At 40.8% G+C, this 72089-nt stretch overlaps 2 protein-coding genes across 2 annotated transcripts; both read right to left on the minus strand.

The window, feature by feature from the left end:
- Positions 1–1450: 1450 nt before the first annotated feature.
- exosc10 (exosome component 10) lies at positions 1451–15234 on the minus strand. Its single transcript, XM_030056447.1, has 25 exons — positions 15081–15234; positions 13821–13957; positions 13547–13670; positions 13356–13460; positions 12980–13139; positions 12691–12799; positions 12527–12602; positions 12303–12413; positions 10403–10546; positions 9611–9801; positions 9257–9413; positions 8534–8682; positions 8298–8348; positions 8056–8167; positions 7898–7945; positions 7702–7777; positions 7506–7615; positions 7314–7406; positions 7148–7216; positions 6410–6515; positions 6247–6320; positions 2208–2388; positions 1998–2062; positions 1802–1881; positions 1451–1688 (listed from the first exon to the last, which is right to left on the minus strand). Exons 1-25 carry the CDS (start codon positions 15201–15203, stop codon positions 1658–1660), a joined length of 2682 nt encoding a protein of 893 aa, XP_029912307.1. The 5' UTR covers positions 15204–15234; the 3' UTR covers positions 1451–1657.
- Positions 15235–19657: 4423 nt separating this feature from the next.
- Positions 19658–48553, minus strand: cntn3a.2 (contactin 3a, tandem duplicate 2). Its single transcript, XM_030055705.1, has 22 exons — positions 48499–48553; positions 47390–47525; positions 44447–44622; positions 43433–43528; positions 43104–43307; positions 41167–41269; positions 40607–40791; positions 39580–39716; positions 36982–37111; positions 36334–36484; positions 35066–35193; positions 33608–33777; positions 31799–31916; positions 27414–27572; positions 26299–26448; positions 26045–26115; positions 25182–25416; positions 24539–24648; positions 22843–23029; positions 22084–22196; positions 21754–21919; positions 19658–19755 (listed from the first exon to the last, which is right to left on the minus strand). Exons 1-22 carry the CDS (start codon positions 48551–48553, stop codon positions 19658–19660), a joined length of 3078 nt encoding a protein of 1025 aa, XP_029911565.1.
- Positions 48554–72089: the final 23536 nt, after the last annotated feature.

Here is a 72089-nt window from a genome sequence, read left to right on the forward strand (position 1 = left end):
AGAATGCCTCATGTCACCATGGCTTGCATGAACTGTTGAGGCAGCTTTCATTTGCAGAATCTAAATAAGAAAGGCTGCCAGGCTTGTGAAAGCACAGTAAAAGTTATTTCAGTCGAGATCACCACTTTTTGCATCACAGAAAGAGCTTGGAAGTGCAGTTTTGCCCTATGTTGAGGCCCTGTCTGTCCATGTTTACTTCATGTGTCAGTATTTATGACATGAGACCTCTGTCATTTTGTACCTTAGCTATCAAGAGAACTTTGTGTATTTACTGCATGGGTGAATAAAGTCATGTCTGATCCAGTATTGCACAGAAAGGTGGTGAGAAAATTTCTCAAAACTGTTTTTCAAGCACAGAATTATAGAATTCAAATGGTGTTTTGCAGAAGGAGGATAATAACCAATACTTAGCCTTTACTGGTGCAAACGGACAAACATTTCAACACCCTGGGGTCTTCTTGAGAGTCAAGGAAGTTTGTAGACCTTCATGAATGATTTAGCATAAGTTAAAGCTGCATCAGGCGACGAGACACTTTTCACCCCAAGTGGCAGTAAGAGCAAGCCATTTGAATATTTGAAGGCTTGAAGGTCTTTATTAACCCAAAATTATGTAACATGGAGTCAGTAAACTGAGCATGCATCACAGCTCCATTTCTTCTCCTTGTTGGTTTGTGGAGGTCAAGATGGTGAAAAAATACTTTTGGTGGATAGAAAGCAACCTGCTGGTACCAAAGAGACTGTTTGGCATTTCACCTTTAGGTCATGCCAAGTGCAAATATCTTGCTTTTTGTCTTTTTTCAATGCGAAATGAAAGCTGCTCATGTTTTCGCTGGATTGTTTGGCCTCACACGATGACCAAGAGACAGTTTGTTAAGTGATGTATTGGCTAGATCCGGCCATACATGAATTTACTTCGTTTGAGCTAAATAACAAAGTTTCCAGGTTTGTGAAGGCAACATAAAAGTTATTTCAGCAGAGATCACAACTATTTGCACTTTGCCATCTTAACTTTATAACTATACAGCCAAAAACTCTGGAAGCAGGTTTTTTGTCACAGATAAGATAGCACCAGTGACTAAAAATGACTCACCAGCACGGCTGTAAAGAAGTGTAACACGAAGAACAGTTGCACCTATCAGGCAGTGGTAGCACTCCCAAAACTTTATACCATTACTGCCATATTTAGCTGCCCAATCTGACAGGCTGAAATACTGACGTAAGGCCACTTTATTTTTTACTTTTCATTTTGTCATTAAGCCATTATGCAGGTCTAGATTTGTAAACTAGGGGGAAAAACATCCTTGAAATCAGTTTCGCAAGTGGTCATTACTGGTCTCAAGCTAAACATCTCAGAAACTTTGCATGTTAAAAAGAAAAACTGCTCTCTGCTCTCAAAGTGAAGGAATGCTTTTCTGTTTTGATAAAGAAATACACAACACAACATCAGGAATGTTTTCCTCTAAAACTCATTTTAATAAGAGGGTTTTCCAGGTATTTACAGGATATATTGTTCCACAAAAGAAAAAAAAAAAAAAAGAAAAGAAAAAAAATTGAAACTCAATAAATACTGAATTTCATTTTTGTGGAGAACAGGAAGTGACAAAAATGTTTAAAGAAAAAAAGTTACAAACATAACTGAAGTAACTGAAGAGCAGGTCTATCTTTTGGGCCAGTTATGTCTGAATCCTCTGTAGAAAATAAAAAGGCAACAAAGTCAGCTTACATGGATATAACTAAATCTCTAGATCTCCAAAGGCAAACAACCTCACACTAATTTGATGCAAAACAGCAATATTTTTACCTGTCAGATTTCCCAGCCAGGTAGGACAGACTTCGGTTTCCAGCAGAGCTATTGGATTTTGGCCCCTTGGGATTTTTGTGCTGGCGAAAAAGATGCAAATGAAATGAAAAAGTCAATATACTGATGTGTTGTGTTGTGACATCTTTTTCTAAGCACAAGTTATGGAAAAATTAAAACAAAATGAAGAAAGCAATACCTTTTTCGATGGATCATAGGCTTGTCTGTTGGGATCAAATTGTGTGCTGTCCTTTGATTTGGCACCTGTTTAAAACAAACAAACAAACAAACAAACAAACAAACAAACAAAAAAAAACAGGTCTCTAATTTTAATTAATTTGCATAATCTACAATAGCTCTTACACAGAATACAACAAAGGTATGATTTGACAAATGTGTGTTTGCATACCAGCGAAGACTTTAAAGTCTGACTGATGATAGTCGAAGGGTTTGAAGTCGTCTTTGGGAGCTGTGTCTTTCTTTGAGGGTTTCTCTGCAGATTTCATCAGCTTCTTGCTCGGTTTGGGAGTTGACTCTCCAACCTCACTCGCAACCCGCTCTCTTTTCTTTCCGCCTCCTTTTGCAGATTCCTGAGGAAATTTGTCAACATGTTATATTAAGTACAATATGTTTGCATCATCTGGGTATTTTAATGAATAAATTCTTGCCTCCACTGTTGGTGTAACTGCACCACACTCATTCATTCATGCCTTCTGTTAATAAGACAAGGAGAAACTTTCTGCCATCTGAAACTGCCAGTTTCATGTTGTACTGAAATATAAAATTACCCCATTTTTTATCTGCAACATCAGTAACAAAGGAAGAAAGAAAGAAAAAAGACTGAAAAACAACTGCCTCCAACTATATTCAGTTCTAACACTGTTTACTACGCTTAGGTGATTTCCTCTGATGTGGATTTCCTAATTTGTTCAGGTAGATTTGGATCATTTTGTGAAACCACAATGAATAGCCGCAGACCTGAAGTGCAGAACGTGCACTGTTGTGGATTTGAAGTATTGTCGACAACACTATTCTGGTGTATACAAATGATGTAAAAAGGGGCTTTAAATGAACACCTGCCAACCAAGCCAATTGTGGATAAAACACGGATTTGGTGGGTAAGTGTCTGGGTGAGGTTTTCTCATCTAGGATCTGCGTGAGCACAAAGCTCCTCCAGCACTGAGGCTTTGATTAGTGGGTGCTGAAAAGTGCCCCCTCTCGCTTGTCCTTTTCTTTTCTTTTCTTTTTTTTTTTTTTTTAAAGGTAGAGCAATATGTGCAGTTTTAGCTCGCTATTAAATCGTCCTGTTCTTCAATTTCTCCTGGTCTGCTGTGTGAGTGACTGTGAGGCTTAGTGAAGCTCAGGCGGCAGAGTGTTCAGTTTAATCCTCTGCAGCATGGGAGCACTTTTCCCTGTAGCTGAGGTACACTGCAGCAGAGCGAGCATGGCAAACGCAAGATAGAAGAGCCTGGAAGTGTTTCTGCATGTCAATAAAGAGTCTCATTTGTCCTCTTTGTTGCTTCTCTGCCACAAGCATATCGTGCTGTAAGGAACCTGCTCCAGTGAAGTGCAGAACTGAACACACTCCTTTCTGGCTTACCGCATCAGGACACACACACAAACGCGGTTCACTCATGTGATGTGTATACAGCTTTAGTATAAGTAACACAGTAGTTAAACAACATGGTGTGAAGAATTAAGCTTCTTCACTCTTTTTTAGGATTAGCCACAGTTTTAAATAAAATTAATGCAGACTTACTATTTATGGGGCACTATAAAAAGTCTATGAATGTCACATATTCATTAAAATGCAATGGATAAAGGAATCATTACAGAATTGGACTGTGAAGACGAAATATTTCATTTTTAACTTTTATTTAATCCTCATTTTCAATGGTGCCAAGGAAATAATCCAAAAGTTAGCACATAAGTAACACTAAACCTATGCTTGAGTAATGTACAATTGTTCAGTAAAGTATTAGAAGAAATACATTGATAATAAAAGGTACGGACATACTCTAATCAACAGTTTAATTACTAATTAAGATGAATAAGATAAGATAAAACACACAGTTACATGCTCTGCAAATCTTTGATGATTCTTATGAGAAAGAAGTGTTTTGTCTCAGTAAAAATTATGAACCGCTGACTACTATGAACCGATAATTTCTAGCCCTCAGTGTAAAATAAGCCATGTGAAAGACAAAGCACTGCATCTGTTGCCTCAGATTTTAAAATACCACCAGGGTGTACCACTCTGCAATAAAGACAGCTGTTCTGCAGTCGTCGTTACCAAACAAGTGATTTCCTGGCTGCAGATGAGTGTGCTTTAGTAGATATGCATTTCCCCACGGCAACTAAGAAAGTGGCCTGAGACTCGTATTAGTTGTATTTATTGTGTGACTGCATAGAAAGATTTCCATCAAGACTGTGGAAATGACTTCACATTAGGACTGGACAATACTGACAAAATCAAATATCAATAATTGCAGAATTGGCAATATTGTAGTGATGATTTTTTTGCGCTTTCATGAGATAATTACATGCAAGAGATTTTTGGTAATTATTATTAATGTGCATATTATGACCAAGCAGGTAGAGATAAATAATAGAACTGCTCATTTGCAAAAAGTTGCATCCCTTTACTGTACTGCAGACTTTAAACCCAGAAAAAACAACACTCATGCCATATCCCTTGATTTTATTTAACTGTCTCACTTTGTGTGGATCTCGGCACCACAGAGAATGGGGATCAGCCCTCAGTGTGTGTCTAAATAAAGGTTTACATGAATGAAAGAATATCATGCTATTACAATATCCAAAATACCAGACAATATCTAGTCTCATGTCCCGGTATCGCTATACTATTGGTGTACTAACGAGCCCTACTTCACACATATTCATGTGACTAGAATTTAAGGCTTCGGTAAAGTTTGTTCACTCAGATTTTACCCTCCAACAGCTTTGCTCACATCGCTGCCAACCACAGACTGAAATTAAAATTTCTGCAAGTAAATATGGCAGATGGATTTCAGAGTTACCAGCAAGTCAGAATTTTCTCTGTCTTTTTTCTTCCAATATGATCAAAGGATTGGAGAGAAAGTAACTTGATTAGTGAGTTTGATTAGAGTATGTGTTTTATTTGCATCAGATCACTTTAATTGACTATTTTATGCTGCCTAAGTATTTGAAGCCACTCGAGGTTACTCATCCCGGCAGCGGAAGAATTTGTCTTTCACTTAAACTCCGTGCCAATCTGTCAGTCTTCACAAGACATCATGTTTTCTTGTGATATTTTTTTCTTGTGGTTTGTTCATATTTAATCATCTAGCATCACCTTTGCTTAATCTGACCTGAAGATGTGAGAGAGGACCAGTGATATTTGAGCCACATTACAGCATGCACCAATCAAAGCATCAGTATAGTAGAGGCTTTGGAAAACTGCAAAGATATTTTTCATACAGTCACTAGATCAGAAAATCTGGCTGCCAAAGTGGTGGGAAGAACTGACAGTTACCCACCGCAGCCAATTTTTGCCTGCATTTGGCAGGTTGGCGGGTGTTACTTTCAAGCCGTGCTGCCAACACTTCTGACAATGACGCATGCCACTAACCGTTGCCAGCGGACTTATTCGAAGGCGCTGTTTCAGCAGGGAGCAACTTAAAAGCCAACTTCTCTCTTAAGCCCTCATCACACAATGGATTACTGTGGTACAGACCATCAGTGTGTGCGCTTAGCGATTGATGGCTTTAGGTTCACAGTCTGAGGCGGAGGCGAAAAAGAAGCCACCAGCAGGGAGAGAGCAGACAGTGAAACAGTGGTCACCTCGCTCTCTTTCCTCCTGCACTGTGGACAGAAGACACAGTACCAAGACTTTTGTCTCACTGAGCCCCCTTAATAGAGAGGAAACTCCATGTGGCGGCAAAAGGGTGTATGACTAACCGAGCAGAAGGGTGCCAAGGAATACCCTAAAGAGCCGGAGCTAACTGGTGGTAGGATTTTGGGCAGAAAATAGCCATTGTTGTTCCCCAGGAGGAAAGGAAGCATTCAGCAATTGATGAGTTGAGGACATGCCTCTAATGCTCCAATCCCACACTGAGCTTCCCTCTTCCCCAGACACATCATGTGACGCATATAAATGTTAAACACCACCACTGTGACCGTGCTGCGAGTGACAGCGGTGGTCCTCTTGCTTGTGAGTCACCGTATTTATGTGCAGAAATGCCAGCCTTGTCTTAAGAAAATGGGGAGCAATGCGGTGGTTTAAATCACCTTATATGGCACTATCATTTATATGCGGTGCCAGGCTCTTGGCTGAAACAATCGGATGGTTTTCACTGGGGCTGCACTCGCCCAGCTGTGACATGAGCAGCAAAGTTGTCAGAGCGCTAAGCCTGTTTGGGGTAGAAAAGAGCAAAATTAAGCACTAAAGCGAGCAAATTACTCACGGCTGCTTGCTGGCGAACAGTGGCGACGTTCTGAAGAGACTCCTGGTAGCTCTGCTTGGCTTTGTTCCTTTCTTCTGTGGAAATCAACATGACAGTACAATAAGGAACAACATGTGGGCTTACAGTACAAAGGGTAAATTAAAGGCGGGTTAGTGCCCCTTACCTGACACCTTCTTAGCGAGTTCCTTGGCTTCTTCCCTGGCTTTGCGTTTGGCTTCCATCTCCTTCTGTTGCTGCTCGGTGCTTTGCAGCTTCCACCTTTTACTGATCTGTTAACAAGATGTCACAGCCGTGAGCAGTCACATATATGCAGCAGACAGCAGCAACACAAGTAATCTTGTTTGTACGCGCTTTCATCACACTGTCTTCAAGATATTCAAGAAATGGAAATGAAAGCCAGACTCAAACGGTATATTCCAAGGATCAAAAGTGTAACGACAGACAAAATCATATCTAATTATTGCAGAACAGAAATGATATTGTGCTCTGTATAACTGCTTAGTAGCATTATTCTTTTGTTCCATATAATATTATATAGAAAACTGAAGTTGTTCTTTTGACTACTTTTTCTGTTTCATCTCCAAACTCCCAAATATCTGATCTACATTGCAATTCAGTCATGGAGTAATGCAAAATCTTGTTCTTTGGTAATATGTCAACTCCATTTTGTTACAAACAACTCATTTGAATTGGGACTAATGATATTAAATGAGGAGCTAACTGCAAACCTTTTGAATAACAAATGTAAAGAAAAGAAGAGTATTTCATGTATATGTATGTATATTCTGCCTGATATAGTCTGATACAATTTTTAAAAATCTGTTTTTAAGCCCTATTTAGAATTGTAATCTCTATTATGAATTAGTTAGGTATGGATGAATGTACAAAACTCTTTGATTACCTCATATATTTTTGTAGAGGGGTCGAACTTGGCATTTTTGTTAACATGCACGTCTTTGGAGGGTAAATACTGGAAACAAAAAGGAACAGAATAAAAGATTACTGTGTGTCCAACCGTATAAATCAATGCTTATAACATTTAAGGTTAATCACTGATAGACTCTTACCATCCTAAAGGGGTTATGGAAAGACTCGATGATTTGGCTGGCTTTCACTTGAGCAGCAGTGAGGGACCCTTGCTTGCTCTTTGTCTCCACCTCCTTCAAAGGAAAAACAAGTGCACATTAAATATGGCAATAACATATGAACAGAGTCTTAAAAAAAAAAAAAAAAAAAAAAAAAAAAAAGCTGATCTGTACCTCAAACAGTGTGATTTTGGCCGATGCCACAAGACCTTTCATTTTTTCCATGTCAACATCCTTTCCTGGCTCATCATCTGAGAAGAGCATTCCTTGCTTCACGGGCAGTTCTAAAAACAAACATGTTGTTTTAAGGCCTAATTGCCAAAAATACTCAATTGTGAGGAGATTTTTTATGTCAATGAACTTGGCTTACCATCAGGAGAAAATGGTGGAAAATCACTCTCAGAGGTCCTGGATGTATCATGTGGGCCGAACAAGGTAACCTCCGGCTGGAAAATGAAATATTCTTGTTTCTCCTAAACTCGGTTCCTTTAATTATTCCGCTTATGCAAACTAGCATTTAACCAATACATTCAAAATCAAGGATTGTTGATTAGTTTTTAACTAACCTTCTTTACAGGCGTGAGTCCTTTCTTCTGTTGAGCTCCGATTTCAGCCTGCAGTTAATAAAACATTGCTGAGTATTACTGATCTCAGTGCCTTGACTGACAAACAGTGAAATATTGAATTAATGGCGAAACATGATTATTTCCTCGCCACCTCTCACCTTAAGGAGAGGTATGTCCCGAGCCTCCTTCACTAATAGATGGAGCTCAGTGACCTGCTGCCTCACCAGTGGAGGTACAGGGTTACAGCAGGCAATGATGCCCTGAGGCTCTCTGGGTAAACACAGACAAAACAAAGTGTTCAGGATTACAATCCAAAATAAAAAAAAGCACCAGAGCTGAGGATAAAAACTAGTCCATATGAAGTTCAACACTCTATGTGAATTCTAAAAAAAAAACTCACTTTGGCAGCTCCTCCGATATCTTGATCATCATATGATTGGGCAGGACATATCTGGAGAAATGACACATGTGAATGAATAAAGTTAAAACCAAAAGGCTTTGACACAGAGAGCAGAGAGATGGTTGTCAGGCAAATGTATGCGCAGCACGATTTTCACAAGGTATTAATTTTTGAATCAGAAAGCAGCCCAGGCAGGCGCCCATAACAGCAAGTCCATCCATTTCCAAACAGCCTACCCGGTGCTTTCATCTTCCTGCCTCGCCAGTTTGTCCCTCCAGGCAAACAACAGTCTGAAGGCAGTGAGCTGCTGGGTGTTGAAGGACCTTTTCTGCTTTCTCTGCAGCTCCAAATACGACTCCTCTGTAAAGATGGGCTTCACATATCTCTGTGTGGAGGAATTTCAGAAAGTATTTGGCATTAGTGCGGAATTTGATGATATGAAAGCAAAAACACAAATGCAAACTACTGGAATTAATGGAGACATAATTGAGGGGAAAAACAGATGTGGATGTTTAAGATGTCAATTTGAAGAAAAAGATCGTCACCCTTCTGTGGCCAGATTGGCCGTTTCATGGATCTCCAACAGTCAACAAATGTATATGACAAAAAAAATTATAAAAATTCAGCAGCAACAGCAATCGACAGCCCTCGGGGGCAATGAGTTTTGTATTCATAGTTTCTTTAAGAGGGGCTAATGCAGAGTAATGAGCATGAAAAGATCCATCATGTAAATGTGCCAGATTGAGCCATACAGACAATTTTCATCTGAAGCTCCACAAGAGTACCATTCCAGCCCCCAAAGGGTGAACGGAGCCAGACTAGAAACCATGCCAAATCACACAGAAACTATACAGACAGATAGACTGCACACAGAGTGAGCAGGAAAATATCTTTTTTTGGTATTCTGGGTGAGCTGTCCCTTCAGTCTACGAGGAGCACAGACTGGGATTTGATCGGACCTTCAGGGAGATGTCCCGGCTCTTGTTCCAGACACTCTGCAGCAGGCCAGGCTGCCCGTGGTTGAAGTCCAACAGCTGCACCCTCAGACAGTCATAAATATAGAGGAGGTAGTGGGTGTCTGCCCTGGCATACTGGAACATCTCATCTGGCAAGGGCCTGCAGGGATGAGTGACAACATAATTCTTGCTCCAGTTTCCAGAGTAAAATATGATATGCCTTTTCAATTTAATAATAAAAAATAACATGAAATGCATGATTGGATTTCCCTTAAGAGATTAGTATCATATCTGTTACACGGCTAAACATCGACAGATAAGAAGATCAAGCGTCAAACGGCTCAGTCTTCTCCATACCGAATCCTCCAGTCGGCGAGCTGGTAGCGTTTGTCTGAGTCCACGTTGCAGAAGAATTTGAGCAGGTGGTCCAGCGAGTGTCTGGCCAGGTTCAAAGCACGGCTGGCCTGGTGCGTGTCAAAGAGGTTGACGACATAAAGGCCGAGGTCCTTCTGGAGCCACTCGATGTCAGAGTCCGCACCATGAAACACCTGATAGTGGCAAAGAAAATACGTTCAGATGAAGTGACGTTTGTGTTGTTTCATGCAGTCAGAAAGTCAGGAGAAAGGCTGAGGATGCTCTTTGGTGAGGGTACAGCTGGGCGATATATCCATATTACATCAGCTGTGATATGGGATTTAGATATCACCAAGGATTTGGATATCTTAATATGGCATAAGTGTTGTGTTTTCCTGGTTTTAAAGGCTGCATTACAGTAAAGGGATGCAATTTTCTGGAATTATTAGAATGTTTTACCTGTTCTTTTATTTGCCTCTACCTGCTTGGGCATCATGTTCACTTTACTAATGACGGCTTCTCAAAAACATCAGCACCAAAACACCGATACTCACCCCAACAATATTGTCACTATCAATATTAAGGTATTCAGTCAAAGCAAAAAACAACAAAAAAAAAAAAACTCGGCTAAAAAATGGCTAACCCAAGAATTTTCTGGTGTTACATTATTACTTGAGACCATAATTTTATCATAAGACGAGCGATGATTTAGTTGGAGATATGACCCTGAATTCATAAGGTAGTGTTAATCACTCTCAGTTTAGTCTTTTTTGGGGGACAGGAGGATTTCATTACCTTGATAACAGCTGGGTCTGTGAACGCCTCATTCAATATGTACATCTCACTGCGGAGCTCCAGTGTGTCGATGATGAAGTCCTCGTCTCTGGTGGAGATCTGCATGAGGCAGGTGATGCCGAGGAAGCTCCTGTAGGAATGATGCTGAGATGGGAGCAGAGTGTTAACGAAACACGCTAAGGCCCTGGACAGAAAACAAAGCATCTGCTGGTAACGTCAACAAAAGCACTTATTGTTTTAACTGGCTGCTGGCAAACTAGACGTGTTAAGTGGCGCAACAAAACAGCCAGAGCTCTCAACTTCAGCTCAGAACTTGGTGCATTTTCTAGAGTTTATGGGAGAAACTGATCACCAAAACATGTTGTCTGGCAGCAAATAACCTCAGCTGATCTTCCATTTGGAGAATCAGACTGAGAAAAGTCAGCCACTGTCTAAATGTCTTCATTTTACGTAATGTATAATCAATATGACATAATATAAATAACTGATTCCAAGTTGATGTTCAGCTCAATTCCCTCATTAACAGTCCCATTCTCGTGCACAGACAGTGACATTAGAAAGTATAGAAATTCATAATAACAGAAACCCATCACGATGGATATGAAATCTCTAAACTGAATGTAGCCAGTCGGCATGTGTTGATACTTCAAATCTTTTCCATTCAGTGTGCATCAGCTGCTTCATGTGCCCTGCATCCACTGATGTTTCCTTGGCCAAGGCTTAAGGGACATTCACATCTATTATGACTACACAGAGAACTATAAAAAAAAAAAAAAAAAATGAAACTGGTCTAAGTAATAAAAAAAACAAACCTTCAAAACAGAGAGACGAGGGGACGAGACAAGGATAAAACATTTCATGTCAGTCAAATTAAACCTCTAAGAAACAAGAGCAAGTAAAAGCAAATCATATTTTCCTCATGAACACCAGAGAGCACTTCAAATAAAATTAACCTTTAAGCCTTGGGGTGTAACATTTTTTTTTTAAAATAACAAATTCAAAAAGCCTCTTATTTAAGTAATAGCTTGTGTAGTTTGTTGGTTCGTCTTTGTAAAGCAAACTTTTCAGTGCCAAAGTAACATAATAAAGCCCAAATCATCTTTCTGATCAACTCCTCTGTGTTTATGTTGCCCACTGCAATGATGCATACTTGCATACTTCCAAGTTACATTACTTGAATTTTGTGTGTATTTTCTTTAATATTTGATCACTTGCTTGGAATATTTAATTTATAGACTGAGATGATTGCACGATTAACTTTTGTGACGCTAATAATGAGCTACACCTGTTTCTCTGGGATTGAGATTGATGGTCTCAACCTGTTTAAATATCACTGCAAACAGCACAGTGTCACATAGCTTGAGGAAGAGAGCTTCCCTGTTCAAACTGTGTATAAAAATACAAATGGTACTTTGAGTGCCTGGTAGTCCTTCTTATCTACGTTTATGGTATTTAAGAACATGGAAAAAAAAGCATCAGGCAAGCCTTTTGTTCTTTTTTTTTTTAAGCTTTCCAAGCCTGAGTAACTGCCGAAGCATAAACATTGTCTTATGTTCAAATGTGTCTTTATGCCCTCAATCCTGCAGATGTTCAGGTAATTTCCGGTAGCTGGCACAATTTGCTCTCATTTCCAACAATCTGCACAATAGCTTGCTTGGAAGCCGACTAAGCTCTGCATTTCCAGGCATTTCGATACGGTTGTTTAGTGCCATTTGAGCTCCAACACTCTCACCTGCCCAAAACAAACTAAAGCAGTTAAAAATCACAGTTTGCATAAAGAGCTCCAAACAGAGTTTGGCATGAGTGTATCTCAAAAACTATCGACTCTGAGGCTGGTGACACTTAAGTGCAGTCAAACTGTGTCTGATGGTAAATCCAGTGAAATTCTCTACTCCTGTACCTCCAGATCGACTGCAAATTCAGACAACCTGCACAGCTTCTCATTCAGAGCCACCAAATCTTCCAGAGTGTCTATGAAGGAGCACTTTGTCTCAGCCATTGGTTTGTACATCTGGAAAAAAAAATAACAAACCAAAGATTTATTATAGGAATTAAAAATGTCATCAGGCAAAAGCCTGATGACAGGAAAAAGAACATATAGGTGAAGACTGCTGCATACTTTACCTGTGGTTCAGGCTTAGACAGCATCCTCTCTGGTACTGTCAGATGATCCAACTCATACTGGTATGGATGTGCAAACCTACACAGAACAAAACCATGTAAAGTTTAGATGGAAAATGAGCTGAGAGAAAGACAAAAATGAAGCTTCAAGCTAGGGATGTCCTCACATGTCCTCAACATGTTCCTGAGTCCTCTGCTGGTGGATGAGGTCAGCCAGGGCAGCGGGGACGTCCAAGTCCTCGGGTCTCTCTTTGCGGATTTGTTTGTTGGTGAAATCTATGATTGGAGGACAACCAAATAGATTGGGCTGTTTGAAATTTCATTTTCATACTAGGAATCAAGGTCTGACAAGGTCTGACAAAGTTACACAAAGCACATTGCTGTTTTTGTCATTCATATCAAGCTGTCTTGTCAATGGTTGAATGTTAAAAGAAAAGAGTGAAAGGTGTGTCTTACAAGAAGGAAGGGGTTTTATTGCATTGGGCTTGATGAAAATCTTGGGGATAAAAGGGGTATTGCTGTTGTCGATTTTTTCTTTGAACTTGAGCTGAGGCCTTGTGATGTTCTTGGCGTGGAGCAGCCTGAATGTCTCAGACCCACGCTTGGAGTCTGAACCCTATAAGAAAAGCAGAAAATGACATTGCATTGTTTACCAAAAGGTATGAACACTTTGATGAATGATAAGGACTAGAAATTAATATTTATCAAGTGTTCCAAAAAACACTCCCAAGCATTTTAAGTCTTTGAGTGCCATGTTTCAGGCTGAACGCTGCCCAAAACAGAGATGAGTGTCTGCACTTTCACAGTGGAGAGGATGGGCTCATTAGCCAACCTTGCGATTCCAGCTGGACACGACAATCTTGGGAGGCTGAAACCCTGCAGGCATGACAGGCTGCTGGCTCCTGTTCACGCCATCAGCTTCATCAAGCAGGATCCCCTGGAAACAAGTTACAAAAAGCTCTGTTGGTTTAGCAAGCCTTCCTCATGAAAACATTTAAATCACACCAGAGCTCTGGGTCGTACCACTTTTTCCAGGATGACATCGTTGGAGTCCACCACCAAGTCAAACCTCTCCTCCAGGCCGGTCAGCTTGTTATGATCTCTCATGTGAGCTCTGCAGCCATGGTGTTGCATTAGCTGACTCATGCTAATGTGGAGACACAGGGAAAAGAGCTGGTCACTCTTTTGGAAAGAATTCAGGAGGCAGACTGCTAAGCAAACCATGTTTTCCATGTCTGCAAAAGCAGCTGACAGCATATTATTTTTTATATGATGTTATTGTGTATTATACACTCACCAATGCAAGAGCCTGTCTCCTTGACTTTCACAGAACTCCTGGAAGCCGGGGAAGCTGCGGTAGAAATCATATTCATCTCCAGCTTGAGGCAGGCCAGCTGACGCTTTAGTGGCTGACACCACGGCGCTCAATCCATACTGCAGAGCAGAGAGGGAAAATAGGCAACAGTTATTCAATACGTTTTTCCACTCACTAAATCCCGGTAGATCCCACTAATGCAATTTTAAAAAAGATCTTGTACAAAGAGCCAGTCCAAGACGGCAGCAGCACAGTCGCAGGCAAACAGATTATGAAACAAATATCAAACATAAGAAAGAGAAGAAAGAAAGGGGAGAAAAAGAGACTGGAGGGCCGTCGTGGAGTATAATCAATTAGGACTGGGCAACATGTCAATACTATATTGATGTTGTGATAAGAGATACATCTTCTGGGATTTTGGGCATTGTCATATTGTGTGATGTGGTATGCAGTATGTAATATCATTTCCTAGTTATAAAGGATGCATAACAGCTGAGGGATGCAATTTTCTGTACTTATTAGACTGATTTGCCTCTGTTATTTGCCCCCACCTGTCTGGTCATAATATTGACATCACTATTGATTATTTATCATCAATCTCTTGTGAGAGCACCAGGAGGCACCCCAACAATATTACTATAACATCGATATTGAGGTAGTCGATTAAAAACAATGTGATATTTGATTTTGTCCATATCACAAATAAAATAATCAATATAACAACATCTTGTCTCAAGAATTAACAATGACTGGCTACAAATTCATGTTCCCAAGACCTTCTAATTGCTTTAAAGTGAAGGTGAACATTATTTACCATCTGTCTTTCTGCAGGATGTCCCACGCACTTCTGGACTTTTAGAGACAGTTGACTCTTTATGTCTTAATTGCATATAATATAAAGATAACGTATCTTTATATTATGATTCAATGCAGTACCCAGCTATTTTTTAATGTTATGTGTTGTCTGCTTGAGAAATGTGTCAGCTGTGAATGATTATTTTAGCAACTTATCTTTGAAATGACGTTGCATCACGTTTTGGCACATTCTGCATGAAATGTATGAAACTGGATTATAACCTTGACTCGCCCAGACATGTTGGTGTTCATGTTTACTCAAGAAAAAAAAAAGTCCCCGGTGTAGTTGGACTGTGGTTAGTGGGTTAGCTCTCTAACCAACATGCACATCCACGTTGCTTGGCGCAGCCTCCACTAAAAGGCGGACAGCCGGGTTAGTTCACTTACTTTGACGAATGAATCCACGTCCTTGAAACCGGGACACAGCTCCTCTGCCTCCTCGTCATTCGTGGCTGAATTATTTCCCTCATTGCCGCTGTTTGAGGACACATTGATCCTCGAGGAGTCCATCTCAGGATTGTGTACATGTGAGTCGCAGGAAGCGAACCACTTCCTCAATGTGTTTTTTTAAGGTTTGTGAAACGGGCGAGCAAAGAACAGCGCCACCAGCTGGACTGGAGGGGATGGACAAAAAAATGGTTTGCGGGACAGACTGTGTGGGAAGGACAGGTGATGCAGCAGCTGCAAAAATGAGAAGGTTGTAGTTTAACTTACTGTGATCACGTCTGAATGTATCTGACTTTTAATTATGGTCTATCTCACGTATAGCCTGTCCTATGTATGCGTTTTTGTGGGTTTCCTCTGCATTGCAGTGTGTAACTTACGCCCAGATCGCCATCTAAATCAACAATGCATGTTTTCAGTAAGTATTTCAGTATGGCTTGACCCTGGTCGTTAATGGACCAGATCAATGCAGTGGCACTGCAGGCCCAACTCCCCTGCATTGGCTCATTTAACCTCACCACACTGTTGCACATAGATGCTATAGTACCATTAGAGGGCAGTGTTGGCTATTTTAAACTACAGCAACCCACCAATCCACACATTATCCAGTATCTGCACTGTTGCCATCAAAAGGTATATTCTGCATGAATAGGGGAGTATGGTATATAGCACTGGACACTAATCATCCCATAGCTGATATTTTCTGATAGAGCTCTACACACCATATTTAAATTTCAAACACTTTTTTCAAACACACTTTTCCTTTCTAATTGTGGATGTGAAGTGGAGGCAACAACAGTAAAATATGTTGGGCACACTGAAAGACCACTGCCCTTTTCTTTGGCCATTTCTGGTATAATGTTAAGCTGGTGTCCTGATGATTCAGTGATCGATATCATGTGAAGAGCTGTTGCCCACGTATTGACACCGCAACTCATTATGGATGATCTGTGGTGTGTGGAGAGAAACCTCTCTTTTCTTCACTTCCCCTCCATATTGATCTCTTCACAGGGTCCTCTCCCTCTTATTATCTTAAAAGCATCTCTGCAACACTGGCTCAATCAATATTTCACAGTAGCTTTCTATGTTATTCTGTTTTTTCTGTGGAAAATATTTGAACCACTGCAGATAGGTGCTGTAATAATCACAAGTAATAAATCAGTGTTGTATGCAAACGTTCTAATAAGGAGATGCAGCTACAATTGGGCTTTGCTCAGTGTAAATGATTTTAGTTTGTACATTGTAAATGTTTTAGATATTGCATATGATGTTGCCATCCCAAAGGCAAATAAACTGATTGCCTGTGATAATAGCTTTGTTATACAATAAAGCAATTAGTATATGCATCAAAAACCTTCTTGAATGTCTTCTTCATCTACTGAATAGGACATTACCGCTGCCATTTACGGTCATTTATATGCTTTGTCACAATGTTATGGTTTTTACAGCTTTGATAGTGCCCCTTGGCAGCGCTTAAATGCTTCCTGCAGTCAAAGAGGACACTAAAATGGATGATGCTGAGAAAATGACACTGTGCCATACATAATTCAAAAAAAAAAAAAAATGGAAAAAATCGAGAGAGAATTCTCAGTGAATTATTTTTATTAACTCCCTGATTTAGAAAACACAAATGCACCAAACAATATCATACATGCACAGCTTCAGCATATCAAGATCAGCTGATGACTTTTCAATGTGAAAACATTCGGGGCACGATCTCACGGAGATCACGTGAACATCAAAATACTGAGGAGTCACAACAGAAAGGCCAAGCGTTGTCACCCAGGGCTTTAATTTTTTTGTTTTCAGTCACAATGGAATTAAGGGATGTGGGTAATTTGTGTAACACCACTGCATTTTTTTTTCTGATAAATTTGGAAAAGTTGGAAAGTTGTACTGGTATAAAAAGACAAAAAGTGTTTCCTGTGCACTGACCTGCTACCTTGTAACAGATAGTGTGTGTGTCATTGCACCAACAGGCTGTGTGTGATAGCAGCTACTAAAAAACATGTTACTCTGCTCATGTATTTTTCAGATTCTGAGTTTGACTGAGTATTACAAGTGGAAGTGGGGCATCACAGTTTGATCCCCCACTTGGGGGCGTTGCTCCAAATCACGAGGCTGTACATTATAAATCAGAGCGAGAGAGATATCATCAGGCTCACTTTTGAATAGGCCAATACAGATTCTTAGTTCAGGCTTTTAAAGCAACACTTGACCTTTGTGCAGAATAGTCAAAAACCATATCAACCATATCAAACATTTAAAAAAAAAACAAAAAACAAAATCAAAATCGAAATATCTCCACAGTACTGATACATTACAAAAACAAGAAGGTTGGTAATGCTTCAATGTACCCAGGACACAAAGTTCATGTGTGCCATGTTTGTCTTTTTTTTCTGTTCAGATAATCATTAAATCAGTCAAAAAGATGCATTTTCTGTGTAAACATTTGTCAGCTTTAACAATGACATTCGGTGATGAAAGGAGGTGTACAGTTTGACCACACGTAAAGCCACAAAAACAAGGGAACGGGATTCAAAGACCGCTTTTGTAAAATTTTGGACACTTGGCGTATCTGGGGAGTAAATCTTTTCTCTGGTGCAAACTTGTTTTATCCTGCAGGCTGCAAAGGATTGGCCTTGGATGTTCAAGTCCCTTTGCACTGCTATTCCACAGTGTTAGACAGGGAAAAAGACGTTCCAGCACCTCCTTGGGTTAAACTACGCCTCTCCATCTTCCACGCTGACCTTGTGGCGTACGTTTGTTTGGATATCCTCAATGCCTCAGTTGTCTGAAGCCGGGAACTACACTAACTGCAATGAATGGGTTTAAATTCTTCTCCACGTAGCTGAATGGCCCTCCGGAAAACACAGTCGTCCATGACACTTAAGGGCAAGGTAATAAGCGCATGCAAACACATGGACACACACGGACACGCGCACACACCTTGAATCTTTGCGGTGCAATCTTGATGGAATTGTCCTGATTTAGTCTTCCTTAAATCCTGATATATTAGTCTTGTGTGGGTGTCATTAGAGTCATTTCTCCTATGCCCTTTTCCCATAGAAGCCCCTCAGGCCTGCTCTAATTTATTAAGATGTTTTAATGTCTGCTAAATCATGGCACATATCAGACCTTCCATTTATCACGTCGCACCATTAAATAGACCCCTGTGTCATGAGGTGGCAGATTTCTGATCTCACCCCCCCACCCCCCCCCCACCCCCCACCCCCCTTTTTTTCTTCTTAGGACTAGTGAAAGTTAGAGCAAAGCAGGTCCGAATACCTGAGCAGTGGCGTTCTGCTGAAACACATGAAAAGAATTTAAAAAATGAAAACACATACAACAATAAAGAGCCAGTTCAACTGAGAACAAAAGGATAGCTTCACACAAAATACTTAAAACACAGCGGAACCAGAATTTTTGCCAAATAATGTCTCAGCTGGTGGCTAGGTTTCAATATCAGACTGGCACAATTGGCAGCACTTTAACTTCTCCTCTCTACTGCAATGACTGATGATGTGCTTTGACTGGCACGCACCCCGGCACAAAATGTCTGCCATGTGTTGCCCAGATGGGTGCAGGCAGCAATACACTGGCAGCCATTGCAGCAAGGTTGACATTCTCCACTACTTCTGTATGTGTGCACACCAAGACTCGGTGAACGCAGTGTAGAGTAATATCCATCAATCAGCGAGTTTTCACTCCAAGTGATGTGACGCATCATAACCTTTAGGAGCCCTCATGGCACATTCAGCTCTCCACGATCAAATGATGAAGTCGAAATGCCTAACACTAGCATTGTAAGCTGTTTCATGGGTTTCATCTAGGATACAACTGACTTTTAATGAAACACATAATTCTAGGATGAAGATGGCTGCCGTATGTTCTGAAACACTGCGCATCACTGACTAGTGTCTATAAGGTGAAGCCATTACAAGAATCTCCAAAGGCACGGGCACGGGCGAATGAACATGTTCCTACTCGCCAAAGTCGTATGAAGAGAGGATAACTGAAAATACTTAAAAATACAAAATACAGCTTTGTATCACGGTCTTTTGCAGATTTACACTCAAGCTTTCAATAATAGGAAACTGTGAGAAATAAAGTTCTTTAAGGAAAGCATGTAGCTATCTTAGCAACAACGACAAGAAGGCTCAGACTACTTTGGCACATGAATGGAAGTAAGGCATCTGAATCATTCTGGAGTCAAAAAGAGTTGAAGTGGAGCATTCTTCCTGGCCGGCAAAAATGACAAAGCAGGCTTACCTAAAAAACAAACAAACAAAAAAACAAAAAACAAAAAGCTCAAGCATGTTCTGTACTTCGAGTCTGGCAGCACTCTCCATTCTTGTGCTGTCTCTTACCCGCAAACTAAACACTGTCAAAATAGTATGCGGTCACCTCCAAAATAGGGCAAAAAACAAACAACAAGAGAAAAAAAAAGTAATGTTCACAGATAAAAAAATAGATACTGATACTGAGGGCTGCAAAACAGGGTACAGTCTGTCACTGTGTCATGAAGTTGACCTGAATGTTGATATTGCGGTGGTGAGGAGCAGAGAGAGGGGAGAGACGTCCAGACTCCAGGCCGTCGAGCCTCGGGCACTCATACCTGCAAAAAGACACATAACCAGCGGGAAAACCTGTGAGGTGGTGTAAAGAGCTGACAGCAACACCTGCTCTGACTTTTCAACTGCAATTTTGGGACCATCATGAATATCCACAGGCGTGTATCAACCGAGATATAATTTTTTAACCTTTCATTACTGATATGTCCTTTGCAGTGGTCACTACACAGGTTCTCATATGTTTCCCTGTTGCAAGATATTCTAACTGAAAACATGACACCATCACACAAAAGCACAAACAAATCATGTAATTAGATGTTTTTATGGGTGAAACTGTGGTTGACACTGGGTTATGTACTTCTACTTATAACTGCAGTTGCAAGTATGAAAATTGATTGTTGAGGCTGTTAATCTTATTAACTTTGCTGGTGAGTCCATCATTACGAACATGGTGCACCAGCAAGCTCTGGACACACCCACCCAACTTCATTTTAATCTCCTAACCTCTGATTTTCTCTCACATTTCGCCTTAAATAGCTTGTTTTCCCCACATTGTACAACAATGTCGCATATTGCATGCACTTCACTGAAGCTACATCCCACTCAATATTCAAAGCCAAGACGCCATTGTTTTATAACCTCACATAAAAAAATTATTGAGATGTGCATCATTTTAAACACATTTCCCTGTAATTCAGCGGGGCGCATTTAGTATCTTTGGAAACGCTGGGGTTTCCACTAGAATTTAAAAGAAAGTTCTGTGGGGTTGAACAAAGCAGCCTGCATTTGTAACGAAAAACCTGCTGGTGGGACTGGCACGGCTGGAGAGATTAAATTGTAGTGGAGATCTTAAGTTTTTCAAAGGAACTGGATATGTCATAGCAAATCACACAGAAATGTGGATAAAATGAAGCACGAGTCATCTCTGGCGTTTCACTTTAATGTAATAGTACCACCATAAAAAAATTCATCTTATGCATCTTAGGTTTGCATATTTCACTCCGCTTAAACAGGCCTGCTGAAGTTTTAATGAAAAGCTGGAATGAGTAGAGTATGTATGTGACATTATGTAATATGGAAATAATTATTTCTCTGACTCTGAAGCAACTGATGGGGAAATTAAAGGGCAAAATCAGAGTTTAAGGGGTTAAGGAGAGTAGAGGCCTCTTAAAAGCTGCAGGCTATCAATCTCCCATCATCAGTGAAAGCTCCTCATCTATGATTTAAGGGAGCCAATTAGCTGCTCTGGATCTTTGAAGAGTTTCCTGTAATAATATAATATTCATATATCTTAACTGCAAAAAAAAAAAAAAAATGCTGTATCACTGATGCAGAAATTTCTCGCGAATCAATTCACAGTCACTACTTCCCATAGACTTAGCCTATTGTTTTGACTACTAATGTGGTTTGACCATGTCTCATTCTAGCTGAGGTAGAAGTTGTCTTTGAATTGGAGTCAGAAAAAAAGGTAGTCTTGTTTTCATCAAATTAAATTTAGAAGAAAAAAGCCAGTGAATGCAATCGCTCCCATTGGCTTTTTCAGGGCTCAACGCAGAATATCAACATTACAGATTAGCATTTAGAGGAGAAGAAGAGTTAGTCCCCTGGAGTCCCACAGGACAGTAATAGCATCTAGTAAAAGAGGAAGTCAACCTCTGCGACAGAGATGGATTGCACTGCATATTTCAGCAAAATATAAGCCTGCAGAGCACAACGGGGGTGGCTGGGGACAGGAATTATAGAGAGTCACAGGAGGACAAAATGTCCCTGTCAGGTTTTAAAAGTGTTAAGTGACTTCATTTATAAGGGAGCGGGTAACAGGAGAGAAGACTGAGGTCCTGGTGAATCTATATGTCACATTTACATTGACACATCTGCATATTTTATCTATGCTGTATCTACGTTGTTATCGTCATCAGAAATGGCATCTTTTGACCACTTGTTAATAAACCAAATTGGAATTACAGGAGGACCTTGCTAAACTTTGCCGCATAATGACCACAGACAACATCAACCAAATAAACTGTGAACAGTCAGCTTACTTAGTTGGTGAATTCTTATGGGATCGGAGGCTGGACCCAGCCCTCCTTCACTCAGCGACTGGATGTGGATGATGTAGTCGTCGTCGTCAGGGAGGGTCAGCTCTGCTGTTGAATTGGTTATTGTGAGCGTGTTTACCTCTTTGTGCCTCTGTCTCTTGTATGACAGCTGAATGGGGACAGAAACAAGGTGGGTGACATATTATAAATATGTATAATTAGAGCCTGACAGCTTACAGCGAGACGACAAACAGGTGAGGTCCAGCCTCTCAGTCAATTTGATCTAATACATGCTATAATGAAGTCTTTTGAAAACATGTATCATGAACTCACTTGGTACCCAGTCACCTCTGACTCTGATTCCATTGCCACCACAGGTTCCCAGTAAAGAGACAGGTGAGAGCCAATTAGGGTCCATTCGATATTCAGCGGTGGCTGGGCTGGTGCTGCGTGGCATGAGCACAACAGATTACTGCAGTCAAATCAGTACCCAGGCTTTCACTTTAATATCACTCTTATGGTTGGGCTATCTTCTATTCTCTCAGGATAATGCTATAAACGAGTTAAGGAGAACACTTCTTTCTTCAGACTACTGTGATATCAGGAAGAAAACACGCCAAAGCACAGACCTTCTTCTGTCTTGTTGCAACCACAGAACCTCAATTGAGATAACAGCTGGTGCAAAATAAAATGGCGTTTGTGGTAATCTGCTACAGTGACAGCGCACACACAGGAGGTGTAAGGTGTGTCACACTTTCTTGAGAACTGAGAAAACATGTTGTGCTGCGTCCGCTTGCTGAACGTAGTCAATAAACATTAGTAGTTTCCACCAACTGGAATGCAGAGGCGCCTGTTACAACGGCTGCAGTTCTTTGCAATGGCAATGATTCACATACAAATGGCTGCCAGTCTGATCATCCTGCTATTGATAGTTGATTTGAATGGGAAAGTCTGTTCCACTCCAGTTCAAGTTCTATAGTTGCAACATGGCTAAACACAGAAGAAATAGAACAGGATGTTTGAATGACCATGTGGGTACAAAAAAAAAGCTCTCTAAATCAGTCGTGAGGCCTCCTTGGTGCTCAAACTTACGTGGCTTTTTTGTGGTGGCGTTAATGGCAGGGAGGAAGGGGCCAGTGCCCGCTGTGTTGAAGGCGCTGACCGTCAGGAAATACTGCGTGTTCCCTGTCAGGCCACTCACAGTGACCGAAGTCTGGTTCCCGGGCACTCTCACTTTCCCCATTGTCTCTGGTTTAGTGTCATCCTCCCAGTACACCACCTATTAGGAACATAAAGCCTGTCATCTGGGACTGCACCTTGATTTATGGTTTAGGCTTGGAACAAAAACTGTAGGCTACATGGGAAGCATGCATTATCCATCACGTCAGCACGGAAAAAAAGAATTGTAGCGGTTTTTGATGTCTTAAGAAAAATTCTGCGGAAATCTGCATTTTTGTTGTTGTTAAACAATGTCCTGTGGGAGTATCTTCTGAAAAGAGATTATAGTTTTCTCTTATGGTTTCTACAGGACCTTTGACATGACAGTACAATGCTTCTGATGATTTATTTTTACTAATCCCAACAGTGTTTCACTAATGGTGTCCAACACCTGACAGGAGTTGCACAATACTTCAATCCTAAAGAGCCATTGCTGGGTGAGTAATGTGATGCTTAATAACATGGAATGCGCATATTTCTACATTCACCAGTAATAATATCTGTAGTAAATTAATATTTCAAATTAAGTAGCAAAATGATTAATCCATCACCAATTACAGTTAGTTACAAATAACAAATAAAACAAGAAAAATAATCAACCTCTTTCTCTCTCTCTCTCTCTCTCTCTCTCTCTCTCTCTCTCTCTCTCTCTCTCTCTCTCTTTATATATATATATATATATATATATATATATAAGCTATAGATATATCTGTATCTCTATATAGCTCTATATATCAGACTGACCTTGAACTATACAAAAAAGTAAACTCCACCCACATCCCTTGATTTGTTTCTATCATTATTCTGTCACTGCCCTCTCAGGTGACACACACCGAGCTAACTCAGATCAGAAAAGGCAGAAAAGTCTCTTTTCTTCGAATGGAACTATTTCTATTACTTGGATGGCACGGAGCAAAAAGATGACAAGATAATTGGACATCAAATCTATTTGATCACTCCCATTATTCACGTAAAGCACATAAGCAAGGCAATCAAGTCATCCCAATTTTTTTCTGAAGATAAGAGAGGATGCAATCATCCGTTTCAACTTGTGGAGCAGAAAAATAATATCCCATGCAGTGTAATATCCAAATCATATTATTCTATTTAGAAAATAAAGACAGGACCAACTTGTAAAAGAGCTGAATTGTTGCCACATTGCTCTGATGGGCTGCTCCTGTACTGCAGATAACTTTTAATTGTTATTCAACAAATCGTTTTCAGCATTTTTGCTGTGGTGTGGTGATACTTCCTGATATTGTGTGTCAGGTCTAATATAGTACTGCAGTGCAGAATATCACAAGGTATCATGACACCCATATTACTGCCAGAAACACGAAAAGGCAGGAGGACAGGCAATTTTCTTTTGGTATCTTGGAAAAAGGTCCAACATGTTTTTCTGAGGTGGACGTGCAAAGACCAAATAATTTTAGCAAAAAAAGTCACTCAATTGAAACGGCCATTTCCATGGCAACACAGAGTTTGGAAGTGATGGCTTTGAGGTACACCAAGGGTGATGACAAGCATTTGAATTGTGCTGTGCATTTACATTTAAAAGAATAAAATGTACCTCATAGCCCAGAACTCTTTCAGGGGTGAAGGAAAGAGCCTGCCAGTTCACCTCAATCTCAGAGGCTGAGACACTTCTGGCCCAAACTCCCCCTGGCATCCCGCTTGGCTCTGAAAACAGACAACAGATGAAAGCTTTACTGCCTTCTTCCAACAGCAACATGACAAAGTGGAAAAAAATCCTTCAAATTTCAGACTTTTAACCATGCATCATTCTGATGGTATCATTCTAGCTGTGCCATACTTGGATAAATCACCACAGTGGAGTATTGCACTACACCAGACTGACCGTTTTTCAACATGCTGAGAAGTAGCATGGATCTAAATGCTAAGTGGTTCTCACTCTGGACTGATCTTGCATAAGAACACAAAAAAACAGCGGTGATATTTGGAAGCAATCTTACGCAAACCTCTTGTTTCCTCTCTGTTCTTACATAAATATGTGTTCCAAATTTTCTCTGAGCTTTGCTTTCCTTTTTACTTGATCACAAGCCAGTCGAAGAGATTTCTCTCACCATATGTCCCTTTATTTATCAGGGTTTTACAACCCGCTGGATGCAATAAAATCAGCTCTGGGATCTTTATTCTTATCAGAGTATGAGCAGCATTGTATTCCTATAAATATTCCATTCTAGTTCTCTTACCAATCTCTGCAGAGTAGATAGTGACCACAGGACTGAATGGACCCTGTCCTTTGCTGTTGTAAGTTCCAACCTTGACATGAAACGGGGAGAAGGGCGCGATGCTGTCGTTGCGGTACACATAGCGGGATGCCCCCGGGGCAGAGGTGGCCACATGGGTCCAGGTAACCTCTCCAAAGGCACGGAAAGCAATGATGTAACCAAAGCTCTCACCATTCTGCAGTTCTTCAGGGACAGGCTGAGAGTGAAACACAAAACTATAGTGATATTAAAACACATACAATCCACGCACGTTCACCCCACAGCTGGGCTGACACAATCACCACCCAATCTCATAGTGCCAAAAGAAGTGCATGACCCACAAATTGCTTTTTTTACCCACCTGACTGATTGTAATAAGGAGTAAAATGCCATTTAAAAAACACAAGCTCATTACAGAATCTCCCTGGAGCTTTTCAAATGAAAAGTTATTTCTGAATTTATTGAAATGACTTCTTTAGCATTTACATTACTTTTCAGCAAGCCGAGTAGCTCTCACTTCATTGCTACATTTGTGCATTGCGGATCTGACTGAACAACAGTAGTTCTCCACACATCCAAGTCCTATAAATGACGAACAATCTGTCTGTCAGATTCAGTGTTCTGCTTGTGTATGCATTGCCACTGCCTTACATGCAGACTCTTTAACTAAGAAATTACAACTGCCGCTGAGCCAGATTTCAACTGGCCCAGAATTTATGACACCCACAAGCCACATAGAGCAGGGGCTTTGATTTAAGGTGAAATAATAAGAACCTCATTCAGAGAAATGAAAGTAACTGCAGGCACTTTGAATGGAAGACAAGAACATAATACTGATGACTTACCTCCCATGTGATGACCAACTCGGATCGGCTGCCACCCCCTCCGCCTACTTCACCTGGCGCTGCATCAGGAACTGCACAACAAAGGTCAAGTTCACTGCATCATGTAAAAAAAATGAACTTTGGGGTTTTTAAAAATATGTCTTAACAAAAAATTCTGACTAAACAAAGCCATTGTGCACATCAAAATTTATGGTCTTGGTTTTTTCCTCTCTAGTCAGGAAGAATGACTTGGACAAAGCGTGAAGTGCATGTACCTGCATCCTCTGTCCGGGTCTTGAGTGAAATGGGGCTGGGTTCTCCCACTCCGACGCTGTTTCTAGCCAGCACCCGAAATTCATACTCCACCCAGGCATTGAGGTCCACTACAGTGGCTGTCAGCGTGTTCCCATCAATCACCTCAGGGACTGGGAGAACACATCAAACCAGAGGAGCACAACACACACAAAAACCTTTAAAAGACGTAGAAGATAAAAATTCTTTTACAAATTTTAAAAAGAAAAATCGAGAAAATTATCCTAAAAGCCAATATACAAATACAAGCCTTTAAGTATTAAAAAAACAAAAAGATCTTTAAAAATCAATGCTCAGTAGTAGTGCAATTTTATTTTTTGCGATACTGTATCAACCCTCTTAACCTCTGTGTCAATATATAATTTTTATGCAATTTATTTTCATATGTTATGACATCTACATTTTAGCTCACTCTGTTAAGTCAGTGCCTTTTGCTCATTCCATTTTGAATAAACTAATTGAAATTTTGGATGAAACTGAAAGTGAAACTCACTTATCATATACGTATATTGTGTATTATATTATGCACTAGATGGTATTTTAATACACATTCAATCAAATCTGTAGAATCCTACATTATATCATGATACATATCGTATTCTGATACAAACTGTATTGTGAGGTTTTTGCCATCACACAGCCCAAGGTAAAATGTCTGTAATACAGCTAAATGACAGATATTGCTTGGCTCTAACATAACGAATCTTAAAATCAGCTCTGTAACTGACTGGCATGTGTAAACATGTGAAAATTAGAGCGAGTGGTCTCTTTGTTTAGTAGAACTTAGAAATCCCATCCGTTGCATTATGTACAAGCTTATGCAGCCAAGCTGAGAGATAGTTGAGGAGCCATCCACAGAGGTCTAAACGAGATTATGTAAGAGCACCGATGACCTCAGGTGCCCTCGAGCCAGACGCTGAATCTCAGCTCCGGGGCATTTGCTCTGCAGCTGACCCTGCACTCTGCCCTGCCTGGTGAAGTGGGCTAGAATTAAAAGAATTTCCCTATGGGGATCAACAAAGTATCAGATTATCATTAGATGCACTATCGTGAACTTTCATTTCTAGAGGCAGCGTACCTGTGTTCACCCTCTGCCAGCCGACAGTGAAGGGGTTCCTGGTTTGGATGAGGTAGTTGGTGATGGGGCTGCCGTTGTCTCTGCCGGGGCTCCAGGCCAGCTGGGCTGTGCTGTCTGTCACCTCCTCGACTTTCACCGCATCCGGAGGGCTGGGGGGGCCTGACTCAACCAGAGAGGTAGGCATGGTGAGGCAGCCACACATGCACACATACAAGCCCACACCTTCAGTATATATATGTCAGTAGTAGGGCTGAGCAATATGCTAAAAAAAATTATACTATGATTACTATGACAAATACTGTCATGACAGTATTTATGATTAACAAATTTAGAGGGAGTTATTTTTTTCACTGGAAACAAAAACAGTAAAAGGACAGTGCTGTGATGATTAGTATTTTCCTCCATCTGGAGAATCCAGCTGTAGGCCGGTTGCACCACAATACTTCATTATAATAATATTTTGTCACACATTTTACCTTTTTCGACAAATTGCAATTCCTACAAACTTGACATTCACATGGATATAATCGTTGAGCTCTAGGTCCCTAGTCCCTGTCCTTGGACGAAACACTACATATCTAGACACTGAGCAATATCTAGACATTAGCAACAGCAAAGCAATTTTAAAAAAAGCCTTTAGTGTGAGTATAACTACTGCCCTTCACGGGGAATTAAAAGTTAATTCAAGATTTATTTTCCAATATTCAACAAACTTGTAATCTTTGCTTTTCAGGGTCCCCCTGGTAATTGATCAATGAATCAGTGGGCTGAACTAGTTGCTTGGAGTCAAATTAAAAGGTAAAAGATGAAAAAGGGGCTTGCAGCCCTCAAGGTCCACAGTTTTATCATTTATTTTCATTATCCTACCAATTAGACGGTGTGATGTTTTACTTTGGCCTCATCTACTGTTTCCTGTTCTAATGAAGGTGTCGGCTCATCAGAAATAATAGACCACCAGAGAGCTGTGAGACATACCACAGAATAATAACGCCACGAGCACTGCACACAGCCCTCATTGCCTCTCAATTGGATTTTAATCTGATGCAAAATATTCCAATTTAAAAAGCAGTAAATGTTATTTTTTTATAATAACCAAAAGGAAATGCAAACTAAAACATGTTTATTTGATTATTATCATTATATAAAAGGAATGTGGTGCAGACTACAATTTTACACAACTACTACTACTACTAATGATAGTAATACATTTTAACTGCATAGCATAACTGCAGACCTAAATACACTTACTTAGATGTGTCCTGAACAAAATATTCCCGAAACCCCACATTCTTTGTTTACAGAAACCTTGTATGTGCCAACTACATAAAGCTTCCACTCCTCAGAGATATTGATCTGTGTAAAACTCATTAGCAGCCCTCGATAATACATATTAAAGAAGCGCACAATCAAGGATCAATTCCTTATCCTCTTAATTATATTTCCCTGGCTGAGGCGACAGGGGGTTGTAAGTGTCTTGAGGATGTTCAAAAAATCTTTTATTAAAATGGTCAGACTGTCTCGGCTTTTATTGTAGACTCAACATGGGTGATAATTAAAATTTGGTCTTATCATACCTATGGCCATGATAATATTTTTAATTTTATCCAATTTGACAACATATCCCTTCATAGATATTACTTTATTTTTCAGAATATTTAAAAAGCAATGTAATCCGCTAGGAAAGTACAAAGCAGTAGCAGTACAACATATAAATTAATGCCCCCTCTGATGATGGGTGCTGGACTGAACAAAGATATATTTCCATATATACATTTCGTCCTTTCATCCAAAGGGTGGAACAAATTTTATTTTGCAAACAATCTGAGTCATCAGCTGCATCCCATCATGCACTTATCTCATTGAGTGTATTAACAGGCTCATTAATACTGAATATGAGCCTTGTTCCTGTATGCTGTATGCTGATTAAAGGGAACAATCTGTAACCAGTGTTTTCAAATGCCCGTATCCATGGGGACGGTCTCTATAGCCCTATAGTTGATGCTTGTGACTCCATGCAAATGTGCACAACTCCACAGAGATGTCGTAGATGTAAATGGGGTAGGGAAATTACACGTGTCAACTCAAAAACGTAATGTCTGAATAACCTGAATATAAATTGAATATTAATGTGTATGTAGACACACTCGTTGTAGTAGCATCGTCGTCCAGGATGACAACATCCATGTCAAACAGGCGCGAGGGCTCACCAAGTGGTTTGAATGATAATAATAATGATGTCATCCACATGCCATGACTTTTTCAGTAACCACTAACAAGCCAACAGATTGACATCCAAAGCATTTTCCATTGCTACTGTAAAAAACAAAGGACCCAGATGATCACTCAGAATTTTTTTGAACGATTTTTTTTTTTTTTGGCATTTCTGCTTTATTTGACGGTCACAGTAGAGAGAGACAGGAAAGGTAGGGGAGAGAGGGGGGATAACATAACATATAAAACTGACTTAACCATCTAGGAAATGAACAGAAGAAAAAGGAACCAGAAAAACACAAACTTCAAAATTACTGCGCTACTGTCACTGGCTATTTTTATATATGAATAAAAATGCGAGTACTGCCAAGACTCTGATTACGAAAAAACGTGCCATTAATCCCTTTCCATGACTCTTTCAAGTGAAACATGATCTAATAATCTAGGTTTCGTGCGATATGGTTATTATGAATATTGACTTTTTGAGCTAAGTGCCCTTGACAGAGCATTATGAGCTGCATCACCACCTATACATACTACAACCAATCAATTACGGTGCATAAATGTTCTGACCCATCACTACCGGTTACACAAACACTGACTAAGAGCATAATTACACGATGCATGATGTTCACATAGGTCCTGGCTTTCTCGCATTGTTATCTTAAAATTGCATTTTTTGTGCACGTATAAATACAGTAAGTGAAGGAGCTGGGTGGCTCACATACTATGCTAGACATGTCATGCATTGTATAGAGTTGTGTTCAATATGCCTGAAGACTTAAACGGACTGTGTATGGGGGAGCTGCTATTCAAACAGCCACATAACTTGTTATCAAGTAGACTAGAAAATGATAAATCAACACGTACTATCATCAGTTTGTTACCCGTTTGGGGTTGCGATCAAGCACAGTGGCTCTTTGGCGGCAGTGACCGGCTGACATCCAGCACACAGCCGTAAGCTTTGCTGCCCAACATCTGAAGTCGTTCAATCCAGACTGACATCCATGACGGCTGCCGTGAGCAGGAAGTGTAAATAATGCACAATCTGAGTCACAGGCAAGTTCCCCTCCAGTCGATGCGAGGTCAATCTATTCCAGTGGCCTTGATATCAGTTCCACTAGAAAAACTGATTTATTTCCACTTAGTTTTCGCTCTTTTGGATGAGAGTGCTTATAAATGCCATTTGCCTAAAAGATTTTGAACAAGGCAAGCTGGACCACTGATGGGCACCCTTGCAAGATAAAGATATGGATCCAACCTTTTCAAATCTTGACACCAAAATCATCCCACACCTCATCTGACATTTAATATTTGCTTGGTGTCAATTTGCTGGGCTACTTGGCTCATTGATCTGAGCTAGAAACATTCCTGCCCGCTGCTCTGCCCTACAAACCTGCCACTCTCTAAAACATAGGATAAAAGTAGCTCTATTTTGTTCTGCCTGATGTAGCTCTTGACAATTGTTCCTCTTTGGCGTGAAGTTATGCATATTGCATGACTGAGCAACGACAGGTGTCAACACATTCCACTGTCAAGTGCACTGCTGAAACAACACTGCAAAGTGGTCATTAAAATAGAATTAATATCTGATATTCCTATAAATCTGGACAGTTTTGTCAAGTTTTGTACATGTACAAATGTCTCCCAATGCTATATAGAAGAAAGCCAAGACTCTTGCATTTGATTTAATCAAGCAACTGCTGCTATGAATAAGTAGGACACTAAATCTGTGGACTCTGTGATCATGCCCCAAGTAATTTTCAAGGGAATATGGGTACATTTTTGGGTTCAGAAATTCATTTGCTGGCTGAAAAAAAAAATAGAACTATTTGAGAACAAAAGTGCAAATATTCAGCACCCAGAAAGTCAGCATTCTTTACACTGTCAGAATAATGTTTTGGGGGGCAAATTTTCATCTTAATTTTCCTTTTTATTCATTTGGGCTGATAACGAGGCACAGAGCAGGTGGCAAAAATAATAAGCAAGGCCTGATAGATTAGATTATGGGCCTCTTCATTATAGGAATTTTTGCAGTGGTTATACTGTATGTATGGCTCCTACTGTCACCACCAAAAAAAATTCTTTTGCAGGAACACAATCCAAAAAACACTATCTTGGCTATCAGCCCTGTTTTAATTAGTGAGTGTGGAGTGAAGAAGAAGTTTTCTTACCTTTCACAATCAATACTGCCACTGCTGACAGGCTCTCTACGTCTGTGTCCACCACACAGATATATTTGCCAGCATGGTAAAGCTGAATGTTTCTGATCATCAGATCCCCTGCTGCTCTCTACCAAGAAGGAAAGAAAGCTTTATGTAACATGAAGAATAACAAGCATTTTGACAGCTTATTAAAGTCAGTGGTGAAGCTTATGATAAGGTAAATACAGGAGCTAAATCTGTGGTTATATAGTAAATACTTCATAGAGGAAGTGCAGGCCTGCTTTCATAAAGCCTAAGGATACTCTTTGGTTGTGACTGAACATGTTTGACATACACAGACGACCGAGATGAGCTCAGATGAAAAAATATTGGAGCTAGAAGTCACAGGAATTTTATGTGGCTGAGTTTTTGTGCCTCACGATGCCCCAGCCATTTCGCTTGCTTTCACAGAGGTCATCGCTATGACCTTCAAGATCTGTTGTGAGGCGAGATACAAATTGAACTGTTTCTGCCGGGTTCCGCAGGCAGTTTTCCTCTGAGAGAAAAACGAGGCCTCTAGATCCTTATTGGAGAGGACACCCGTAAGCAGCAAATGGTAAATTAGTGGTGAAATCCTTCTCTCGGCATTGGCAGGGAAAAGTGGCGGTAGGGCCAACATGGTTTAATTATGGAAATTAATTCCTTGAAGGAGCAAAGTTACGTTGATAATCTCTTTGGACTGGGGACATTATAGCGTTCCTGACGAATGAGTCTCTTTTCAGATAAGAGTGTTGTCAGTCAAACACACAAATACGCAGAATGCGTGATCTCAAAGGGTGTGAGGGTGTTCTGTAAGTGTTTTGTCATCTGGGACTCTGCCAGGCTTTCATTTCTCTAAAGGACACCTCTAATGATGATGTCTATCACTATTCTGTTAATGCAGAACTGTGCAGCCGGCTACATCAAAATAGGATTTTAAAAGATCAAGCACAGCCAAAGCATTTAACGGTAAAATAACTGTATAAGATTTCAGAGAGTCGAGCTTAAGTATAGGGGTGGGAATTTATAGGATTTTACTGGTATCAATGCCATTATTGATTCTGATTATCAGCCTGATTCTTGGATCAATTTTCTCTGTTTACAAAAACTAGGCCTACACAGGTTTTCAGCATCAGCGTAACTAAAAATATCCAGGCCATGTCTCCTTACTCTCCCTTCTCCCAGTGTTTGAAATCCTACTATCTAGCAAAACTTTTATTCGGTCACCTCGAGACGGAAAGATACAGAAGCACAGCCTGCATATTTTCCTGCACCTTTACAGGGAAAAGGGAAAACACAGAGATCAAGCCTGCATGTCTCCCCTTTTCCGGTTCTCAGATTTAAGGGAATAACCTCCATGCTGGCACTGATAAAAGGAAGTGATAAGCTCAGAGGGGAGGAATACGATACCAGTTCTCAACTGGAACAGGTTTTCGATTCCCCTCCCTAAATGAATAAGAAAAATGTCTGTGTATAGTAATCTATGCCATATTTACACTCACAAAACTACAAATGGATGCTTGGAGTGACTGAATGAACGCTTTCCCTCCAACATGTTCACAGTCCCCCAGCTGACAGTTATAATCCCAACAGAGACAGGTTTACGACAATGAAAAGGAAGGCAACAATTGTCAATTGTAACAAGAAGACTAGCCGCAGCAAGTCTATCAGAGAAATACCATGATGTCAACCAGAAGCTGTCCCTTTTAACTAATGGCAGGGAAGAAGCGAAGCGAAATGGGAAGAGGTGCCAACTGCCCATTCGCACGTTCTTAAGAAGTACGACTGCAGGTCACTCACCCCTCCCACAAGCTCAAAGTGACTGTCTCCCTTGGCGATGAGCTGTCCATTGAAGGCCCAGGAGAAGGAAACGTCAAGGACAGGGTCACTGGCGACCTGACAGGGTAACACGATGCTCTCGCCCACAATAATCTCCATGTCCACCGGCCCCTGGGTAATTCTGGTTGGATCTGTCCCAGATAAAACACATTGGCAGCAGCCTAGTTAGAAATGACTGTGTTTCCTGCAGTCTCATAACAGACACGAGGCATTTCATTTCAGGGGAATGAGAAGTCTATAATGTGTCATAAGCTGGCTTCGTTGATTTGAACGAGCGGTGTGATATTTACTGGAACACACAAACACGCTCTGTAAAAAAAAAAAAAAAAATCCTGCCGGCCGACATAACACAAAACCTGCCACCACTAAAATAAGCCTAACACTGTGGGATGAAGCTGAAATAATCTTCTCCAATCAGTCATACAAATTACAATACACTTTAAATCACAAATATCTGATGTTAGTGTAATGGCTTGAATTGCACTTGCTGCAGGAAAATGTGGGGCACTGCTTGAAAATCTACCACAGCCATTATTTGGCTAACCCTGCTGTGCTTGAAAAGTCAAGATAATGAATCTGTCTGAATCAAATGTAGAATTTACAACACAAAAGTGCAAGGAGGACTTGTGCCCTTAAATCTTACTTTATATGGCTTATCTAGGCATAAAAAAAATGTTATCTAAAGAGTGTCCCCTGAGTTCTTAAGCCAATAATAATCAATGCCTGGGTTATGGTGTTGTGGCTCTGACTGCATTATATCCATGAAAAATACTCCAGTAATTTTAGAAAAATAAGTGGGCTTGGCAGTTAGAGGGGTGGACAACAGCATTCAGCACATTAATAAAACCAATAAGGAACTTGGAGAACACTCAACTATCACTCGAGCTGAAACACGCTTTTGACAATAATAGCATCTGTAACACCTTTTTACAAACGCTTTTTAATGCTTCCACTCACGGCACTTTCATTTGTTGCGGTAAATTGGTTGTTTCAACTGCTCTGAGGAAAACAATGATCGAGTATTCTCTCTCAAACACCTCCCGAGTGCATTATTGCACCCACTGCAAAATGTAGTCGGACAAAACAACTCAATAAAATGCAAAACCCAAAGAGAGATACAACGATGTCATGAGCCAGGAGTTTGTAGCTCACCTTCTATCGGGCTGTCCGTTAGTCACAATTAAATGTTAAACAAAATCAAAGCCGTAAATTAATTATGCAGACACTATAGCCTTCAGGACGGAGACTTGCCGAAGTTTTGATGCACTCCTAAACATTGTTTTTATTTCGCACCCACAAATTATTGATTTGAGTCCCTGCAACGTAGTAGCCTTCCCTCATGTAAACCCTTACTTAGCAATACATTTTGCTTACTGAGCACAGTTCACAAACATTCGGTTGTTTAACATGGCAGCTTACCAGTAACAAGTAGTCGTCCAGTTGTACTTGACATGCCAAATCTATTCCTAGCGAAGCAGGTATAGCTGCCGGCATCAGACTTGGTCACGTTGGCAAGCCTCAATGTCCCATCAGGAGAAAGTGTAATCCTATATCAAGTCAAAATCAAATCAAAGTTTATAGCACATTTCATCCAACATATAAAGCAGGATCACATAAAAAGGTGCAAACAGCCATAAAAATACAATAAACAGAACAACCATTAAGAGAAATTTAAAATAGAGAGAATACACAAGGCAAAATATCATGAGGCAACAGAAAAAGAATAAAAACACTCATTTATACAAAAACTGCAGCATGCACGTTAGTCCAACAACCCCTATAGAGCTTTTTATGTACAAGCCAGACAAAAAAGATGTGTCTTTAGTTTGTGCTCAAAACCTCAACAGAAGTTGTAAATCTCAGATCCTCCGGGAGACTGTTCCTAAAACTCTGGCTCAAAGCAGCTGAAAGCATCATCACCAAACATTTCTTAATTTAGTTTTCAGGGACGACCAACAGCTTGGAGTCATAAGAGAGACAGCAGTGTGAGGCTATAAATAGAGACGGCATCAGTTTACCTTCCAACTTCTCCAGAATTATACTTTTTTAACTAGATGGTCAGCAATCCCGGTCCTCTGGATTGCTTCATTTGCCAGATGGTGTATCGCTTTTGATGTCGATGTTGTACCTGATCGGGGACCTCTGCCACCTGAGCAGTGTGTAGCTGTGTGTGTATCTGTGTGTATGCGAAACTACACGCAGCGCCCTTAAGTAGAACTAAAAGACATGAACTTTCCTTTTTACCGTGTGAATATGCTCTTCATTTCAGGGAATACGCGGTAAATATGCTCTTCATTTGATGCTTTTTGCTTATGATGCGATCAATGATATGTCTGACACATTCCAGGATTCACTGTGAGAAAATATATACTGCTTCGTCCTGACTTGTCAAACTTTATAAAGTGAAACTGTAATGAATGCTGCTTCAACCAAAGGTTCAAAAGTGCAGGGGTGGAGAAACTCATGCACCTCTGACACCATATCTATACCGAACGAATATCATGCTCGAGGCAAAAACTGAGTTTATATGAAAATACCAAAATTTGTTATGCATGCACAGTAACATCAATATTTTGAGAGGCACTATATCCTCTGCTATAGGAGGGCCGACTTCATCATTTTCAACCAAAAAGCTGTTTTACTGTTTACTTCACTGTAGTCTGTAAGTCTTGGAAGTGAGATATTACCTGTCATTGGTGTGAATAGGCAAGTTTCCTTTCTTCCATAATATGCTGGCGATGGGATAGGCCTGGGGTTTGCACTCTAATGTGACCGTGGTGCCTGCCTTGGCTTTGAGGAGAGCTCTGAGGAGGTTCCCTGTGAAGTCTGGAGGAGAGGCTGATGGGAAACAGTAAACTGACTTGAGCACAAGACCGTTACAAAACTCAAATTGGTACTCTTGAATTTGATGGGTGAAAGTCATCACCCCTAATGTAATTCACAAAGACAATAATGGGAATCACAAGACTGAATCACCGCTGGGTTTTATATTTTACATTACTTTGTTTTTCATATATGATGCATCATGAATAATGAATGTGTAAATGAAGGTAATGATATGGCATGGTGTAATATTTATTCTTTTCTATTAGTGTGTTGGGGAAAATGTGTATCTTAACCCCCACCACACCTTTTCATATCATCGCATCAAAGTAAATCAGGATAACATGATGGGATGACTAGAAAAAATAAATGTGTTTGACCCAACATAACCATTCTCACTGACCCCATTATCCACTAATCCAGACAACCTTTAGAATGACAGTAAGATGACCTTTAAGATTCTTTGGCAACAATGATTCAAGGACTTAAGGAGCAGATAAAAGCTATCTTACCTAAAACCATAAGTTCAGCACCAAAATATATCACACCGTGCTTATTCTCAGCCACACACTGGTACATGCCGGCATCAGAGAGTGTCAAGGCCGACACCGACAGGACTCCGTCTTCTACACGGATCCTGTCCTGTTAAGAAAAAGATGAAAGGGATGCCGTCATTGCTAAGACTTCTACAGCAGTCTCGCAGTAATTGCTCCCAGGATGCGCGTTCAGAAACAAGTGAGCATTTTGTCACGTCTTCACCGAAGACACGGGTTAATCACTCACGGTCTTGCATGGACATCAGACATAGTTTCAATCAAACATTTCCCACAGCTGCGGACCAGACCTGCACAATAGTTAGGAGCTATTTTGGACTTTTATTTTATTTTACAGTGCAGCCTCAGTCGACTGATCTTTTCAGGATGTCTCGCATAATGGCTCGCTTCTGGTCATGCCACTGCATTTCAATAAGCTTAGCGTCAGGTCTCTGATTGGATCATTACAAAATCCAAATTGTCATCAGTTTAAGCCCAGCTGTTGCAGATTTGATTCCGTGGTTGCTGTCACTGTCAACATGTGTGACCAAATCTCTGTGAAGTTTCAAATAAAAAAACTTTAATATTACCCTGTAGAATTTCCTGATGTGATTTGAAACTCATTGATCTCTGAGGCGGCCCAAAATATGCTGCTCCCTCCACCATGCTTTGTTTTTTTGTGTGCTGCTATGCAGTGATTTTTAACTCCGAACATTAACCAAAGCGTTAAACTCCTGTCCACTTCGGCTGGGAATATGGACAAGATCAAATATAGCATCTTTGACCTAATACCTCAATATCAGTATTGTGCCGATTAATGTGGATATGATGACTAAGTAAGTACGGCCAAATTCCCTTTCTGTAATGTAGCCTTGAAAACCAGGAAAAGATAACACTTATAATATTCAAAATCCCAGATAATATCTACTCTCATAACCTGATTACAACATAATTTTGATATATCGCCCAGCTCTACTGTCCGCAGAACACTAGTCCCTGTGAAATTGTACATGTAGGTGGTTTTTAGTAAACTGCAGCACATTTTTTTCTGTTTTGTTTGAGCACAGTACTTTCCTCTACAGTATCCTTCCATGAATGGAGTGCTTGTTCAGTGTTTTTCTGATTATGGACTCATGAAAACAGACAGCAAAAGCAAGAGAGGAATTCTTAGTCGCTGTTCCCCCAGAGGCTTTTGTCACCTCCTCGAACGCTGTATGGTCTTTGTGCGGTGATATTTGCAAAGCACCAGCAAATATCACGTTCCATTAAGACCATCGTCTTCAGAGATGGTTCTGGAGCCTTTTCCTGCCTCTCCGCCTTCGACCATTCTCCTTCTGATGTCTTCTATAATCTCCTCTGGTCAGGGCATGTTTCACTTCAACAGATCTCTGTTATGAAGACCGGACTCTGATGATAACCAGACTTTGTGGATTTTTCTTGATACGGCAGGACACCTCTAACCCATATCTTAATGTCATCATATTGATTGGATTACCTGACTCCAATTACCCTGCTTTACAGAAGTCATTATCTTCGAGGTTCGCACGCTCTCCCAGGCTACACAGTGAATACTTAAACAGTGGCTCCCATAAAAATATGAAAGTATTGCTCAACTGTTTGTGATAATGGCTTTGCAGCTTTTCAAGCAACATCGTCTAATTGGATTCATTTGGTCTGGTATTTATAACGTAATCTCACTGTTCTGTGAATGATAACTTGCCTACAGGTCAAAAAAAAAAAAAAAAAAAAGAACTGAACTACAAGGTAAAGCTGGTACCTCATTTTAACTAAAACAAACTTTGAGAAGCAATTCAAATGAAGCTTGACCCTGGACTGCAAGGCTTCACAAACTGCATTTGAATCCAAAATCAGTAAAACAATTTGAGACCTTTGACAGTTTCTCTTACCATAGAAATGGTAAATATATTCTAAGTTATTCTACAACTCATAGATAGCACGGACAATACGCTTTAAATGGAATTAAAGATGAGTTTTCTTATATATTTACCAGAGCCTACAGAGTAAAACTGCAGTCTAATTCAAATCAAGTATCCCTTGCCTAAGCATCATTAAAACCCTGGAAGAAAATAAATCTCAGCAGCATGATAAAATCAATGTTCCACTCAAGTTGAAAGCTAGGGATCACATAATAAATAAACAAACAGATGAACTTCTCTGGTGGTCCGGAGTTAGGTGTGCTACCATGTATATTTCACAGTAGATTAAGCCCATTGTCCCTCAGTCTGGAAGAGCTTGAACATGCGCCATGAATAATGAAAACAACCACTGGCTCCATTCAGATGAAATGGAGCTATCTCCTGGGGACTACACTGATCCACTCTCAGACTGTGTAATCTGCCAAGGAAGAGCAGAATAAGAGACAGTCACATCCACGTCTCATCACCAGCACACCTCGGCGAGAAGGTGTTTACACTCTCCTCTCCTCTCACTGTGAATGGTACTCCAAAGAACATAAATCTGCCAGACTGTTCTTTTCTATGAAATGAAAGGCTGAGCTGAGGATTACGTGTATGAAGTACAGCACGGGTAGGTGGTAGAAAATAGGTGATTTCTTACCTCTGAGACCAGCACTTGGCCATTCTTTAGCCAGGTATAGGATGGTTTCGGCTTCCCGTTGGCCCGACACTCCCAATTTAGCCTCTCCTCTATGGCCAGGGCCGTGTCCTTCATGGTCTGGATCCACTGAGGTTTGGCTGAGGGAAAATACATACTCAACTAAAATACCTGAAGAAAATCAGGAGGATGGATTTTTTAAGGAACAGAGTTATCTCGCTGAATATGCCGGATCCAATATAATACTGAGGAAAGCTTTTGTAGATTGATAGTCTAAATCGGTGCACATCATAAGAGTCACGAAAGAGGATTTGTCTTTAAAGATGAGGCCTCTTGGTGAACAGGGAAGGGTGAATGTGGAGTATCGCTTCGTTCCATCTCTTAAATGAGTCAGCACCCTGTGCCAATTCAAGATTAGCACAAAAACACGGGTAGCACGGGGCAAATGGGAACATCTTACGGGTAAAGAGCCCGACAATAAGCATCAGCTGTGTCTGAGCCTCAGCCAACACACAAATCCCCGTTTCTTACACCTTATATACTTTGCGTTTTTCAAGAGGCTTTGGAGGTGGAGCATTTAGCCCTTGTTAACATGCACAGCTCATTTTGCAGGTACATGCTGTCAACTCCAATTACACAAGTGTTACTTCCCCTCTGTCACATGTTCATGGAAATGCGTGGTTGCAGAAATAAGCCAAGAATCAACAATTTAATCACTGCAGTAGAATTAAAACCCACAGGACTTGCACCACTTCAAGTAATTATTGATTTCGTTATCCCATACTATCAACCCCAGTATTAAAATTTAATAGATGATTAGAAACCAAGGCACAAATTTTGGTCCAAATCAAATCCAACGTCTTCTGCAACCTGCAAGCTTTACAGTGATAGGCATGACACTAAACATCTCAATATTTGCCCTATGCCATATTTTCTACTCTTACAACCCTCCCATCATGATATTTAGACGAGATGTTATTGTGATATTAGATTCTGGATTTTGTCCAATCCCACACAGTGGACACAGTACCATAAAAGGCCAGTCGCCCAGTGGCTGTGTTTTTGCCCATCTTGTTCTCAGCGACGCACTCGTAGCCTCCCGTGTCGTCCTGCTGGAAGCTGGGGATCTCCAGCACAGCATTTGAGTACTTCATCTTGACTTTGCTGGGGAAAGGAACACCATTGGCCCTCTTCCAGGTGATCTCCGGGACGGGGCTGGAGGAGAGAGGAGATGTAAACCTCAGAGGAGATTCAAACCGCTCGCTCTTGATTTAAGTTCCTTTTAAGCTTTACGACTCTGGCTCAAGTTGCAGGCGTGTCTGTCTTTATAGTCCTACCATATAATGTTTGATGCAGCTTAAAGTCTATTCACACTTTACACAGTAAGTAAAGAGGACGGCATTTTTAGAAGTAGGCATGCATTTGACTATTCACAGTCCTGACAACAAAAAAAGGCAGCTCTCAGAACAGTCAACGCACTCTAAGAGACATAATTGCCACAGCAATATTACAATATAGAAATCTGGGGATGCCTCAGTTTGAATGAAAGACGGAGAAGATTTAAAACATGCTTCAAGAAATCCAGCTTACTTCCCAAGGGCAAAACACTCCAGTGTAACTGTTGATCCTTTTGCGGCTGGTACATTGTCTGGGAAATGAACTTCTATTTTCGGCTCATATTCACCCATCACTCCTAAGTGCAAGCACAAGTACTTGTTCAGTCTTCCATTATTCATGACTTACAAGCAATATGGCTTGCATTATGGACAAAAACAATAGCATAGTAAAACTAAGAGAGGGAAAAGAAAAAAAGGCACAAGAGCAAACATTCTCTCTTGGGTGAACTCAAAGCAGCGCACCACTTAAGTGTGCAGTCACAAGAGTGCAGTGAAAAAACAGCAACAAACTAGAGGAGTGCACTCAGCAGAGCGCAGACCTCGCCAGGCGTGTCTCCCAGTCTCTGGTGCTCGGACTTTGGCGACAACCACACCTTTTTTTTGCCTAGCGAGACGAGAGGAAAAGCGGAGGCTCTGCCTGCATGTGTCCCCTGTGTATCTTAATGGTTTATGACTGGCCTACATTGGTAATTCTTTGTCATTTCATAATCCTTCACGGCCTCTTAAATCCTCTGCTGCCTGTTTTTAAACACAAGCTATCACACAAATAAGATAATCAGCAGCTCAGCCTTTTTTAACGATGCACCGAAATTATGGAATTCCCAACCCGGGGCTACAGGAGATACAAGCTCTGTGAACATTTTTAAACGACAACTGAAAACTTTTTTCATTTATTCAGCATTGCTTTTGACTAATCGTCACACTCCCTTTGTTTCCTTGTTTTCTTTTACATATTTTATTGTTGTTATGTCTTCCATTGTTTTCTATGTTTTATTGATATTGGTTCTTTGTATTTGCTGCCTCTTTTGTTTGTCATTTGATTGCTTGGTTTTATCTCGCAGTTTTAAATGGCTTATTTTTTAGTTAGTCTTGTTTACTTGCTTTATTGTAAAGAACGTTGTGCTATATGAATAAAGTTTTATTATTATTACCATTACTTTCTTTATTATTCTCTGTTGTGAGGACTTAGTCGAAAAACTAGCTGAGGGGTTAGGATTCAACTGTGCTGTAAAACAGGTTTTGAATCACCGCAACCATGAGAAGTCCTTGATGATATGCTACTATAGTCGTAACTGTGCTAAAACATATAGGCTGCTCGGCCCAGTAGCATGCGAGATTAGCACCGGACAGATACACAGACAGACGGATACACACACACACACACCAGGGCAGACACACATGACCAAACACAATATCCCCTCCAGTTTACCGCCTGACAGAGATGATAATTTAAACCTCTTGGTGGTGGAATAGACAGCGTATGCTTGAGATCTCTTTCTCAGATGGTCCGGCTGTTTTATTTATTCATCATTTTAAAGCTTGAACGGGCAGTCCACCAACCTCTAGTGTTTTATTGTTTATATCAGCATTCAGTGACAACAGACAAGACCGGGAGCAGAAAGTGAGGTGATGCTGTTTAGACCTATGCACTTCTATGTACAGTCGCGCGTTGTGCAGAAACTTACTGGTTGAGCCACCAGAACACTCAATATAATAGTTTAATGACGCGTGGCTTATGTTTAATTCATTCCAAAGGCAATGTTTATTCCTTTTTTCTGTGAAAGCATAACAGAAAATAGAACAACAGACTACTGAGAACTGGCATGAGAATTCATCTGAGAGCACAGGGAAAGCTTTTAAAGTGAATAGGAATTATAAGAAAAGCTAAGTCAGCAAAGGAGAGATTTGGGTGCTTTGTTTACTGGCCTACATTGAGAGGCAACAGCAGTCTGTGGCGCGACTACAGCGCATCAAAAACAGGACAAGCACTGATGATTTGCCTCTCCGAGGGAGAGAGAGAGAGAGAGAGAGAGAGAGAGAGAGAGAGAGAGAGAGAGAGAGAGAGAGAGTCCTCATAACATGGCTGCAAGACTTATTTACCACATTACAAACTTAAATGCTATATCTTACCATCTGTCCTCAGGATCAGCGATGTAGGTGAGCTGTGAACTTTGCCCTTTGTGATGCTGTTCATCACCACACACGTGTAGTTACCCACATCAGAGGGTTCAACCTTGGCAATATACAGGTTTCCTGTCTCCTGAGAGACAAAACGCCGATTGTCTTGCTGAACAAAGTATGGGTACTCATTGAAGACCCATGCATAAGTAAGGTCTGGAAGACAAATAAGGGCATGTATAAATCAATTATAGACACCAAGTACTGTGATATTAAGTGTATAAAATGTTTGGTCAGTGTGAGCTAAAGCATGTTTTAATCTTGCAGAGCAGGGGGTTTACCTCCTGAGGATGTGGGGGTTCCACAAAGCAACACCACTCCTTGTCCCTCTCGAACTGACACTGCGCTTCTGGTGTGCACTTTAAAATGATCCAAGTCTTAGAAAATGTAGAGAAATCACTGTGTTAGCTTACAGTCAGGAAAAAAAAAATGAGATGAGTGACAGCTTTCAAGAAGACACAGATACGAGCTCATATGCTTAGAGGAAACTGTATTAAGTACTGCACTATTGATCATAATTTCAAAAGTACTGCAATGTGTGAGAGCGAGAGAACAGTAAATACAGAGCACAGATTATTCTAAGTGCCTTCTTATGAATGCAGGGTATTGCAACATTTCAATAAGTGCGATTCTTAAACCCTTTTCAACCAAAGACCTTAATGAGAACCAGACCAATGGAAACACATTATGGCCCTGACAAAGATAAGACTGCATACGTCTTATGCCATAATTTCATGAGGTGAACAGTTCACCTCCATTCACTGTATTATGTATTATTTTTTTCCTATTCCCGTTTGTCTGTGACTGTAAGACATAAGAGAGAATTATTAGTGTTGAGATTTTACAGATTTTAGGATCCATTTCTGTTTGATTATATCCTGATAAATGAAAAATGTATGAGTAAAGTGACATTTTTTTTCTCCTCGTGTGTGATGTTATCTTAAGTAGCATCAAATATTGTAGCTGCTAACTTTAACTCTGGTAGTCTAAAAAAGTGATGTTGGCTTACCTACCCTGCAGTAAAACAATTCTTAGAGGTTCCAGTTAACATGATTATGCACTATATTTGGACAAAATGAAATGAACAATATGATAAAATGCAAAATATATCAACATAAACAAATACTGTTAAACAAGAGAATTATGTCCTTTGCTTGACCCGTGAACACACCCAGAAGCAACAACATTAATAAAGCAAAGCGATGCAAAACAAAGTAGTTGTGCTCGGTTTGCATGTGCCGTTGGAGTCCAGAGACGAAGTTTGTGAAATGCTGACATACAGCACAACAACTTACAGGCAAACTGTAGACTGGCTCTCCTGCTGAGGATGGCTCCTACAGTGTTGTAGGCCATACACTGGTACATCCCTACATCCTGGTAATGGTCCAGACTCCTTATAATGAGGTTGCCCCCAGACAGACGCCGCCGGTGATCCAGACCCAGATTTATGAGCGTCCCATTCAATGACCATCTGTGAGGGCAAAGACACCATCAGTCCCTGGCAAAACGCACTGTCCATTTCTTTCTATCAGCCACGGTGGTCTGACAGGAGATGAGTCTGAGAACAAATCTCAACCAAGTAAATATAATGCATAATTGTTCCGGTGCTTCGGGGGTTTATGGGCTTCCAGGCTGAAACGAGAAAGATGAGGTTCACGGCTGTGACTTTTCTCATTCATTCTTTTGCCACTGATGCCTAAACATTGCTGAGCGTAAGACTTATTATCTGAAGCTACTATTAAATCATCTGGAGGAGTGTAAACTTTGCAGTAGCAGAGAGCAGTGCCTTGTTTTGGCTTGATCACAATGTATTTTTGATATAACCCAAATGAATTTTGAGAGGGTTTTACAAGGGTTGTATAGGACCATGGAATCTTCCAATTTGAGTAAAAATATAATCATCACGGAATTGATTTTCACATCACAGCAGTCACACAGATTGATATTTTATATGTTATAGTACATATATTATTATTTTTTTTAATTTCATTTAACTCTTCTGCTGTTATCTTGCACCCTAATACTGTAGTAAGTACCTTTATCTTTCATTTATTCATTCTACTTAACATGTTGGTGTTGAACTTGTTAGTTGCATATCTATCTATAACTCCCTGTTTGCAATATTTGCATGTATATTATTTTTCTTCTATTTATTTCTTTCCATTGGTTTATTGTTATTGTTTGCTGCAGCTATCTAGTTGTTCCACAGGAATCATTATCTTCAGCTCTGTTTTCCACTTCTGAGGAGAAATATTAGACTACATTTTTAGAGGCCAACTCAGATACTCATTATTTTAACCATCATCACCTTTTGTGTCGTTTATTGTGACATTATTCCACCTTTGACTCCTCACTACAAGACAATATTTGCACCTGGCAAAAGGTGACAAGAGGCACGTGTTAACACAAGAGGACTTTCACACCCGTTTGCTCCTTCCATCACACCCTTTCCACACTTGAACAGGCGTGGGAAGGGGAAAAAATGGAGATGGTGCTTCACACATAGTAGGCTCAGGTTGCACTATCAAATAAATGGGATACCTCAAAGAACTATAAAAAATGTGAGGTTAATTCACTGAATTAAACAAGCACCATAATTCATAAAGAAGAGACTTTCTTTCTCGGCCACCAAAGCGCTCTCTATCTCAGCTTAAATGCTATTCAGAAACGGAGCACTGATGGGTTCAAGGACAGAGCACTTTTCCAAACGTTCCATCATTTTTCTCAAAGCACACAAAATAACTATTTCTTTCTTTCAGTCACGTTCTTCAACTCTGCTTTGCTTAAGTGGAAATGAAAGAGGCGGAGGGCATAACAACCAACTTTCCAAAAGCTTTCAAGTCTAACCTTCAAATAATTTGTTAAAGAATGTGTCAAATCCTTTGGAAGTTGATGAATATTTACTGCCATATTTTAGACACTCACACTCTAAGAGCCCCTGGCAGCTGTCTTTCTAGGGGTACAGAGAAACGCTGTATCTTAGAGTATGGACAGTAAGATGTATTTTATATGAAGATGTCTGCATTATGAATACACAGGGGATGTGGAGCAGTTAACACTATGTGACTGTATGCAAAGGCTGGGGTGCGTATGGGTGTGTGTATATCTGTGCATGCTAATGCATGCACCACTTTATCCCTGAGTCACAATGTTTTACCTCTTTTTGACCCACTCTAGAGAAACTATTGTTCCATGTTGCACTGAACATCAAGCTCCATCTCAAAAACTGAATTACTTTCCTTGAGTCTCATTTTATGAGCACATGATGTTTGACCATGGGGAAATTCAAATACTTTGGATCATTCATGCAGTCTGGAGCCATTTTTTTCACTTGAGGTCAAGGTAAAGGTAAGGAACAGCAAGTCATACCTGCCTTTGACAAATGATTAAAAACTGATATTGCATCACTTCAAGGGCCCACAGTAGAAAAGAAGTCTTTTGTGTATAATGCATGGTTTTCTCCCATGAGCTATTATGCTTCTTGCAACAGTGTGGATATGGGAAACCTATCTCATATGAGTGACAGAACTGGCAGAGAGAAGGAAAAAGAGAGGAGAGAGAGAGGAGGGGGAGGGAGCAGTGTGAGCCCATTTACACTTCAAGAGAGGAGCTAGAGAGGTGCTGAGGGCATGCAGAGCCTGGCACAGCCAGCTCGAAAAGACGCCACATTAAACATGCTCATCTCACCTTTAATCAGCACACGGAAATACCTCATCTTAGCTGGGGGAATGTAAAAAGCCTGCAATAATGAGTGTACGCACTCCACACCACTATCATTCAGCTCATCTGTGCTAGCTGTGCTGCAGTAATTCCACTGTTGAACACCAAAGATACTTATAATCAATGCCTGTTAGTGCCGAATGGTGTCTAGCAACCTACGCTGGTCTCATGGTGTTTTATAAGAGGAGGCGATCATTAAGATGCTACATGTGTCACTTAGATACTATCTGGCGAGACAAGAGGCAGATTGGCGGAATGTTAGTCAATATGAATCAGTAAAGCCATAATGATGCCAGTGCTTAGAGTGCCTGCGTGCATTTCATACTAATTTGGGGAAAATTAATTGGGGAGTAAGCCCCTACTTATTACACATAATAAATTTAGTCTTGGAATTCACAAATCCTGTATCAAATGATTGCCACAGGATTTCCATGGAGGGAGTGGTAGGATGGCCACAAAAAACATAGAATATTTTCAAATATAGGGAAATGCATGACTAATTGTGAACAGGTTCATACCTGTACTGAGGCGGAGGAATGCCTTTAGCATCACAGGTCAGAGTTGCTTCCTCATCTATAGAGTCGATTGGAATGAACAGGTCACCTGGTTCCATCCGCCATCTTGGACCATGATACGATCCGCTATCCAGACAATCTGACAGTGAAACAGGAACAGCCTGAGTTTACATTCAGAAGGAAATGGCACTTCAATTTTTCAATTCTACATATTTTCAGCAGAAATCAGATGTTGGGAGGAATTAAAGATGGGGAGGGCTACTCAAAAGTGGAGAGGCTGCACCAGAGGGAACATGGAAAGTGACTCAGGGCTTTGCACATAATGTTGAATGACCACAAATTCTAAAATTCTCCAAGATGCATAAATGCTAGCCACTGGGATACAATAATGGCCTCTTGGGAAATGAAAGCAGGGCTTTCTGGGATGAGCACCCAGTAATGTACCACTGTATCATGCAGCCACTTGTGTCACTTTGAAAGTTGTTAGGTTGCAGGTTTTTATGTGATAAGAATAGTGGAGGGTGACATTGTTCAGAATTTTGTGATGGTATCATTATGTTATCATCATATTTTTTTACTGCCTATTGGTACACCATGAAATAGCAAATAAAAACATGCCATTTTTCAGGAGACCAACACCTTTTGAGATTTTGATGACTTCTTTTGCGAATTTATTGGTAACTTGATAATATGATGAGCGATTCTGATATTGAGGATTATCCACAAAAGTAAAAAATGTCATCATTTCATTCTGAAAAAGCACTAGGCATCTGTCCCCATTGACCATTAAGAACCATTGTTGTGTGTTAATAGAAGGGATGGCCTTGGCTGTCTGCATGTGACTTATTCTGACTTTCTGTTAAGTGGTTTAGATGTTTCTATAAAAGTCAAGGAAACAAAAACAGCATATTTCTCCATCAGGTTACAATCAGATTGGATAGAGCACTGTGACTGTATTGTGAGTCAAAGTCGATATTAGGGAGTGCTCCTTTAAACTCGGGACAGCCCATCATTTCTGATGCTGACACGATACCCGGCTCGTCAGATATCATCCCACAACGGTAAATGTCCAAACATGAAAGAATCATTACTCATATGAAAAGGTGTTTTACCTGCCAGATAGTCGATGATTGATAACAGTAGAAGCTGTTTCCATGGCAACGTCATCTTTGGCAGCCAAGGGCGAATGAGACTTTCATCCAATAAGCTTTGAAATGACACTCTTATTCTCTGAAAGAGGGGAGCTTGACCTGTTGGAAAAAGAGTTTCCTTGTGAAATACCAAACTCAGGGGACTAATGTGTAACACTAGGGGTGTAACAATTCTCCAGACCCACGGCTCGGTTCAGAACTCGATTTTTGGGCCACTTTTTGGTTCATACCTCAGATGTACGAGACAAAAAAAAAAAAATGTTGTTTCTGTTTCTTTACAAATGTGCTTTATCAAATCAATTATAATTTGGAACATCAAGGACATTAATGACAGTAGATTAACTTTGTAAATGAACTTTGAATAACTTAGCTAAGTAAACAAAAATAAATACATCAGAGAAGAGTCAGAGTCACAGAAGAACAGTGTTGGGCTGGTGCATTCACCGAACCGCCCCCCTCAGTTCATTTTCAAGGCACAGTTCGGCTGCACACATCTTGGTTGGACGTAGCTTGGTTTCGGTCTCAGTTTCAGAGCCTCTAAACCCCTCGTGTTCATTCACAAAAAATAACCCCAACAAATTCATCGTGCTTTCAGTATTATGCTTAGTAATCACTTATCAATAGGAGACAGATGTACTGCAAATTTTGATACTGGAGATGTAAGTGCACTACAATTGGATTTGGCATTTGGTACAGAGAAAGGGAACAAAGTGCAATTCCTATGTCAGTTCCCACATTTCTAATCACTGAAAATCCACGTGGTGTCCTTGTGTGGCCTGTGGTGTAGCAAACTTGTATCCAGAGATGCCCAATCTGAGGGCGATATCAGAGGCATATGGGATGAGGCCCATGCCAATCTATTAAGGGAGCGACCGACGCCCAAGCTCATCCTTCACTTGGACGGATTCACTCTCTGGCTGCCTGAGGAGGCTTGGACCTGGGAATTGGGTACCATCCAATCAATTAGATTCACCCACAGCAGCATGTGTCTCCCCACATGCTGGGGTGAATCAAGACAGCCTGATGAGAAAGCCATTCCACCCAGGTCCATAATCAAGGGCAAGTGTCTGTCTGCTCATAGCATGTGTTGCAAATTGCAATGCATCGGCCTCTTGCTGGAGGAGACTGGGCGAGTAATGAAGCAATTATGAAATGTCAAACATACACACAGCAGAAAACCAGTGATAACACTGTAAGCAGGTGAGCAGTCACGCATACATGTACGCAGAGGCATGTGTAGGCACATGTATACACATTAATGCACACCTGCAGGGAGACGTGCACATTTACAGCTGGTTTGTATGCACACGCATTTCTCCAAGAGCTGTTGAAGATATATTAAGGCCAGTGTCTGATGACACCAATCCACTAAATGTCACACAACAGAAATCAAACACCCACACACACCTACACACTACCCTCACATGCTCACAGTGCGCAACACACAAACACTAGCGCACCCCCCCAACACACACACACACACGCACACACACACACACTTTCTATTTAGTAGACATAAGCCGTAATGTGTGGCTCATTTGTGGCATAATCCCGGGGCTAGCCTGGTTCAGAGCACTACTTATGGAGGGTCTAATTGTTTGTCAGCTGCCTGGATGTCAAATCAGACACGTGGGGTCTCAGCCAGGATTTTCTTCCCTGCCTTTCATGTTTGCCGGGTCCCTTTTTCCTCCCTAAAGTCTCCTAAATTGGATTTGTACGCTTCCTCTCCAGAAGAGTTCTGCATGCCATACCTCAGTGATAGTCCCAGAGTATGAAAACTGCTGGCACCTCACGACTAAGGAGTGGTGTACGGAAGGTGCAGCGGGTATTACACCAGTGTCAACTTTGCATGTTATGGCATGCATTCCTAATGGGGTTTCATAAGGGAAGGCACCACTTAGCAGTTTACGCCACGAGAACCTTTTTATGCAGGTCTAATGAAACATTTACTAAAGCAAAATACTGAGTTATGGCACGCTGTCAGTAATGTTACATGATGGGAGCAAAGCACACAAAGAGTCATGAGTACTTGCATGAATATTCACGCACACACATGTATGCATACATGCGTTTAAACAGGCACAGACATGGGCATGCTGCATGTATCCACCCACCTTCAAACACTCTCTTTCTCTCTCACTCTCTCACACACACACACACACACACACACACACACACGCTCACAGACTCACCTTGCACTCATAGCTGATGGTGGCAATGATGACAGTGATGGAAGGTGGCGAGGAAGCTTGTGGGGTGAATCACACCGTGAATCTTCCTACTGACTGACATTAAAAATAATGTATAATCACCATATCTACCACCTCCATCACACTCAGCCAGTATCCAAGTAACACGTTGTTAAACAGATATCCCAGCTGGAAGAGTGGGAGTGTACTCACTTAGAGGGCCTGTTTGACTCTGTGACGTGCAGGTTTCCAATTACCTGGTGCATGTTGCAAGATGTGTGCACCTCAGCTAATGTACCTCTGAGGATGCTTAGCGATTCACTGCCACCCACTTGTCAAGGTTTGCTCAAGGTTTTTTTTTTTTTTTTTTCTTTGGCAAAGCCCTCTTTAGATGAGCAATGAAAACTCTCCTCGGTTTTATACCTTTTGCCTACTAACTGATCAGGCAATGCACACAAGCATAATGTGTGCACCTCCACTGGCTGGCCCAAAGTGTGTTGGCCTACTACACATTTCAGAAGTGAAGCTAGGCTGCAGTGAGTGTGACATTAAACTAGGGATTACAGCTGTTAATGCGATGACTGGGGTTCAAATACAACTATCACTCTAATGACACTGCTCCTCTGCATCGCTTAGACAGGAGTGGCATGCTTGAGGCACAAAACCAACTTCTTATTTGAAAATCAGGCTCCTGTGTGTATTAATGCATGCCCCTCAAAAATAGACCAGCGTGGAGGAATTGATTGCAGTTGGGAGGGCATGCTGCGCCTCACCTTGTTCCAGCCTAAAACAAACAATTAAGCTCAAAATATGACATTACTAATGCATGTGGTAACACAGGGGAGTATACGGCCCGATATGGGAAGCATCAAGACAACATAGCCTAAATATTTTAGCATATAAATATCATTGTGTAAATAATTTAGGAAGGAGGCTCTGTATTTGTGCACGTCCACAATTGCCAAGCGCGCTATACGCTGTTTTTTTTTTTTCTTACCTTGCCTCCCCTTATCTTGAAATATCTTGAGACCAGCAGAAACCAAATTCAGTCCTCATAGAAAAAGCGACAGATCGATCCTCCATGGAAACCTTATTTGACAAATTTCGCTCACAAACGCAAGGCCGTTCTTACAGGTGAAATCGAGCCAATGGTCAGTCAGTAATAACGGGCAAGGCAGGAGGCAGAAATACACGCGTTTCATATCGCTCCTTTCTCCCGTCCAAAAAAAAAGGGAAAAGGAAAAAAGAAAAGGAAAGAAAGAAAGAAGGGAATAACACCCACGCTGTTCGCTGTGCTGAATCACATTTGAAATATCCACAGTGCCAGTCTCGACTCCCTCCTAACGTTTCAAAATCAATACACGTATATGTGAAAATTGGAGCTCAGAGGCAATCTTGCAGAGATTATTTATTATGCGCCTGAAGTCAGCTCCGCTCCCCCTGCGAGGTGGGCTGCACGGCGGCGAGGCGATGGAGGATCCAGTCCAGCAGCAGCAGCGGCAGCAGCAGCAGGGGCAGCAGTAAAACCGTTGGTTGGGAAGGTACGGGAGAGGGAGACGCACCTGTCGGAGAACTGCGCCCCCCTCCGCCAGACGTGGGAGCTGCTGGGGGGGGGACGGCGAGCCTCGGTCACCAGCACCACCAGTCACTGCGTAAAAAAAAAGCACCGCTTATTGAAATCTAATAGAGCGATCACCCGCGGCTGGGAGGAAAACAAAGGCTACCAGCAGGGTGTTTTTCATCTGAGATTTCATGAATCATAATAATTCATGTAGGCCTACTCAGCTAAGGGGAATGATATGGATTTTTAATCTTGGGTTATGTCAGGGTACATATATATGTATACTGTGGTTCAAATGTGATACTTCAATCCAGAGCCTCGCTGCACTGAGTCAAAGGGGGGCTTTTACTGCTTTTTGATGAGCATCCTTTGACAGCTCCAGTTCAGAGTGAAAAGAGGAGAGCGTCCCAAGCTGCACTGAAATTGCTCTCTCTCTCTCTCTCTCTCTCTCTCTCTCTCTCTCTCTCTCTCTCTCTCTCTCTCTCTCTCTCTCTCTCTCCTTTTTCTTTTTTCATACTTCCCCCTCTCTTCACACACACACACACACACACACACACACACACACACACTCCCCACCTTCTCAACGATGCCTGCACCCACACACACACACACACACACACACACACACACACACACAGTGCACACTGACACGTGCAAATGCTCTTCTGCAGCTTACTCCCACAGTCACATTGTCCTCTGTTCACCACCACCACCACAAACAGCCACCCACACCACATGCACACAGCACGTATGTCAATACCTGAACAGGGCCTCAATGAAGCCTGGCTCTATTACCATCACTTCTGTAGTCTCTCAGTCTACTAGGAACCCCATTAAACCCACATTGATCATGCTCACTTCAGGCCCAGGATCCTTTAACATGGCCAGGGCATCGTTAATAATGCTCCATACAGTAGCCATTTGACATTTCCTTTAATTATGCCCGTAATTTATTCATGCACTTGATCCCGGGAGCTTGTTGTGAAAAGCTTCCTCTAGGAATATTTTATCCCACCTCTTGAGGCCCACGGATTAGCCATCTTAATAGCAACCCCCTGAAGGTATTACTTCCTTCGGTGTGTGTGAATGAGTGAGTGAGTGTGTGGGTGTGGGTGTGTGTGCATGCGTGTGTGTGTGGGTGTGAGCTGCATGAGCATTGTGCCTTGTCTGCGTGTCTTAAGCTGCAAAAGTCATTAGGTCTTATTCCTCAAGCATTCACAAGACTGAATGCAAATTCTCCTGTATGACTAGCTTGTCTAATTTCGAGAACGCACAAAGAAAAGTGCAAATGGATGCAAGATCTGTCCTTATCGCACAATGCAGCGACCCCCATGTTTAACCCAGTTTTGCAGAGGAAAACATCACTGCTTAATTTGCTCACTCTGCATGGCAGTTCCCAAACAGTGAAACACAGCAGTTTCCCACAAAATACTGAGAGAAATCGCAACTGCACACACTTCAAATGGGATTTGAGATGTTAATTATGATGTTGCTTGATCACAGAGCTGTGCTCAAGTCCTGGCTGCACTGCTTAAAGAATTTCTTCAGGGTGTGTGGAAAAATGCAGGTATTTGAAGACTGGAATGGAGAGGCTTTTGTAGCAAAAAGACACATTCTCTCCTTCTCTTTCTCTGTCTCTCTCTCTCTCTCACACACACACACACACACACACACACACACACACACACACACACACACACACACACACACACACACACACACACACACATAGAATGGAATGGAAAGTCATTTGTCATTTGTAAATGGAAAGTAATTTATCAATTTGTCAGAACTGGAGGAAGCAATATATAGCCTACCTTATTATTTCATAAAAGTTTAAACAGCTGTTGCCACACATATGTAAACCTATAACACCCTTCATTTTAATTATATTCTACAAAACAATAAATCCCCCCACATTTTTTTTTTTCAGCTTTAGCCCAGTTGCACAATGCATCTAAACATAACTGTTAGATCAACCTGGTTGTCAATCTAAAATGCTCTTGGCATTGTTTTTGTTTGTTTATTTAAGTATAACACAAAGAGGTTGTTTTGCTTCTCTCCTTCTCTCTCTCTCTCTCTCTCTCTCACACACACACACACACACACACACACACACACACACACACACACACACACTCACACACACACACACACACACACAAACACAGATACTTTTATTCTTTTCATTTCTTTTCTTTTCTCAGTAGCTTTAGTTCATTACCTGGGCATCTCTCAACAGCTTTGCATAGAAGACTAATGGGCCAGCATACTTTTTATTGCACACTGCAGCTCCATGACTGTGGAGGTCCATTACGTTGGAGGATCTAGAATTTACTTTCTTACTGATAGGGAGACCTTGCTAGTGGCTAATGAAGGGAAAGATCCACTTTGAGATAAATCCTCCTGTAGGTCAATAAAAATTCACTTGGCTACAAAAGAGACCTGCAATTAGAAACGTGCTTGTGAGGTCTGGCCCGGGGCGAGTCCAGTATTTTCAGGGGCGAGATATACTTAGTCAAAGCTGGCCTGGCAACCCATATATCCTGAGACTGTCAGTGTCTAAAATTGAAAGAGACTGAGAACATCACTCAGTTGACACAGAAAAATGTGTGATATACAGTGTATGTATGATAAAAAAAAAAAAAAAATGTTTTTTTTTGTTGAAACTGTTAAAATCTTCAGCAGTCATTACAGGTTGTAATGGCTGCTCGTCATATGCATCTATAAACTCATCCATGCATCCATCCATTTATTTTCAGAACCCACATTTTCCTAATGAGGGCTGCAGGGGGCTGGAGCCTTTCCCAGCAGGCATTGGGCAGCAGGCAGGGAAAAACTCTGTAGAGGTGATCACTGAAAGCAATATGCATTTATCAAATATCAGATAAGCTCAAATGTATATCAGATACCTGAGTGTTCAGGTTTAAAGTACTTTCATTGGTTATTATTCCACATTTTGAAGGTGTCCTGTGTTGTTTGCTATCAACTTGTGGGCCTGTATAGCACTTGGAGACAATGAAAGTGATTTTTGGCTCTAAATAAACTTGACCTTGAATTTGGAGCATTTTAATATCAACAAATGATAGCCACATTCATTGTTAGACATTAGTGTGAACAAGTAAGACTGTCACTGAGAAGATTCACAGCTTTGATATTGTTTTTCATTGTTTTACATTGTCCAACACTGGGTCACATTTCATATGAAAACTGCTCAGTTGCTTTACAGAACAAAGGGATGTTGCTTTATGGCAAGGTAAAGTGAAAGACTTTGTCATTTGGGAGAAATTAGCCTCTTTGTGGGCTGAGGCAACTGGGTTTCTTGTGAAGTTTGGACATAATTTTGAGAATCGCTAACACTGGTAATATTATTTTGTGAGAGACTGTCTCATCCACTGTAATTTGATAATTCTGATGCTTAAAAATGCTACACAGCACAGCCTTTCATTTTCCTTTTCACTTAAATTTACTAGATATACACATAGAAATGGACTTTTTTATAGGCGAGCTGCAGGGCATCTCCTTGCTGCAATTTGGGGTTTAATGCCTTTCTCAAGGGCACTTTAGCAGCCTTTATGGAGACTGTGGTTGTAATAACAGCTACCATCATGTTACCCATGTGCAGATGTTATACACTCTTCGATCAGTGCCACGAATCAAACCAACAAACTTCAAATTACCAGTCTGTAGAGACATCTAGGCCAGCCTTGATGTTTTGACACGATTAAATTGCTGTGACATCATCATCTCCCCATCCCTTTACAGCCCAGATAAAAGGTCTCTCAGTGTCATGCTGCAGACAAAATCAGACCCACTGTCTGTAGCCTTTTGACTATTGAGCAGAAAGCACTGGGGAGGGAGCAGGTGGCAGTAGGCATTACTGCCCACGTCCTGATGCCAATCTGAACAGACATTTTCAGCACAGTTCATTTGGCTGTTATAAATGCAACCATTGGCAAAGCTTAGAGTGATAACTGAATCAAAATTGGTTTACATGCTTTCATTTCAAATAGGGTGGGACGTGGTAAAAGGTGGTAAAAGGTGGGTAGTGGAAATTGTTAAAGGTGTAAATACCAAGTGTTGGATGCAACAACTTGACATGTGTTATGGATTGGCAGACAGAAAATCCATAATACCTATAGCGATGCTTTATTTGGCTACAGATCTAAATCATGCTCTCAGAAGAACTCAATTTCTTTGTATCCATAGAGGCTGACAAGCTCAATGCAGACATCGCTGCTGCTGCGTGTTCATGCTCACCGAGACATCCCCAGTGGTCAGGGTGTGATGCTGTTCCATTTATTTAAGCAGCAATAAATATTTAAAGTGTAAAATTGTTGTGGGGGATGATACAAAAGTACTCTCAGCTGAATATGCATTACCTATAAATATTTTAGCTCTCATTTCACCAGTTTTCCATTGACTCATGTGTGCGGACGTGCGAGTATGCTTGCAATGTTCAGTTTCACTGGCCAGTATCAGCTCCTCAGATATCTGCAATCAATAATGCCACTGAATAGTCAAGGCCAGCCTACCGTATGTGCATAGGCCTGGCTATTTGTTGTACTTATAAACGTGCTGCATGAATCTGTTCATACACCGTCGCAGAACGTAATCTTTGGTAAGGCACATAAACACGTCAGACACAAGTATATAGTTCAACACTGATTATTCCTGTGTGAAAAGGAAAAAGAGAGAGATCTGATTTATCAGTTCACCAGTATATTGCACCAATATCTGCCTTTTTGAATATCGGATATCACCATTCCCTCTCCAAGAAGAAAGATGTTATTCTCTGGCTTTTTTTTTTTTTTTTTTTTTTTAAAGATTTTTAATATTGTTTGACACTATCTTGCTCATCTCTTTATTTGATATTTGCAATGTTGTCTTTGTTCATTTTATTTATTCAAACATTCTCTCAGAAAAAGGTTTACTAGAGTTGTAGTTTTGCTGTTGATTTGCTTAGTCATTTTTTTTATTTAAAGTAATAAAAATATTGAAGCTTGGTGTAAAACATCAGTTATTGGCAGCTTTAAAAAAAAAAAAAAAAAAATCAAAAAATGGTATTGGTCTAAAAAAGCATGTCAGTCAAACACTAATATCTACCTCCTTGGACCCAAAGATTAAAGTCACACTGACGAAGACTACTGCATGTTGAAATGAAACACTGGTAAGGAGTTAACCTAATAAACTTTTGGAAATATTCCTTTCCCAAAGTTTTGTAACACAACAAGTGCGGCTTGTTCCTTTAGTGTGCCTCTTTAAATGAAATGTTTGCCTCTGTCATGAGGAAACGAGGCTGTTAAGGTTTGTGTTTACTTTCATTTTGAGAGCATTAGAGGCTTACTCTTAAGTGAACCATGAAGCATAATGGAACAAACAATGGGGATGTCACCCAAATGGGTTCTCCCCCATCGTTTCCTTCTCCAGAGAACCCTCTGTTGCATAAATGCACATCATGGGCATTCATGGATCTGAACTGGTCAGGTGGTGCTGACATTTGTTTTTGCATGTTGTTCTCAAGAGTTCAATGAACAGATCTATCCTGGGTGATTGGGAGTTAGATAGATACAGGGTGCAGGGCACTGTATAGATTTTCCATAGCTTCTTCCTAATGATTGTTCTCTCTCTCTCTTTTCATCAATGACCCAAAGATCCTCTGTTGTTAGCATACATTAAAGGTTGCAAGCTTGCTAGCTAGTGTGTGCTGTCATTTATGGAGAAAAAAAAATTGCTTGGTGCATGTATAACAGTATATTTTTGGTGACAGTTATCCACCAAACATCAACTCCCAACAAGCAGTAGGCTACACAAAACAGTCTCATCAGCATATTCAACAAAAGGCAAAAACACAATGAACTCCCAACAGCCTGAACCAAGTGACGACTCTGCAGATCTCCAAGGATAATTTGCACAGTTTTTACAGACAAATGATGCAGAAATTATGTGAGCTGCAGTAGATCTGCTTGGCTCACATATTTCCATGGATAATGACAAGCTGGGTAAAAGCAAACTACTCTGTTTCCTAACAACTCTGTGGCAGGCGTAGCATTTGTGGTGTCAAAAAAATGAATTTTTCAAAGGCCTTAATTAACACAAAGGGTTGCTTATTGGTCAACATGCTGACTTTTGAGTGCTAATTAAAGTAAAAATTTATATTAGAAGTTTATGAGGATAAAGACTTTGCTGTAATGGTAATCTGGGTTCATATTCTTTGTAAGAAAATTGCTGCTTTAAATGTCTTAGCAACTGCAGTATCTCCAATACGCTTCACAAGTACAAGAGTCTTCACTTTTATGTTATTCATTAACTTTCATTTGATTGACAACAAAACATCATTAATCCTGTGGCTCTCAGGGCTATAGTGCTGGCAGTTTGTCAGTGGACTTAAACCAGCAGCAAAAATGATGCACAAGGCTCTGATTTTCCACCAGCTTGAACAAAGGGATCTCAAGCCAAGAATGCCAGCCTGTTATTTGAAATATTTGGTAATTCCTGTGAATTAGAACTGTCAATGTTTTCATTTGTAAAGACATCTTTTTGTAGTTGTGATTCTGAAATAAAAGGGGCTCATAAAAGAGGCACTTTCCGCAGCATCTCAAGGAGACAAAAGAGGTGACTGTTTGAGTGACACGTAGTGCTTTACCACGGCTATCTTTGTATCTCCCTTTTTATTTGCATCTCAATTGCACGGATGTTCATTTGTTTTCCAGCACCAATATTGGAAGCAAGAATGTCTACACTGCAAACTCATGCATATGCACAGACAAACACATACAGACACACACACACACACACTAACATACAGAGACAGGGCATGAAACAGACAGCGAAGCAGAAATGCAACCCTTCCTTGCATTCCCTATGTGCATGCATATTAAAGTCATTTAACATTTGAATTACATCTTTTTTCCCTTGAGCACTAACAAATCTGGCAGGCTGTCTGTAATACTGTTAAATGGTGATGATGTAACTCTGTGTGCTACACTGCAACATTGATATTGCACACATTCTTACACATATTCTCGCCTCTGAATCTTGAGACAAGAAATCAAGGCCATTTAGTTTGACTGCGCTGATCAGTCAGCGTTTACTTCCAATCCATCACCATGCACTGTCAATAGCAATAATGACAGGCCTTTTGGGTAGCAAATATAAGATAATCAATAGCCTTTATTATGGAACCTTTGCATGAGTGTTTTGGTCTTCAAAGAGTGATTATTTGGTGTGGTTAATCATTAAAAAACATGTGTTCAACCTAATAATCCTCCTTGGATGAGGCACACGTCCTCTGCTTTCTGATGTATTCATTTGAAGAGAGAGCACTGCTTGGCACAGGATCATCCACTTTCCTTCCTCATCCCTTTTCTCCCATTCTGTCGCTCTTTTATGACTCTGACACTTGAAGGTAAGCTTGGACAAATCAAACATTGTGAAGCACACCTAGGCACTTCAATTATTCTGCCTGGTGGGGAGATATTGGAAATTGGACCAAAGGGAATGGGAGCAGAGGATGATCCTTGACATCTTCAGGTCAATGTGTCCACATGCTGGGCTTTCAATACAAAGAAACTCATAATTGTATGATTTCATGCAATGAGCGGTGGTTCAGCCCAGTATTACACATAATCCCTGAAGAAGCGTTAGTATTTGCAGTTTCAGTGACGGCCTTGTGTTGGCAAAGTACCATCAGTCAAAAGCAGATGGTGCTCCTGAATCTCAGTGCAATCTATGTTAGACGGCTATAATAAAAAATATATATATATATATATTGGGGAGCTTTTACAAGTCTAGATCCAATGGAGTATTATTCAAAAGTGGTCTAGAAAATAATAATGAGAACTAGAGTTATTAAATTTTCAAGTGTATGTGTTTTGCATTTGAGCTGCAACATTTACATCAGTCAAATCTAACACACTTTATTCCCACTGCACCAGTACTGACACTGATTATTTCACAAACGTGGTGTGTGAGCTGACTGTATTGCATGCTTGTGTCCTTAAGAAATGGGTAACAAGACAGCCACCATCAAGCCAATGTTCAAATTCATATAAAAATCTATAATGGTGAAATACTGAAGTGTCTCCCTCGGCCTAAAAATGGAAACAGTATAGCACGGCACAGCAAAAGGTCTGCTTACTTTTTTGTGAAAACCCTCCCCTCTCTCCTTTCTCCAGCCCATTAATCTCCTCCATAGCGTGTCCCTGTCTGCTTCCTTGCTTTTGGCTTCAGCCATCCTTTCAAACAACAACCTGAAGGCCGGTGCCAAATTAAAATGTAGACTAACACAAACTGGGAAAGACTGGCAGCGCGTTGCCAAACAATTTAGATAAATGTCCAGAATGTTTCCTTCCACTGGTAATAACTGGGGTTGACTCAAGTTCAGCTTCACCCTGGCCTTACAAGATGCAAGTGGATGTAGATAGACATGTACTTGAAATTATAAAAAGGCTGACTTTGCAGCCTATAATGCAGTTTTGAAAGGCTTGTGTACTTGCACATTTGTTGTAGCATGCAATGTCTGGGGCCAGTTTTTGCTCTGAGCCATCGCTGATGAAGATGATAGAGAGGTTATATACTGTATCTCATTTATATCTTGTCACAAGCATAATTCATAAAGTGATATTATTACTTATTTATGTGGGCCTTTTCCGATGGCAAAATGTCTACAATGAATGGAAAACCCACAGGGAGAGACAGTAAGCTGAGACACAGCAGGATGGAAACTGCAGTGAGAATGTGCTCAGAAGCGCCCTCTAGTGTTTAGTTCAAGTAATAAAGTCTGCCCACATCATACCCCTCTGCAAAAGAAACGCAGGACTTCTGCATCCAACCAGACAGGTAAAAGTGGGGCATGCAGCTGTGGTGAGGTACTTCTGCAGCTGGCAAGAGACAAGAGTCATGTTCAAGAGCATTTCAGAAAGGATCGACTCTGTCAGTGCATGAAATTGATACTGTGACATTACACATACGTCTTTTTAAATTAAGAGTGAACACATCAAGGTGGGGAATCTGTTGTGAGACCCTTGGGTTTTGGACAGATTCTGTGCTTTGAAGACTCCCTCAGTGGACGCTGATAACCAGTTTAGACCGGTTCTCTATAGTTGATACTCCCCAAAACTCACTTCACCTGGAAAAATGAGGTTCGGGTGTGCAACACGCCAATCAGGCATGTGAGTGGTCAGTTGACAAGAGTAGGAAGTTGCTCTAGTTTTGTCCCTTAAATCTGCATTTCACTTCTAAAGTTTACTCATTTATTTATTTATATATGTGTTTATTTATTTATTTATTCACACAGTATTTTTACCTCACTGCAGGGAGGCTGTAAAAATACAGACTTGATTGTGCTGTTGCTTCCCTTGCCTTCAAGGGGATCAGTGAATGTCACTAGGGGGCATCATTATACCACATGAGAGAATACCTCAGCATCTGAAAAATATACATCCATTACCATGGCAACCACATTTTCTATGCCCTTTTCCTAGTGGGGAAAAACAAAAACGTCTGAAATTTTCTCAGGGGCTCGGGGACAGAGGTCAATACAAACCTCTTGGTGGCATTGTTGATGTGATGGAGGAAATTGCTCCAAAGTGCAGGACATTAATAATAGTAAGGTTAAATAGCTTAAACATGAATTTTCTGCAGTCGGTGCTATTGCAAAGTGCTGCCATTCAAGCCTTGAGAGGAGTGCGCAGTCCTCATTTATTTGTTGCGACTTTGAAGTGTTTCAAGAGAGAGAAAAACATATCTTAAGGTCAAGATTACAGGTCAGTGCGGCACAATAGCCTTGTAATTGGTGACAGAGTATGATCTCCAAGTACTGCCCCAGCCTCTCTCTCAATGGAAGGTAATGTCAGGGTTCAGGACACATTTTCCACTATTGACCTGCGTGATAATTGGAATGTAGTGCCTGTGTATCCTAAGTAATGATTTTTATTTTTTTTTTTTTGTTCCACAGAACTCAGTGAAGGATGCTGTTGTCTCCCCACCAAGCCAGTGTTGCTGTCAATACACCCAAGACATGACCAACACAAATAAAATTAAACTGAGGTAAATTTGCTGTGCGTGGTGACTAAAGTAATCGTGACTCTGAAAGAGTAGCAAAAGATGCAGTGACATTTGATAAGTGAAATCTGGAGCAGAGAACTAGTTTAGTGTGAGGTCATGCCACTTTCCTCCAAAATAAGATATTTTGTGATAGCTTGCATGCCCAGTCCTGTTGTGGCACTATCCCACCAAACCAAACACATAAATAACTTTGGGTAAACTCAAAAGATATTAATTCTCAACTGTGAGAAACAAGTGAAACAACAAAGCGCCTGTAGTCTCACAAGTGAGACTACAAAATACTGCACAAGAAATGCAACTCTTCCTCCACCCATGGTGCTCAATTACTAGAATATACTTCTGCCAAATGATAATAGACAGATTGTTATTGGACTGATTACTTCAAAATGAATAAGGATTTGGACACATATCTTATTGAAATGTTGTGGTTACACTAAGTAGTATGAGAAAATAACGTTAGAGAGTTCAAACTACAGTCAACTTTCACACATCTTATTAGAAACCAGTAAAATAAATGAGTGCCTTTTTTGTTCACGGGCTGCTGAAGCATCCTTATTTTGGAGTTTTTGTGTTGCCTTTCATGGATTTTTCAAGTGTTGCATCATGAAGACCAAATGTCAAAAGTAGTTTGGTGTTGGAGATAACTGAAGTGTTTTAAATTTTGCTTGTTTGGACCCTTACTCTGTATCTGTGTTTATCTCCAATAACACTAATGCTCAGTGTCAACATGCCAGGCAGCACGCCTGGTGTTTTGATCCACTTAAAAAGCGCTTCACACACGTGAACGAGTGATTTCATCTGGGTGACAGAAAGATTCAACACATTTTCCACTGTTAAAAAAAGGTGATTTTTCTCTAGTATTTGGAGTTGGTACGAGTTGATTGGAGAGCTTTGTGTTTACCTATTCAGCTGATAGGCCTCTAGGTGTGCTATCCAGAACTATCTACAAGTTTTAAATTGACTCCCATGAGTGTGGGCTCAGCACTTTGCTTTCATGTTAGGTTTTGGTCAGACAGCCAGTAGAGATCTGATTTTTTCCCCCTCAAATGTGACACAGATCTGATTATGAACAGCAAAAAAACATATCATATGTGACATTTTCAATTCTGATTGATGCAATGGCATATTAGTGCCACTTTAGCGAGAAAAAAAATTATGTAGTCATGGGAGGGGGGTAATATTCTGCAAAAAAAAAAAAACTTCTGAAAAAAATTCTGAGAAAACACACATTATGAGAAAAAAAAACTGGAGATTATAAAGTCATAGATTTGCAAGAAAAAAATGAAAAAAAAAAAAAAATGGCCAAAGATCCACTCCACACTTCACTTTGCAAGGTTGGATCAACACACACTGCAGACACTGCTGCTTGTATCATGCCTGCAGCTGATGACCTCATCAAATTACACTTTGCAATCAGATTTAGAAACAAGAAAACACTCATGACTTTAGCCCAGAATCACAATATTGATTTCTTCTGAATCGGCCCAAGTCACAGCAATGTCTCCTCAAAGTCTGGATGCTGAAGATAAAAGTGTGATTCTTGGCTAAAATCACCAGGATTTCCTTCTCACTGAATCGAAGTAAGAAAAACAAATTTTCTGTGTTTTTTTTTTCTCATAAACTTGTGACTTTATAATCTCAGAAAATATCCAAGTTTCTTTCTTGTCAATTTACGACTTTAGTTTTTTTTCCGGCTTTGTGATTTTTCCTCCCCACTGTGGAACTAATACACTGTCGTAGACTTAGGCCACTTTCATGTGTGGTGCCAAAATCAGATGTGTATCTGATGTGACGGTTGTGTGAACACACAGATTGGAATTCATGTGGTTTTCTCCCACTGAGCACGCTCACATCACATCACAGTCAGAGCGACATTATTCACTGGTGGACAAAAGAAAACATTGAGGATCACAGCAACAACCACAGGGAGACAGGAAGTCACAAATTTGACAGATAAATGGGAGGATGCTTCAGTCAGAGCCCTTTTTGTCCTCTGGCCCTCAGCCTGAACAGCTGATGGACTGGCACCACAGCAAAAAATTCAAGAAATGAATGCCTGCATGATTATTTTATTAATTGTCATAAGGGACTGTTGTGCAAATGACTTTTCTTGTTGTTGTTCAGCAGTGTGCTTGGAGGAAATGCGGGGTCCTGCTGCAGATCCGCTCACACTGATGGCAAAAAGATCAGATCTGAGCCAACAAAACAGAAGTGGGTCACTTTCTGTGTGAAGGTTGCCTTAAAATCACCACTCAGACTTGCACTGACACACACCATTTCGCAGTGTGGCAATAAAAGCTATCATATCGCAGCGCCAGTCCATTTAATACTGAGTATGAAATTCTAAGTCAAAACATTGTATATCTCCTCTGTCACATCAAATAATGCTGTTCTTGGTAAAATCCCATCAGAGAATTATTAACTCTGGACTCGAGCAGGCAAACGGCAAAATTAGAAGAGAAACGACGAGAGGAGAGAAAAGTCCAGCCAGCCTATTCATCCTCTTTAGATATTCGGAAAGGGCAATTACGTGCTTGGATGAGCCCTGATTGTCCTTTATAATCACCAATAACAAATGTAACCGAGGTTTATAATGAGGCCCGGCCAGGCTTTTATTGAATGTGCAGCAGCAGCAGTGTGCATACAGTGTGTGTGTGGGTGTGCGTTTTGTGAATGAAAGGGGCAGAGACGACCACCTCACCTGTCTGTAGTGGACACGCGCGCGCGCGCGCACGCGCACGTTCTCTCTCTCTCTCTCTCTCTCTCTCTCTCTCTCTCTCTCTCTCTCTCTCTCCCTCTCTCTCTCTCTCTCTCTCTCTCACACACACACACACACACACACACACGAAACGACTTCCACAAGAGAATGCGCCGTTTTTAGCCGAAGCCGGATGAATGACAGCAGCCTTTGCGGACCTTGTGCAAAGTCGCAGCGCGTCCTTTGACCTCTGTGGACAAGCGGGGCGAAAATAGAGGAGCGCCTCTCTGCGGATTTGTCACAGTTGTTAACTGCGCACTGTTTGCCCCGACTGCGCACTATTTGCCCTCTGTCAGTGTAGTGTTGCGCTCTTTTTTTTTTTTTTTTTTTTTTTTTTTTTTTTTTACTCCCAGGCGCTCTGTGTGATTGGCTGTATGCCCCTTTAAAACGAGTTGAGCTTTATTAGTTTGTCATAAACTAATTCTAGACTGATTGCTCTTTCTCACACCGTCAGCAGTTTTTACCAGCTCCTCTCATGGACTAAACAAACTGTCATCACTTTTAAGTTTTATTTTTACGCCATGAACGTACGCGGAGTGGAGACGCACCGTGCGTTTTGATGACACACACAGGAGGATGGTCTCATGGGTAAGCCTCACCAGAATTCACCTTCAGACAATTTTATGACATGTATATGCAGGACTGTCGCATAAATTATACAGCGCTGTCAATTTGCGGCGAGCTTTTGTGAGAACCTGTTTAACTGCAGCAGCTGTCAAACCGCAGCGCTCCTGGATGTCTCACTTGTCATTACACTGGAGGCAATTTGACTTTATCAGTCCATGCTTATCACACCATTAAGAACCACTTAAACTGGCAAACTGGGATGGCAGCCATAATTAACTTATTCTAATTTGTGTCAAAACCCAGTCAAAGACTTTCAGACAGAGGATGAAAGACTTTGAGAGGTTAATGTAAGATGACTCAAAAGTGAAAATGAAAGCTAAAAGCTCACGCCACTTTAGTATTAATGACCTTTGAATAAATTTTTTGCCTATATGATTATAATAAAACAGTTACTCCAGTTTTATCTAAAACTGATTGTAATTTCTTAGTGTTACTGTCACTCACAACCATTCTGCTTAACCTTTTCCCAACAATATTTAATTTAATATTTTATGTCTTTTTTATTTTTTATTTTTTTTAGTTCTGCTAAATTTGACCTTGCAACAGTAGCTGCCAGCTTATACTTAGCATCTTCTCTCATCACAATAGTGTGCTGGGGTTACATAAGCTCTTACTCCCCAATTAGAACTACTTTTGAAGCTGTTATCTCAGCTGCAGCCGTTCAAATGCCTGAACCATTTTCACACAGTAATCATTCATTCAGATATATGTCAGATATAAAGGGAGAAAGTTATTTCTCATATCTCAAAAGGTGCCTATATGGAAAATAGGCAAATGATAAGGCATCAGCCACTTATCAGAAAGGCAGAGAGAGACCATTATGGACTTTTTACTACTTTTCACTTTTGTAGTAAAATGGGTAAATTCCAGTTGAGTGCAATGCATGTTGTTGCAAATCAGTACAACAACAGCAACAAAACCTAGTGCACAAAAAAGGAAAAACAAAAAAAAATCTTTTTTAAAGGCCTGCCAAAGCATATTTTTTTCTTTTCAGGTGTCTCAGGCAATCACAATGGATTTTGCAAATGTTGCATCATAAAGACCAAATATCAGAAGCAGTCTGGTGTTGGAGCTAACTGAAATATTTTAAATTTAGCTTGTTAACTCACCTTGTGTATATCTGTGTTTATCTCCAGCAACACTTACTGGTGAGGCGCTGTGATTGCCTTCTGCCACCAAATTTCCTTGTTTTTACACTCTTGCTAAGCAACACGTTAATAATATATTTCCCACAGCAAATACAACACCTTCAGGCAAGTGTTGATGCTGTTGTTTTGCTCGAGCATAGAGCTAATATGGATCTATGCTGGCTGTTCCCAACCTATCTGAAAGTGTTAGATTAACTCTAACAGGTGTGCACATGTACAAGCAAATACTTGCATATGCTCATCTTAACACTGGCAGAGTGGATTAGCACGTAATTTAGCTGTGTTATAGCCAAGTCTATTTAATAAACCTCAAAATCAAACTTTTTTTTTAGAGTTTGTACAGCAGCCTTCTGTGCCTCTCTGGCCAATCAGAGAGTGGAGTGGACTGGTGGTGAGTGGGGAGCCCAACACTGGCCATGTCTGGTCCTGTGAAGCCGGCCTATTCATGCCTCTGCAGCGTTGTTATAGGGAAATGGGTCAAGTCTCTTTAATCGTGTGACCCAACTTGACTGAAGCACAATAAACGGGGCGTCCTGGGATAGTGGTACACACTGCCTGTGGTGATGTTTCAGTCGAGCGTGGAGTGAATTCATTACAGCATCACTAGTTGTGACATGAGAGCGGGGTCAATCCAGACTTTGAAAAACATTATGGTTTACGCTCATTCAGGCATGCTGCACGGTTTCAGAACACCTCCCCTTTTCGGGAAATCACAAAATATGAATGAAAATATGCATACACAGGCATACACCTCAGAAGTTTTCTGCATGTGTGCCAATATTGCGTTGATGTAAACCCACAAATACACCAAGAGACACACATCCATACACACTTTTTATCTCATCATGAAATATTGATGTTTTGTAGAGTGAAGTTCTCTGCTTGAAGATGATTTGAACTTTTCACTCTCATTGCTTGCTGGCATTTTCTTGTTCATTACATGCAGGGTGGGGATGATAAGCTCAGAATGGTTTATCAGAGTGCAGCTCTCATGAAGGCAGCTTCTGAATGAAACCTGTCAGTGGTTTCGCCCTCGAAATGTCAAATACTGTGAGATGGAAATCGAATTTTTCCAAATTTTCCAGATTACTCCCAGTTGGCATGGATGAGAGAATATAGACATAAAACTGGCAAACAAAATCGCAGCTCCTACTACTTTTTCAAACCATCTAACACAAACACTCCATCCGCCCATAGGACAGGTATTACCAGCATGAGTTTCCACATGCAAAAACATTCTGCCTCCACCCACCTGCCTTCGGGAGGACAGGAAAAGATAATTGCTCCTTAGTCAGACCTGTAATTGTCTGATTGGAGCCAGTTGCAAGAGATTTACTATGTTCACCCAGTAGTGAAAGGCCAGGCTGTATCGTAGCTGTGCGGAAATGGAAAAGAAAAAAAAACAAAACAAAACAAACTTAAAATTCAGTGGAATAAATATTGTGGGTAGTTATACTGTATATTTACGCAGTATGCTATTACTGTACTGTACTGAGTTTGAAATCCTGCCAAATGTATAGTGACAGAACAGAGTATATTTAGCTGCTGTCAGCATCTGAGCAGCTCATTGTTATCCATTAGGAACAGCTAGCGCAGTGTAAGAGCCTTAGCAGGCAGGGGGGGGATTCCTCTACCACTTAATCAGTGTCGCACAGAGAAAAGTAAAACCCTGTGCCAGTCAGTCACAATCAGCAACAGCGTAGAATAAACCTGCAGGCGCTGCCTGGGCCAAGCCTGAAGGATAAAATATAAACATCAAACAGAACAATAATCCAGTTTTCTAGAAGGATGGACTGTCTAGATTGCGAAAACCTCACTCCCCTCCCAGTTCAGATGGATTTCTGCCAGGGCTAATGTCTGGCTCCAGATTTTCAGTTGTTTTCAGAATCTGAGCCAGCAGGAAGTCGTCTCCGCTTTGGAAGGTGACTTCATGGAGGAGGCCGACACGGGCGTAAGATCTTATTTGTGAGGATGCGTGTAATTGATGTAGGAGATGCTGCAGACTGTTTTGTTCCACTATTGCTCCTCATATTGTGGGCAAAACCAATGAGCTATATCATTACAGACTGGAGTTTATCAGTCATCCTTTCATCATCATGAGATCTTGAGATCTGAAATCGCTTCCTCAGAATTTCAGAGCACCAGTCAGTACCTTTTATCTTGATCCTTACTCTGGCCCTTGGCAGATGGTATCCCTCAGGTTTGGCTGCATGGCTTAAGATACACAACTGAAAAAACAGGCTTATTTTCAATTCCCCCTTCACATCATCACATGTAAAATATGAAACTGTTTTAATAAATACAAAGAAACCATATATGTTAGGCACCACATGTAGTCTAATTTGTCAGTTTCTTTTGGGATGGTGTGATCACAGGATTTTTTTTAGGATTAATGAAATTTGAAAAGACAGCTACAACGCTATGCTTGTCTCTCTGCCAAATGTTCCACATAAATATGCTCACAATTAAAAGGAATGGGGTCATTGTAAACCAACCAACCAACAAACAAACAAACAAACAAAAGGGGTAGCCTAGTTTTTACAGAACTGAAATCATGAAACACAGCTTTTAAAATTAGGAAAGGGGAAGTGAATGAAACTTTACCCTTCTACGACCTTTCCCAAAAATGTTAGGCTGCCCTTGAGCAAGGCATCTAACCACCAGCTTTACCAATGGAGCTAATCTGTGGCTTGTAGTAGAAGATAGTGGTACAGATGAGTAATGGTTTGTAATGAGTGTGAGGCAGTGGGGTGGTGGAAAAGCGCATGCATACTCAGCATAAGCTTCCCTGTGTAAAGAAACAGATGAATAAAATAGAACAATCCCTAATTTTCCATCAGCCCAGAGTGAAGAATGACTAAAACACTCCTCTGACAATGTGCAGGTATCCTGCCCTTATCACCAAAATTCAATTAAAACCTTATTATCCTATAAAAGAAATTTGGATTGCAAGCATAGTTTACAATAACAACAACACAAGCACAATTAAAGCACCATAAACACAATAAGAACCCATAACAATCACCACAGCATATACCATACAGAAAAAGTATGCAGTTAAAATTTTTAATACAAATTTTTATCATCGCTGCAAAATGTGTGAGATCGTTAACAGGCATAAGATCCAACATTATTTCATGGGCAAAGCTATCTAATTGCAATGGGAATCACTGAGCGATTCATCAAAATATGTCAACATGTGGGCAGCTCAGCAGCAGGTTGACATGCTTGCATGCATTTGCACAGTCTAAATTGCTTATTTAGTCTACAACATTAATATCAAATCGTTTGTGAACTATTTCTAAAGACTCAAGAAATTGTTAACTCAGGAAACAAAATGTAGGGCTTTAAAGTGGACTGCAAAAGCTGTGAAGGAGCACTCACGTCTTTCAACGGGAGCACCAGCAGAAAAGAATTCATTTAGGTTCGTGAAAAAAGTGTGACAGAAAATGTATTTGCTTTTCTCGAGAAGTACAACAATCATGGACTTAACATATCAATAGTCTTAACAGTCTTAGAGAAAGCACTCATGCAGATCAACCATTCAAGCAGTGGTGTTTAAGCAGATAATCTGCAGATAATGCACACATCTATAAATTATGCAGTCCCCACAGGATGAATTTGCTCTTAGAAACCCGTTTCGAGGGCTGAGAAGGTAATTAAATAAAATCACTTGTCAGAAAAGTATGTTCAAAACTGATGTTAAGCTTGTGTTTTGGAAACTGGCCTAACTGCAACTTTCCGTGTCGAGCGCAGCCCTCAGTGATACAACACCATCCATCATTTAAACCTAGCCCCCGATATAAGCCGATGCATAAAGGGAATAAAAGGGACAATTTTTACATTTTATCACAGACGGAATGAATGGCGGTGCTTCTGTGCCGTTCCCATGGCCTTTCCTGCTGTGAGTATCAGTGGTGCAGTCACTCCCCGCCTCTGTGCCACACCAAGACATGCTGGGATTCCTTCTCCACCTCTAGCTCAGTGATTTAACAATCCTTGGTTGGCTTTTCTTAGAAGATGACTGTGAAGGAGAATGTGATCAGGTTGAGCACTGATGTATGCATTCACTGACAGAATTTATTGCCCTACCAAACAAGGACAACCAGTCTGGAATGCTTGTGAAATATTTGCTGGAGTCACTGACATAGGAACTTACCTCAGACAGCCTTGACAGAGGTTTGAAATAGTGTTCACTGTTAGATATGGGTTTTATCCTCTATCTTGCATGCATATTTATATTTCTGTGAATCAGACTGTAGAGTGGGTTGATAACTTTACCCTCAAGATCATTTTAAATGTTTGTTGATAGTGTTGTTCGCTCCAAACTAGCACCTGCCAAGGGATGAAGCTGTCCTCTGGCATTTTTTTTTTTTTTTTTTAGTTGTCTGTCTGTGATCCTAGTAAACCTCTCTGGCATGGATACCATTCCTGTTCCCATGGTGTCTGGCTTTCTGCCTCTCCGCCCTGGCAGCTCTTAATACCGGGGGCAAAGGTCATGACCGCTCCAGCCGACAACTGTTTGGTGAAATCAACGCCTCACACAGGGTGCACAAATAACTTTGTACCTCATGTGAATAGGAGCAACCGTAGCATCACCCGCGACCACCCCATCGTCAAAGAGGAACGAGGGGATCCGGCTTGGAGCACACCCACCCACATACACTCCTGTCCTCAGCCTCCCCCCCGTCCAAGTGAACACCCCCATGTTGCACTTTCAGGAGTGTTTGCACACGTTCAATAGACAATAGCTTGCATTCCTCCTAGCGAGTGAGGAACATGGTTTGCTGGCACTTGAAATCCTCTCCATGCAAGTCAGCTGGACTCTTGCTTTTGAACAGTGCCCTCACTGTTAAGACCCCTCTTTTGGGACAACCCTTGTTTTGGGACAGAACTACAGAAATATGCCGTGGCATATACGCAGTACAATACGCAGCCTTGTTGACAGTGACAGCATGTCCCGTTTGTCAGACTGTGAAGTAAACATCCTCTCCACATGTGGCCACCTCCTGCTGAATTCTTCGCAGATCATGGCAAATTCTGTTTTCTTTGGGTGCTGAACCCTGGAGAGATGGGAGCAGCCTGGACAGGTTTAAACAAAATCACAGCATGCCATGTTATCAAGACCAGAGATATTCGTGTATTAACCACACATGTAGAGCAGCACATTGATGAGAAGTCTGCTGTGGAAAAGAACTTGG

The sequence above is a fragment of the Myripristis murdjan genome, chromosome 7 (genome assembly GCF_902150065.1).
Source record: "Myripristis murdjan chromosome 7, fMyrMur1.1, whole genome shotgun sequence".
Taxonomy (NCBI): Eukaryota; Metazoa; Chordata; class Actinopteri; order Holocentriformes; family Holocentridae; genus Myripristis; species Myripristis murdjan.

Coding starts and splice junctions, on each gene's coding strand:
- exosc10 (XM_030056447.1), bottom strand. CDS start 15,203: ATGGACTCCTCGAGGATCAATGTGTCCTCAAACAGCGGCAATGAGGGA. Junction 13,671..13,820: donor GGAGACAGGCTCTTGCATTG/GTGAGTGTATAA, acceptor TCTCCACATTAG/CATGAGTCAGCTAATGCAAC. Junction 7,217..7,313: donor TCCATAACCCCTTTAGGATG/GTAAGAGTCTAT, acceptor TTTTGTTTCCAG/TATTTACCCTCCAAAGACGT.
- cntn3a.2 (XM_030055705.1), bottom strand. CDS start 48,553: ATGACGTTGCCATGGAAACAGCTTCTACTGTTATCAATCATCGACTAT. Junction 26,449..27,413: donor CTGGCAGAGGGTGAACACAG/GTACGCTGCCTC, acceptor GTGTTCTCCCAG/TCCCTGAGGTGATTGATGGG. Junction 21,920..22,083: donor CAGAGGTGACTGGGTACCAA/GTGAGTTCATGA, acceptor GTCCCCATTCAG/CTGTCATACAAGAGACAGAG.